The sequence below is a fragment of the Triticum urartu genome, chromosome 1A, assembly GCF_056163025.1.
Source record: "Triticum urartu cultivar PI428250 chromosome 1A, HENAU_Tu73, whole genome shotgun sequence".
NCBI classification, from domain to species: Eukaryota; Viridiplantae; Streptophyta; class Magnoliopsida; order Poales; family Poaceae; genus Triticum; species Triticum urartu.
In genome coordinates this window covers 68,608,105-68,680,193 of record NC_141873.1, presented here as the reverse complement: position 1 = coordinate 68,680,193, position 72,089 = coordinate 68,608,105, and the positions used below count along the sequence as shown (strand labels likewise).

Genomic DNA, 72,089 nt, shown 5'->3' with positions numbered 1-72,089 from the left:
GGAACGCAAAATCAAGGAACATAACACCGGTATGACGGAAACTAGGGCGGCAAGAGTGGAACAAAACACCAGGCATAAGGCCGAGCCTTCCACCCTTTACCAAGTGTATAGGTGCATTAAAATAGACAAGATATAATAATGGTATCCCAACAATAAACATGTTCCAACAAGGAACAAACTCCAATGTTCACCTGCAACTAGCAACGCTAAAAGAGGGGCTGACCAAAGCGGTAACATAGCCAAACAACGGTTTTCTAGGACAAAGTTGTTTAGAGGTTTGACATGGAAATATGGGAGGCATGATAAGCAAGTGGTAGGTATCGTAGCATAGGCATTGCAAAAGAGCGAGCATCTGGCAAGCAAAGATAGAAGTGATTTCGAGGGTATGGTCATCTTGCCTGCAAAGTTCTCTGAGTTGACGTTAGCTTGATCCTCGTAAGCGTACTCAACGGGCTCCTCGTTCACGTACTCGTCTCTTGGCTCTACCCAAAGCAAGAACACAAGCAAAGGGAAACACAATCAACCACGTGCAATGCACAAGCAACATGATGCAAAACATGGCATGATATGCAGGATGCGATATGTGATGCATATGCATGTTTCGGAAAGGAAAGATTGAACCTAGCCTCAACTTGGAAAACCAAGAGTGCCACTGTAAAGAGGAGTTGATTTCGGTCGAAATCGATATAAAGATCACCGGAATCGGATGCACGGTTTGCAAATGACAAGCAAAACAAATATGACAAAGCTGCGATTAACAGTACGAGGACATCTAAATGCATCAGGAACAACAAGCTACTGCACTCTAACGTAACAACAAAATACATGGCAGGGATCCACTCAAGATGCTTCACAAAATATGAACACTGAGCTACGACTAATTCACTCAATAGCAGGTTCAAACAAGCATGGAAAAAGTGCAAAAGATATCAGGTTACAGACTTAGTGAAAAATAACATGTCAGGGATTTAACATCAGGAAGCAATGTTTAGAGCAAGATAACAACATGCTACAGGAACATATCATGGCAAAGCATGGCATGAAGCTACTCAAAGCATACACCAAAAGTCCCTTACTGACCATAAGACAAAAGGGATCAGAAAATACAATGGCATCCATGTGAACATAGCAATTATCGTTAACAGATTCAGACTTAGTAGAAAACCGGAACATGGCAAAATAGACATTAAGTAGGCATGTTTACTGGCTCGATGCACTCACCACAAGGCATTGCATGACAAACTAAGCATACACCCATCAAGTAGACATGGCATAGAAGCTAAACATGGCAAGAACAACAACATAGCATGCATGGATCAACTACAACAAGCTCGGCAAAAATGCTTAACACGTAAACAATCTGTCAGGAACATTTTATAGCAAAAGTAGAGCTCGATTAACTCAAGCGAGGGTGCTCCATAATTGCAAACAAACACATGGTTGGATAGAGCACCACAATATCTACAAAACATCCTTACTGATCATGCTCAAAAGAGGCATGGATCCCTCTGTAGCAACAAAAATACATGGCATAAAAATATTGACAGGGCAAAGACTTCGAATATTTCTAAGTCCCTAAAATCAGCAACATTACGAGAGCTACTTTGCATGCTTGTGCTAGTCACCACAGAGATCACAAAAATACATGGCATACACCCCTGTAAAGATGACATAGCATACTTCAAAACACATGTAGGGCTCAAGTTCATAGGAGGCACACAACAATCATGGAAAAAAATGACAAATGTCCAAACTCTGATAAGAATCTGAAACTAATATAAACTAGCACTCTTGCAAAAACATTTAGGGCATCAATATGAGCTCAAAAGAACATGGCGCAATGGAATGAAATGAATTACTCGACGAGACGAACAATTTGATATGCTACACGCCCAAAACGGGGCCATGGATGCAGAGTTATGCCATGATGAAAATTGCATAAAAATTCTAGGGTTAGGGCAAAAGTCAACCCTCAAGATTTTGGATCCAGATCTGCATGCTTCCCGAGGCGCTCGCTGGAGTACTCGCCAGAACAGTGGTCGCCGGAGATCGAGGTGGCCGGAGGAGAGGTCGAGGAGGAGGCCGGCCGGAGGAGAGGTCGTCGGGCGGTCGCCGGCGCCGGGCGGCGAGGTGGCCGCGGCGAGGAGGCGCGGCGGAGGGCGGCGGCGCGCGCAGGCGCGGGGCGCGGCCCGAGCGGGGGAGATCCGGCGGGGACACGTGTCACACCCTGGTTGGCTGGAGCCGACGGTGGCGGAAGTGTCCGGCGCGAACGGACGCGTCCGGCGGCGGGAGGTGAGGGGAGCTAGGGTTTCGCCCGAAAAATCCGGAGGGGGGTCTATATTTATAGGTAGAGGGAGCTAGGAGGCTCCAAATTGAGCACGGTTTGCGGCCACGCGATCGTGATCGACCGGCCTAGATGATGGAGGAGGTTTAGGTGGGTTTTGGGCCACTTTGGAGGGGTGTTGAGCTGCAACACAAACGAGGCCTTTTCGGTTCCTCGGTTAACCGTTGGATTATCAAACGAAGTCCAAATGGCACGAAACTTGACAAGCGGTCTACCAGTAGTAAACCAAGGCCGATTGGCAAGTCTCGGTCCAATCCGAGAACGTTTAACACCCGCACACGAAAAGAGGTAAAAGGGGGCACCGGAGGACATAGGAGTGCCGAAATGCAAAGCGGACAATGGGGAAAATGCTCGGATGCATGAGACGAACACGTATGCAAATGCGATGCACATGATGACATGATATGAGATGCATTACACGAAAAAAGCAACATGGAGAAAAAACTCGACAATGAGGAAATATCATAACTTAGTGCTGAAAATGGCAAGAGTTGGAATACAAATATGGCAGGTTACATACGGGGTGTTACAACACTCCACCACTACGAAAGGATCTCATCTCGAGATCTAGGACTGGAAAAACTCCGGGTACTCAGAACGGAGGTGGTCCTCGCGTTCCCAGGTGGCTTCACGGCCGGAATGATGTGACCACTAGACTTTCAGGAATTTGATAGACTTGTTGCGAGTCTTGCGCTCAGTTTCTTCAAGAATAGCAACGGGGTGCTCATGATAAGACATGTCTTCCTGGATGTCAATCTCTTCAAAGTTGATGGTGCGGTCAGGAGTCTTGAAACACTTGCGGAGTTGAGACACGTGAAACATGTCGTGCACGTTTGCAAAGTTGGATGGAAGCTCATGTTGCTAGGTGAGATCGCCTCTTTTGCCAATGATCTTGAAAGGACCCGCGTATCTAGGGGCAAGCTTCCCTTTGATACCAAAGTGACGAGTACCTTTCATTGGAGAGACACGGAGGTAGACATGGTCTCCGATCTCGAAAGACGATGCTTGCTATCATAGTAACTCTTCTGGCGCGATTGCGCGGCTTTGAGATTTTCGTGAATGACTTTGCACATTTCTTCAGCCTCTGTGATCAAGTCTGTCGGAGTAATGGGCCACGGGTAGGCCAAACCGAGCCCCAGAACCTTTCAAGACATCGGGGCAGGCTGCGCCCCTCAAGGCCCCAGGATGAAGAGCCACCTTCAAGAAGTCAATGGCATGACGGCCGACTGACCACTCGCGCCCGAGTACCAGGGACGACCGCAGGGTAAGCCGACTCCTGACTGGCGACTTCCAGAGAAGCCGGCTTTGGGGAGTCGGCCTGCGACTCCAACAAACCCCGTGACCTCATCAAGGGGGACGGGGCAGGAGAGTGGCTACAGTGAAGCCCACTCCCGCCCCTTACCAAGGGCGGGCATGGCCACAGCACGCCGTACCCCGGAAGATCTCCGTGCGGCGTGGCACTGTTGCCATGCCGGCCCTGACATCAGCACCGCAGGACCGAATCCTGCACCCACGACGGCTTGTCTGTACGGCTCAGAGGCAGCGGGTCCCACCAGTCGGTGAGACCCCATGAGACGGCAAGAGGACCACCAGTCGGACCCGTCGGGAGTCGGCCCGGGGGAGTCGGCCGAGCCCTCCCCTGGGGCCCATGCACCATTAATCAAGATGTGATGGAGAGTGGCAATAGTGATCGACCGCCAGGCGGTGGGGCTGTTGCCACGACCCCATGATCAAGCCTGCGTCATCAGAAGCACGGCTACAGTAATCAGCAGCCGGCAAGACCCGCCCGTGGCGGACGCGGCCTGTCGGCTCCGTACCAGGCCAGTCGGCGGGGCTCGCCAGTCGGCGGGCCCCAGCGGTCGGCGGGGAAGACGGAGGCCAGAGGCGCTGACGGCTGGGCCCGCGTCCCGCCGAATTACCATTGTACCCCTGGGAGGGTAGGCCTATATAAACCCCCCAGGGCACCCATGCAAAGGGTGGGAACCCATTAGCTCTAGGCCAGATCATATAGAAGGGAGAGAGCTAGCCTTGCCCTCTCCTACCTCCAAGAAACAGCTCAAGGAGCAACCGTATAAACACTTTGCCATAGTGATCATGCGGAGACCCCGCAGAGCAGCAGTAGGGGTATTATCTCCCCGGAGAGCCCTGAAGCTGGGTAAGATTCGCCGGCGTGCATGCCTTCGCCTCATCCCGTTTCCAGGCACCGGCGACGTTCTACTCGCCCCGACCATGATAAGCCATCCTTTGGCATATGTCGCACCAAACCCCCGACATTTGGCGCCCACCGTGGGGCCTGGTGCACCGCCGTCCGGAGACCTGTTCTGGACGGGAACCCTTTTTCTCCCTGGCGAGTGCAGCCAGCCAGGCACGCCAGACAAAGTTTGCGCCGACGCACTAAGCGGTGTTGAGATCGCCTGCGCAGCCAGCTGCCTGGCCGAACTTGTCGGCGAGGTTCGCCTCTCCGACGAACCTGCATCCAACGCAGGCACGGGCGGCCCCGAGAGCCTCCTCGCGTGCCTCCTCGATCAGCTCCACGTTTCCGGCGAGCCTGCCGTAGACTTAGAGTCCGTAGGCTCCACCGACCCGATGCTGGTCGACTCCGACACCGCGTCGCTCGACGCGTTCCCCACCTATCTGGTGGTTTACGACGAACCTCTCCCTCGCGCGGAGAGCAACAGAAGCACTGTCACCGAGGTGCTCGTCATCAGTCATGACGAGCTCCCCGGCGGAGGAGCGCACGACTCACTCGGCGTGGCGCTACAAGACCAAACTGCGCCCATTCCGGAAGACGCTGATGTAGAGACATTGGAGGCGCGCTGCCTTCAGCATGTTGAAGGCGCGAAGAAGCTAGCCAGCATGAGGCGCTTGTCAGAAGCCTACCAGCGCGAGATGGATCGCGCCGTCGGCGGCTCGCCGGCCCCGGCGGGGCCCAGCCGCCTTGGCGCGGTCCAGCAGCGCGGCGTAGTAGCCATCGCCAACCTGTTTGGGGCAAGCCGCCCTGTGTACGCTACACCAGCGGAGAACATCCGAGCCGCCCAGGCAGCGGCAGATGAGCTAGACAATTTCGAGGGCGAAGAACACCGCCTCATGATGGAGCGAGTCCAGCGGCTCCTCGACGCAGCTGCCGCGCAGAACGAGGCCGCCTGCCGCACGGAGGCGCCGCAGCGGCCAAACGACGACCTTCACCGAGATCAAGGCGCGATGTCTCGGACGCCGACTGGCAGCGCCCGAGGAAGAAGAGACAAGGAGCCGGCTGTCAGCCACAGTCGGACTCGCATTACCATAGAGCGCGACCGAGACGGCCGCCCGAGAGCAGTGGAACGACGGGACGACTGTCCGCCTCCCCCTCCCCGCAAGGAGAGGCGAGTCTCCCCGCCGCCTGTTGACCATCCGACTCTCGGCGACCACCTTGGCCGCCGAGAGGGAGTTGCAGAGAATGACGCCCGCCACCGGATCGACCAACTTCACCGATCCCTAGCGCTGGAAGAAGAAGACGAGCTGGGTCCACCCTGTTTCGGGCCCCGCATTCGAGACGAACCCTTTCCCAGAGGGTTCACGCTCCCAAGAGACACGCCCAAGTATACCGGCTCCGTGAAGCCAGAAGACTGGCTAGTCGACTACTCCACGGCTGTCAGCATAGCAAACGGCAACAAGCGTATCGTCGTAAAGTATGTTCCGCTCATGCTCCAGGGCACGGCCCGGACATGGCTGAACAGCCTAAAGCCCCACCGCATCAACAGCTGGGTCGACTTCACCGAAGCGTTCGTCCGCAACTTCACCAGCATGTACAAGTGTCCTCCCAAGCCTCGTCAGCTCTCCTTGTGCTTGCAAGGCCCCAATGAGTCGACTCGCGATTACCTCACGCGTTGGGCCGAGCTTCGGAACTCCTGTGAGGGCGTGCACGAGGTGCAGGCCATCGAGTACTTCACAGCCGGGTGCAGAGAAGGCACCCTCCTCAAGCACAAGCTCCTCTGCGACGAGCCAGAAACCCTCGACGAGCAGCTGATCATAGCGGACAAGTATGCCACGGCCGACTCCTCCATGAAGGCGGAGATTCAAATCAGCACAACTGGCAAAGTGGCCACTCAAGCTCCAAGAACTCCGGCGGCAGACGCCAACCGGCGACAACAGCAGGGCGACCACAAGCGCAAGGCCCCGCAACCGGCTTCCAGCAGCCGGTAGGTCGTGACCGTTGAAGCCCAGCAGCCAGATGAGCAGCCTCCGCCCAACGACAGAAAGGCGGCAAGCCAAACTGGTTGCCGGCCTTCCCCTATGAGCAGACCCTGGATGGACCTTGCAAGTTCCATAGCGGCGCGAACCCGTCGAATCACACCACCCGGAAGTGCCAATGGCTCACCAAGATCGCTAAGGGAGACGGCCTCCTGCCTCCCCCGCTTGCTGGGCAGCCGCCTCCGCCTCCGCCCCAGCAGCCGGCTGTCAGGCTAGTCGGCGCAGTACAAGACGAATACCCTGAAGAGCACGGAGCCTGCGTGGTGTTTACCAGTATGGCTGATGATCGACGCGGCAGGCGGCTACAGCGACAAGAGGTGAATGCAGTAGCATCGGAGACGCCAGAGTTCATGCACTGGTCCGAGAAGCCCATCAGCTGGAGCAGGGCTGACCACCCAGAAGTGATGCCGAGTCTGGGCTCCTATGCCTTGGTCCTGGACGCCACCTTTGCTACGGACAGACGAGTCGCGCGTTTCTCGTGAGTTCTGATAGACGAAGGCAGCAGCATCAATATCCTGTACAAGGACACCATGGAGAAGTTAGGAATCAAGCAAAGACAGCTTCAGAATAGCCAAACTGTGTTCCACGGCATTGTTCCTGGGATTTCCTGCTCACCAATCGGCAAGATCCTGATGGACGTCCTCTTTGGAGACAAAGATCACTTCCGCCGAGAGTCTGTTTGGTTTGAGGTAGTGGACCTCAAGAGCCCATGCCATGCGCTACTCGGCCGACCCGCCTTGGCCAAGTTCATGGCGGTCCCCCACTACGCCTACCTCAAGATGAAGATGCCCAGTTCCAGAGGAATTCTGACTGTGGCTGGCGACTATAGGAAGTCGTCTGCTTGCGCGGCTGAGAGCAGTCGGCTGGCCGAGTCCCTGGTAATTGCGGCCGAGAAGCGGCTCGTTGAGCGAGTTGTGGCGATGGCCGGCAAGCAGCCTGAGGTATCGCCCAACCCAAAAGAGTCGGAGGCTGAGGGTTCGTTCAAACCGGCCAAAGAGACAAAGAAGATACCCTTGGATCCGGAGCACCCAAAGAGGTACGCCGTCGTAGGTGCAAACCTTGATAGCAAATAGGAAGGCGAGCTCATCGATTTCCTCCGTGAGAATCGGGACATCTTCGCATGGTCCCCCAAAGACATGCCAGGTGTACCGACGGAATTCGCCGAGCACAAGTTACATGTCCGATCTGATGCAAAGCCGGTCAGGCAGCCCCTGCGCCGCCTATCAGAAGAGAAGAGAAGAGTTGTCGGAGAAGAGATAGCCCGACTCCTAGTAGCCGGCTTCATTATGGAAGTGTTCTTTCCAGGATGGCTAGCAAATCTGGTCCTGGTACTAAAGAAGAACAAGCAGTGGCGAATGTGTATTGACTACACGAGCCTCAACAAGGCCTGCCCCAAGGACCCATTTGCTCTACCAAGAATCGATCAGGTGATAGACTCCACAGCCGGATGCGAGCTGTTGAGTTTTTTGGATGCATACTCAGGATATCACCAGATCAAGCTGAACCCGGCTGACAGACTGAAGACCGCCTTCATCACACCGTTTGGAGCCTTCTGCTACCTCACCATGACGTTCGGCGTAAGGAATGCCGGCGCCACCTTTCAGCGTTGCATGCAGAAGTGCCTCCTCAAGCAGCTCGGCAGAAACGCCCACGTCTACGTAGACGACGTGGTGGTGAAGACGGAAAAGCGCGGAACGCTGCTGGAAGACCTCAAGGAGACCTTTGAGAACCTACGCCGATTCCAGATCAAGCTCAATCCCGAGAAGTGTGTCTTCGGAGTACCAGCCGGCCAGCTCCTTGGCTTCCTGGTCTCTGAACCCGGCATAGAATGCAACCCAGTAAAAATCAAGGCCATTGAGAGAATGGAGGTACCCAGCCGACTGCTGGATGTGTAAAGGTTCACCGGCTGCTTGGCGTCCATCAGCCGATTCATCAGTCGGCTGGGCGAGAAAGCTCTCCCCTTATACCAACTCATGAAGAAGACCACTTTTTTCGAGTGGAACCATAAGGCAGACGAAGCTTTTCTCCAGTTGAAGAAGATGCTGACTACTCCACCCGTCCTGGCGGCTCCGACCCGCAAGGAAACTATGCTCCTGTACATCGCCGCCACCAGCCGGGTGGTCAGCACGGTCATTGTAGTAGAACGCAAGGAGGAAGGCAAGGCACTACCTATCCAGAGACCGGTATATTACTTGAGCGAAGTACTGTCGACCTCCAAGCAGAACTACCCCCACTACCAGAAGATGTGCTATGGTGTACACTTTACTGCCAAGAAATTGAAGCCTTACTTTCAAGAGCATCCAATCACGGTGGTCTGCACGGCCCCGCTTGCCGAGATCATTGGTAGCCGAGATGCTTCTGGCCGAGTGGCCAAGTGGGCCATAGAGCTGGCTCCCTACACCATCCACTACCAGCCCCGGACTGCTATCAAGTCACAAGCACTGGACGACTTTCTCGTCGACTGGGTCGAGACCCAGTACCTACCTCCAGCGCCTGATTCCACCCATTGGCGGATGCATTTTGATGGCTCCAAGATGCGCACCGGCTTGGGAGCCGGCGTCGTCCTCACCTCTCCCAAAGGCGACAAGCTCAAATACGCACTGCAAATCCACTTTGCCGCCTCCAGCAACGTCGCCGAGTACGAGGCGCTCATTCACGGGCTCCGGCTTGCCAAAGAACTTGGCATCCGCCGGATCTTGTGTTATGGCGACTGGGACTTAGTGGTCCAGCAGTCATCTGGCGACTGGGACGCGAAAGATGCAAACATGGCGAGTTACCACTTCCTCGTGCAGCAACTCAGCGGGTATTTCGAAGGGTGCAAGTTCCTCCATGTGCCAAGAAACGACAACGACCAAGCAGACGCCTTGGCACGAATCGGCTCTACCCGCCAAGCAATACCATCCGGCGTCGCCCTTCAACGCCTCCTCAAGCCGTCTGTCAAGCCTTCACCAGAATTAGACTCCATTTTTGTGTCGACTCCTCCCAAAGACGTCAGAACCGACTCTAGAGCCCCGACAGTCGGTACGGGGATTTCGGCAGATGGCTCCAAAGCCGCCACAGTCGAACCCGGCCCAGGGACTGTGGCAGCGGACTCGAAGACTCCAGAACTCGACCCAAGGGCTGCGCCAGTCGGCCTAGGGACTTCATTAACCCAGCAAGCGGTTGTTGACTCCAACCCGCCGCCTCCCAGCCCAACCGCCCTCGTCCAAGTAGCAGTTCTGGCAGTCGAAGAAGTAGCAGCACCCTCATGGGCCCAGCCCATCCTCAAATTCCTGGTGAGCAAGGAGCTGCCAACTGATGAGACCTCAGCTCGACAAGTACAACGTCGGGCGGCAGCCTACACCATAGTCAACAGAGAGCTGGTCAGGCACAGCATCACTGATGTCTACCAGCGCTGCGTAGAGCCAGAGCAAGGCCAAGCAATTCTCAAAGACATCCATCAAGGCGAGTGCGGCCACCATGCGGCTTCAAGAGCGCTCGTCGCAAAAGCCTTTCGACACGGTTTCTTCTGGCCGACTGCCCTAGAAGAGGCCAAGCAGTTGGTCCAAAAATGCAAAGGGTGCCAGAAGTTCAGCTCCAAGCCGCACTAGCCTGCTTCTGCACTCAAGACCATCCCCATTGCCTGGCCTTTTGTAGTTTGGGGTCTAGACATGGTGGGACCATTCAAGACAGCATGAGGTGGCTTAACTCACTTACTTGTCGCAGTGGACAAGTTCACCAAGTGGATAGAAGCGAATCCAATCAAGAAGCTGAACGGCCCGACTGCCGTGACTTTTATCGCCGATATCACAATTCGGTACGGCATACCACACAGCATCATCACCGACAACGGCACAAATTTCGCCAAAGGCGCCTTGGCCCGTTTTTGCGCAACATAGGGCATCCGACTGGACCTAGCATCCGTCGCCCATCCACGGTCAAACGGCCAGGTGGAGCGAGCAAACGGCCTCATCCTGTCCAGCATCAAACCCCGGCTGATCGAGCCTCTAGAGCACTCGGCTGGCTGCTGGCTCGACGAGCTACCAGCCGTCCTCTGGAGTCTGCGCACGACTCCAAACAAGTCAACCGGCTTCACGCCTTTCTTCCTCGTCTATGGTACCGAAGTCGTCATCCCAACGGACATAGAGTTCGACTCCCCACGAGTCACCATGTACACTGAGGAGGAAGCAGAAGAAGCACGACAAGACGGCGTCAATCTGCTGGAAGAGGGCCGGCTGTTGGCACTCAGCCGGTCCAGCATCTACCAGCAGAGCCTGCGCCGATACCACAATAGGAAGGTCAGGCCAAGATCTTTCCAAGAAGGCGACCTTGTGCTCTGGCTGATCCAGCGAACAGCCGGCCAGCACAAGCTGTCGGCGCATTGGGAAGGCCCTTTCATCATCAACAAAGTACTGGGCAACGACTCCTACTACCTGATTGACGCTCAGAAGCCCTGAGCACACAAGAGGGATGACTCCGGTAAGGAGACAGAGCGGCCATGGAATGCAAATCTCCTCCGAACATTTTACAGTTGATGCAGTATGTACCACGCTACCTTTTGTATTAAAATACCAAGACTTCGGCCCCCCCGAGATGAGCTCGGGGACTGCCTTCTTTTGTCTGTATGATAAAAATTATGACTGTAAGTATGTTACTCCTTTTTATGCCGTTTGGCACTGGGCTCGACAAGTCGGCCCGGGGACTTGCCGCCTTGCACTATGAAATGCTTCCTGCAGTCGGACAAGTAGTGTGTAAACGCCTAAACCATCTCCTGTCAGAAGCCGCAGCTCGCAGAGCGACTGTACGGTGGGCAGAAGTAAGGTAGAATGGGCATTCACATGAAAAATGGCTAAGGACTCAAAGCATAAAACATATCTCAAGACGGCTTCCAGCCTTTTTGCAAACCGACTCTCGAGTAGTCGGATTGCCGCCTCCTATTCAACTTGCTCAAAAACTCTTAAAAACGGCCAAGTACTTGCCTTCCCATAGTAGCCAAGCATTTGATCCAGCGGCAGTCCACAGAGCGGCTGTCCGATTGGCAAGGCAGGCAACTAAGAGAAAGCAGCAAAGGAAAAAATCCAAAAGAGCAATGAGCAAGAAAAGATAGAACTCGGATAAATATATTTACATAGCATAGGCCCTTGGCCGAATCTCCAAGCAGAAGTTCAAAATACACCCCGCGGGTGGAATTGTGCGAATTAACAAGTTCTTCAAAGACTACTAAAGCAGATAAAATAAAGGTAAAGCGGCAGCTTAAGAAGCAGCTGACGGATTCGGAGGGTTGGATGAGGCGGCAGCGTTAGGCGTCGGGGCGACCGGCTGGCTAGTCTCGGCTTGATCGCCTCCGGCGACAGTCGGGTCGGTCGCACGCGGCTCGTTGCTGGAGGCGCGGTCGAGCTGAGGCTGGCTGTTTGCTCCGTCTTCTGGTGCCTCCGTCTCGCCTCCGTCCTCCGCCTCGCCTTCCTCCTCGACGCTGGAGCCAATCACCTCCGCCGAGTCCTCGCTGTAGTCTGGGTTCATCCCAAACCACTCCGGCAGTACCTCCTCGCCGTCTTCAGACCGCTCGGGGACGAAGATGCTCGTGTCGGTGTACTCGGCGATCGCCGCAGCACGCTTGACGAGGGCATCTTCCATAGCTGCCAGCTCCGGCTAGGCCTCCGACCGAAGCATGTCCAGCAGGTCTAGATCCAGCCCCGGATACCACGCCTTGACGAACTCCAAGGCCCGGCGCACTCCAGCTTGGGCCGAAGAACCCTTCCAGGCCTCAAGACGACCAGCTGCGACCTCTAGCTAGTCGGCCGTCGGGCTGGGGGTGCGCGGAGCCTGCATGTCCGGCCACAGGGTGGCAATCGCCTGGGCACCGACACGCTGAAGCCGGCGCAGCATCCGGTGAGTCGGCCGAAGGCGAGCCTCGATGCTCAGGATGTGCTCGTCAAGGGTTCGGGGGGCGTCGGCGGCGATCTCTGCGCCCTCCGCCCTCCGACCTTCATGATCAGCCTCGATGGCTTGGATGGTGGCCTGCGAGTGCCCAGGAAAGAAGTCTGCCAAGATGGAAGAAATGAAGAAGCAAGTCAAAAACCAGGAGTCGGCATGACTTATAATCGGCAGCTCGAAGAAAGAAAGTAAAGAAACTCACCATCAACGATGTCTTCAATCTCATGGAAGCCGGAGGCCAGCATCGCCTCCTTGTCAGACCAGGAGGAGCGCTCGCTCGCGAACTCGGCCAGGAGGGCGGTCTCCGTCTCTTCCGCCTCCCTCTGCGTCTTCACAAGCAGCTCCTTCTGCTCTGCCAATTGAGTGGGCAGCAGATCGCGCTCTGTGGCTAGCTTGCTGCACTCCTCCCCTTTGGCGCGCAATGCGGAGTTGGCTTCGCTCAGCTGCTGTTGAAGAGCAGCATTGGCTCCTGAAAAGAAGAAAGAAAGAAGGCGTTAAGTCATCAATAAAGAAGATCGCTGGGGAGATCCGGCCCGACTGCACAGCAGTCGGCCCGAATCTCGGGGACTACAGCCCGCGGGTGCGCCAGCACGCCCCCGCAAAGAAGGAAAAAGACTTACTCTGGCTCTCCGACAAATCGGCGGTCCGCTTGCCCAGCTCTTCAACGTTACGGTTGAAGGCAGTGACGCGGAGGTTGTGGTAATCCTGCGTCAAGCATTTCAGACAGAAAAATTAATACCCAGAGTTCATTAATTGGAGTTCCGGGCCCCCTGCTCAGCAGCCAGCCCGAAACTCGGGGAACACCCAGTGGGTGCGCTGGCGCGCCCCCACAGAGAGGAACAAGGAAACAAGGACCAAAGGAAATAACATACCCGGACGGCTGCCCGCGACGCCAGGTATGCCTTGGTGCAATTCTGGAGAGCGTCGCCCTCGGCACGAAGCTTCGCCTGGACGTCCAGAAGCACCTGGTTCAGCGGCCCTACGCCGCCTCCTCGCACCCACCCAATGGGCGCGGCACTCGTCACTTCGGTGTCTCGGATCGCCGAGCTGGCGGTGCCGGCCTCCAGGGGGCGGGGTGCCGAACTCGCCTTCTCCAGAAGACGGCACGTCGGAGAGCCGACTTGGAGGAGTAACCTTGCCACGGCCTCGTCTTCGGTCGGCGGCACCGAAGGGTCCGCTGGCTGCTTGCCTTGTGCTCCCTCAGACGGCGGCGGAGGTGGCGGCGGAACGATCACGTCCGGCATAGAAGGGTCGCCGCCTTCCCTCTCCACAGCGGGGTTCTCGCCGCCGGCTTCCCTAGTCTGCCCCGTGAACTCCGGAGGCGGCGGCGCAGAGTTCAACAGGGTGACGAACACCGCCAATTGGCGGCGCGCAGCCTCCTCAGCCTGCCGCTTCGTCGCGGCGGCGGCATCGGCCTCCGCCAGTTTTTTCTTGGCGGAGGCCTCCGCCCTATTGGCTTCCGCCTTCTCCGGGTGAACAACCTCTTCTTCGTTGCGCTTCTCCTGCGCATTCTGCTCTGTCGCCTCCCGAAGGTCAGCAGCGGGGTCAATCCGCCGAGTGGTGGCAGACGTCTCCGCTGACCCCATGACGGAGGCGGCGGTGACCCTCTTAAGAGTGAAGGGAGCCCTGAAACAAGGGGAGCAAGCAAAGACTCAGACAAAGCCACAAAGAAGAATAAAGCATTAAGACAGAATACTCATGCGGAGACCAATGGCGGCTTCTTCACTTCCTTACGGAAGCGGATGGCCTTCGCACCCGCCTCGTCCCGCCGGGTCGCCGCAGCCGGACCCTTGGGCTTCTTCGGCCGACTGCCGAACAAGGTCGGCACGGCCCTGCGCTTCTTCCCGTCGCCTGGAGCCCCCGGCGCAGCAGAAGAGCCCGCGCTAGGCTGGCCGGCTCCAGGCCGATGGCGGGGGGCGACTTCTCCCTCGGCGTGGTCGTCAGGCCAGTCGGCGAAAGTGGCCGAAGGCCTGCAGTCGCCTGCTCCTCCTTCTCCTCCCTCGGCGTCGTCCTCCAGAGCCGCTGCACCCAGATCGGGGTCGTCGATGTCGCTTTCCGCCCGGTCGGCGAGGAACTCGCGGGCCGGCCCCGAGGTACCGGTTGGCAGGTGGAGGAGGGGATTCTGACAAAAGCCGACTGGTCAAAACAAACTCGGCAAGAAAAAAGACAATCCAAAGAAAGAAAGGAAAGGTAACTCACCATAGGCGGGGGGTTGGCGCGGGAGTACGGCTCCTTGCCGAACCGCCAATCCTCCAGGAGCTTGCTGTCCGAGAGGTAGTTCACCATGAAGGCCACCTCCTCGTGAGGCATGTCCTTGGTGCACATCCGACTCGGGTCGCGGTGCCCGCTCATCTGGCATATCATATGGGGGCGGCCTTGGAGCAGGAGAACTCGGCGCGCCACGAAGGCGGCCAGCAGGTCTAGACCAGTCAAGCCCTCTGACTGCGTCAACACTTGGAGTCGCGCGATGGCGCCAGCTCCCGCAGGCGTCAGCGACTTGGCCCGGTATGACCAGTTGGGCAGTCTCCCAGCCAGCGGGCCGACTTCGAAAGCCAGCAGGTTGACCCAGTCGCCCCTCACGGAGACGCTCCTGACGTAGAAGTACGATCTCTGCCACATCTTCACCGACTTTATCAGCGAGATGGAGGGGAAGGGGTTGTCGGCCCCCGACCTTCGCACGGCGATGAAAGCACCGCATTGAGCCGGCACGCCTGCAGCCTGGGTGCCGAGCTTGGAGAAGAAGAACTCCCCCCAGAGCTCGAGGGTGGGGAGGACTCCAAGGAAGCCTTCGCACAAGGCCACGAAGGCAGACAGCAGCACCACTATGTTGGGGGTGAGGTGGTGCGGCTGGAAGCCGTAGAACAGGAAGGATCGGAAGAAACTGCTCGCCGGCAGCCCCAACCCGCAAAAGTAGTGTGAGCGGAAGATGACCCGCTCGCCCTCCTACAGCGCGGGGGAAATCCCCCCTTTAGCGCAAGACGCACCCACACGTGATCCTCGCCGGGGAGCCGACGAGTCCGGCGGAGGAACTCGACGTGGCCGTCGTGAACTTCGGAACCGTCCCAGGTGCCGGAGCGCACCGGGGGAGGCGCGGCGGCAGAGGAAGAGCTCATCGTGAGCTGACCGCCGTGGCGTTCGTCGGAGCTTGGGCGCGCGGCGGAGCGAAGAAGAAGAAGAAGGAGGAGAGCGAGGAGAAGTGAGAAGGAAGAGAGCGAGGAGTGGTGGGAAGGAGGAGCGCGCGTGCCCCCCTCTTTCCCCTACTTATAGCCTCGTGGGCTGCGAAGCCGAGGGGGCGGTCGTGGGATTTACTGCGCCCATGGCCCCACGACCCCCACGTTCCACGACAAAGTTACTACGCATAGTGACTCCACGAGAATCCCAACCGTCCGCCGGGGCCGCGGCAGATCCGCTCGGCCGCCGAGGCGCGGTAGTGGCGGGCCCCGCCTATGGGCCTGTCCCATCGCACGCGTAGGTTGGCAGAATGGCCCAGCCACGTGTCATCGCATGACAGACCTAGAACGGGCGGTGGCCTGGAGGCTTAGCTAGCACGCTACTTGGATCCCGCCGCGACGTTCGAAATATTGTGCGAGTGGGAATTGAGCGAGTCCGAGTTGAGCGAGTCCGACTCCTTCTAGTCGGCACGGCAGAAGTCCATCCAAGACCATGTGTTGAGCACCCGGAAGGAGAAACTGCTGAGGCTTCTCGGCCAATCGTCTGCGGCGCCTCATCAGCTTCGGGGACTACTGTCGGAGTAATGGGCCACGGGTAGGCCAACCCGAGCCCCAGAACCTGTCAGGACATCGGGGCAGGCTGCGCCCCTCAAAGCCCCAGGACGAAGAGCCGCCTTCAAGAAGTCGATGGCAAGACGGCCGACTGACCACTCGCGGCCGAGTCCTAGGGACGACCGCAGGATAAGCCGACTCCTGACTGGCGACTTCCGGAGAAGCCGGCTTTGGGGAGTCAGCCTGTGACTCCAACAAACCCCGTGACCTCATCAAGGGGGACGGGGTAGGAGAGTGGGCACAGTAAAGCCCACTCCCGCCCCTTACCAAGGGCGGGCATGGCCACAGCACGCCGTACCCCGGAAGATCTCCGTGCGGCGTGGCACTGTTGCCATGCCGGCCCTGACATCAGCACCGCAGGACCGAATCCTGCACCCACGACGGCTTGTCTGTACGGCTCAGAGGCAGCGGGTCCCACCAGTCGGTGAGACCCCAGGAGACGGCAAGAGGACCACCAGTCGGACCCGTCGGGAGTCGCCCCGGGGGAGTCAGCCGAGCCCTCCCCCGGGGCCCATGCACCATTAATCAAGATGTGATGGAGAGTGGCAATAGTGATCAACCTCCAGGCGGCGGGGCTGTTGCCACGACCCCATGATCAAGCCCGTGTCATCAGAAGCACGGCTACAGTAATCAGTAGCCGGTAAGACCCGCCCGCGCGGACGCGGCCTGTCGGCTCCGTACCAGGCCAGTCGGCAGGGCCCGCCAGTCGGCGGGCCCCAGCGGTCGGCGGGGAAGACGGAGGCCAGAGGCGCTGACGGCTGGGCCCGCGTCCCGCCGGATTACCATTGTACCCCTGGGGGGTAGGCCTATATAAACCCCCCAGGGCACCCATGCAAAGGGTGGGAACCCATTAGCTCTAGGCCAGATCATATAGAAGGGAGAGAGCTAGCCTTGCCCTCTCCTACCTCCAAGAAACAGCTCAAGGAGCAACCGTGTAAACACTTTGCCATAGTGATCATGCGGAGACCCCGCAGAGCAGCAGTAGGGGTATTATCTCCCCGGAGAGCCCTGAAGCTGGGTAAGATTCGCCGGCGTGCATGCCTTCGCCTCATCCCGTTTCCAGGCACCGGCGACGTTCTACTCGCCCCCACCATGATAAGCCATCCTTTGGCATATGTCGCACCAAACCCCCGACAAAGTCATTGCTAAGAAGTTGGCGTTCACCAGTCTCTGACAAGTTAAGAGGAGTATGACACTTCCTGCCATGGAGAATCTCGAATGGGGCCTTCCCCGAACTCACTTGGAAGCTGTTGTTGTAGGAGAACTCGGCATATGGAAGACAATCTTCCCACTTGATATCGAAAGAGATGACACAAGCCCTGAGCATATCTTCAAGAATTTGATTGACTCGCTCGACTTGGCCACTAGTTTGAGGATGAAAGGCTGTGTTGAATCGAATGTTGGTGCCCATGACCTTCTGAAAAGAATCCCAGAACTTAGAGGTGAAGATGCTGCCACGATCTGAAGATATCAACTGCGGAATGCCGTGCAGAGAGACAATCCTGGAGGTATATAGCTCTGCCAACTGACTTGCTGTGATAGATTCTTTGATAGGAAGAAAATGAGCCACTTTGGTGAGCTTGTCGATGACAACGAAGATAGAATCATTGCCACGCTTGGACTTTGGAAATCCAGTCACGAAGTCCATCTCAATATGGTCAAACTTCCATTCCGGAATGGCAACAGGTTGGAGGAGACCAGCTGGTCGTTGGTGTTCTGCTTTCACTCTTCTGCAGACATCACATTCATTCACGAACTGAGCAATCTCGCGCTTCATTCGAGTCCACCAATACGACTGCTTGAGGTCATGGTACATCTTTGTACTTCCAGGGTGGATAGAGAGAAGTGAATTGTGAGCCTCGTTCATAATGACTTTACGAAGGTCACCCTTAGGAACAACAATGCGATCCTCGAAGAATAGAGTATCCTTGTCATCAAGACGATAGCACTTGTACTTGGGTTGACTCTTGGCAATCCCAATCTTCATCTTCTTCACCATAGCATCAAGAAGTTGAGCCTCACGAATCTGATCTTCCAAAGTAGGAGAGACTTGGAGGTTGGCAAGGAATCCTTGAGGAACAACTTGGAGGTTGAGTTTGCGGAAAGCTTCACAAAGCTCTGGTTGGTAAGGCTTGAGAATCAAGCTGTTGTAGTAAGCCTTCCTGCTCAATGCGTCAGCAATTACATTGTCCTTGCCTAGAGTATATTCAATACTCGGATTGTACTCTTGAATCATTTCGACCCAACGAGTCTGCCTGAGGTTGAGGTTTGGCTGAGTGAAAATGTACTTGAGACTCTTGTGATCAGTGAAGATGTCCATTTTTCTTCCCAACAAGAGATGTCTCCAAGTTAAGAGAGCATGAACAACTGCCGCCAACTCGAGGTCATGAGTGGGGTAGTTCTTTTCGTTGGGCTTCAACTGGCAAGAGGTATAGGCCACAACTTTCTTCTCTTGCATCTACACTGCATCGAGACCTTGAAGGGAAGCATCACAGAAAACTTCAAATGGTTTGGATTCATCAGGAGGAGTCAGAACTGGAGCAGTGACTAACTTCTCTTTCAGGGTGTTGAAAGTGATGTCACATTCATGCGACCAGACGTACTTCACATGCTTCTAGAGAAGGTTGGAAAGAGGCTTCGCGATCTTTGAGAAGTTCTCAACGAACCTTCGACAATAGCTTGCGAGCCCAAGGAAGCTGTGGAGTTGCTTCACATTCTGAGGTGGTTCCCAATTCACAATTGCAGACACCTTCTCAGGATTAACAGCTATGCCCTTGGCGGAGATGATATGCCCAAGGTAGAGAACCTCATCGAGCCAAAACTCACACTTTGAAAACTTCGCATAGAACTGATGTTCTATGAGTTTATCCAGCACCAATCTCAAGTGCTTGGCATGATCCTCCTTGTTCTTGGAAAAGACCAAAATGTCATCGAGGTAGACCAAGACGAAGTCATTTGTGTAGGCGTTGAAGATGAAGTTCATCATGCGAGAGAATATTGGAGGAGCGTTGACAAGGCCGAAAGACATGACAGTGTATTCATATGAACCATAGCTTGTTCTGAATGCTGTCTTGGGGATATCTTCTTCACGAATGTGAATCTGATGATAGCCCATACGGAGATCAAGCTTGGAGAATAATTGAGCACCTTAGAGTTGTTCGAAAAGCTCATTGATGTTGGGAAGTGGGTACTTGTTCTTTGTGGTCTTCTTGTTCAATGGACGGTAGTCGACACAAAGTCAGTCTGTTCCATCCTTCTTCTTGACAAAAAGAACACCACAACCCCATGGAGAAGAACTAGGTCGGATGAGACCCATACGCTCTTGAATATCAAGTTGCTTCTTCAGCTCCTTCAACTCTTCAGGTCCAAGCTTGTAAGGACGTTTGCAAACAGGTTCCGTGCCAGGCTCAAGATCGATGATGAATTCAACTGGCCAGTGCGGAGGCATTCCTGGAAGCTCTTCTGGAAAGACGTCTTGATACTCACAAACGACTGGAATCTGAGAAATGGCATCCAGCTCGCCCTTCTCACTGAGAGAAAACAGTCGAATGGTATCATCACGAGCGGCAAAGACGATTACATCCTCAAATGAATGTGTCAATTGTATCTTCCTGGCAGCACAATCAAGCTGAGCCTTGTGCTTAGAAAGCCAGTCCATTCCGAGAATAAGATCAATATCCGAGTTACCAAGGACCACTAGAGAGGACAGAAACTTATAGTCGCCCAACATGATAGTAACATCCGGGACCATAGAGCTTGCGTTCATGAATTTACCCGGAGAAACCACTGATAACTCTCTAGGTAAATCTTGGAAAGGCAACTCATGCTTAGATGCAAATGGTCTTGAAATGAAACAATGTGATGCACCAGTATCAAAAAGGACTTTTGCAAGAATATCGTGAACAGGAAGGTTACCCATTATCACATATGACGAGTCCTCTGCCTGAGCTATGTTCATCAAGTTGACCTTTGCAGACTTGGGGTTATGCTTGACCACTGTGGTACTGGCAGATCTCACAGGAGGTGGAGGAGGAAGACGCCTCTGATTGAAGCATTTGTTGGCATAGTGACCCTTCTGCTGACACTTGTTGCACGTGACCTCCGAGAGCGGACGGTGATACGGAGCACTTGATCTTGGAGCATGAGACGAAGTCTTGTTCTGAAAGCCTGGGTTGGGTGGGTGGGAAGATCCATTGCCACCTTTGCTCTTCTGCTGATAAGGCTGATGGAACGGAGGAGGAGGAGGCAACCAATACTTTTGCTGCTTAGTTACCACCTGAGTTGAGGAAGAAGGAGTTGCATCCCTGACTCGCTTCTTCAAAGCATCGCACTTGAGCTGAGCAGCCTCTTGTTTCAGTGCCATGTTGTAAAACTCATCATACTTATGCGGCTCAAAAAGCATGAGAGCTAGTTGGAGATCTTCTCTGAGGCCACCTCCGAACTGATAAATCATCCTCTTCTCGTCAGGGACGTCTTGCTTAGCGAAACGAGCGAGCTTCTGGAACATGATGTTGTACTGGTAAACAGACAAGCTGCCTTGCTTTAGATTGTGGAACTCTTCACGCTTGCTCTCAACAACACTCTGAGGAATGTGGTGAGCTTTGAAGTCTTGACGGAATTCATCCCAAGTAATCACACGACCTCCTCTAGAATCTTTGTACTATTGATACCACTCAGCAGCTTGGTCTTTGAGTTGGAACGAAGCAAACTTGACAAAGTCCTCAGGCCTGACATTGCTGCACTCGAAATGGTTGCAGATATCCACGAGCCAATCATCAGCGTCTGTTGCCTCGACATAGTTGCTGAAGGTCTTTGGCTGGTTTGCGAGGAACTGGTTGAGTGTAGCAAACTGATTCTGAAAGTTGCCATGGCCTTGATTTCCTTGGTTGCGTTCTTGCAAGAGTTGGATAAGCATCTGCATGTTTACATTGGTAGCGGCCATCACAGCTTGCCATGCCTCCGGAGGTGGAGGTGGTGGTGGCGGATCAAGATTCAAACGCGTTGGAGGAGCCATCCTGAAGAGGGTGACATCCGTTAGCATCTTGAAAGACATATATTCAAGCTGAATCAAATGGATCGAAATTGCAACATATAGTCTTAACATCTGAACAAAATGAACGAATGCATTCCAATTGAAATGGTAACACTTCCATAAATTGAGAAGCCACTTAGATAGAGGTAGAAGAATAAAACAACAAGGTACGGACAAGAACAAATACTTGGTAAGGATTACCCAATCACAAACCAAATATTTGCGGAAGAAATACTTGAGCTACATGAATTCCCACCTATGAAACTCCCGAACCTTTCCGGTTATGCAATCATGTGTTGGGGATACAGGGGAAGCATAATATCTCACCCAAAGCTAGCAAATCCTACATCCAGCTGTATCCATCCTTCAACACATAACCAAGAAACCTTCGGAAATCATTTACCTCAACCTTCGAAAAGCATCCGTTATACGAGTTATGGCGATACTCCCGAACTCCCGCCCAGTACTGGGTGGCGACAAGGTTATCTCACCAACAACTGCGTAAAGGAGATTTTCGATGTCGGGGAAACATAGGTATTCCAGAATTGCAACGATAAAATTGTGACGACAACACCTCGGAGCTCAACTCCCCGGGACACTGCCACAACCCCTAAATGTCAAGAGGCACCAAGAACAATGTTCCCGTCACAAATCCATCGGACCGATTCCAAGATACCCGCATGATCCTAAATTATTTTTAGTGAAATTTGAGAAGAGAAGAGTCAAAACTCTACGGCAGGATGCCTCACCAGAGCGATGAAGGGACTGACGAGCAAAAAGAATCCTACTCTCCGATATATATAATCCTAAATGACTCAAAACATTTTTCTAGACTCAACAACACCAACGATTCGATCAAGCAGGGGGGCTCCTAAGTCGGGGAAGGCTCTGATACCAACTTGTCACGCCCATGATGCGGCTATATCTCCCATGTGTCAAACACGACTTAGAGGCATAACCGCATTGTAAGCAATGTCGCAAGTGAGGTAATCTTCACACAACCCATGTAATGAATAAGGAAAAGAGGTACATAGTTGGCTTACACTCGCCACGTCACATAATAGCATAAATATCATTACATTCATCCAGATACAATCAAGGTCCGACTACGGAACCAAAATAAAGAACAACCCCAAATGCGACAAAGTCCCTGATCGCCCCCAACTGGGCACCACTACTGATCGTCTCGAAAGGAAACGTAGTATCGTCCAGAGTCCTCATCGAACTCCCACTTGACCTCAGTCGAATCTCTTGGAGCGGTATCATCGGTCCATGCATCTTGTTTTTGGGTAATCTGTGAGTCACGGGGACTCAGCAATATCACACCCTCGCGATCAAGACTATTTAAGCTTATGGGTAGGGTAAAAGTATGAGGTCGAGCTGCAGCAAGCACTAGCGTATGTGGTGGCTAACATACGCAAAAGAGAGCAAGAAGAGAAGGCAAATGCACGGTCAAGAAACTATGATCAAGAAGTGATCCTAGAACAACCTACGTTCAAGCATAACTCGAGACCGTGTTCTCTTCCCGAACTCCGCCGAAAAGAGACCATCACGGCCACACACTCTGTTGACTCATTTTAATTAAGTTAAGGTTCAGGTTTTCTACAACCGGACATTAACAAATTCCCATCTGCCCATAACTGAGGGAACGACTTTCGAAAGTTCAAATCCCTGCAGGGGTGTCCCAACTTAGCCCATCACAATCTCTCACGGTCAATGAAGGATATTCCTTCTCCCAAGACAATCCGATCAGACTCGGAATCCCGGTTACAAGACATCTCGACAATGGTAAAACCAAACCAGGAAAGCCGCCCGAATGTGCCGACAAATCCCGATAGGAGCTGCACATATCTCGTTTTCAGGGCACATCGGATGAGCCAAACATCGGGTAGGCCAGCCCAGAGTTGCCCCTGGTGGCACCGGACATCGCCCAGTTTGGACCAACACTTAGAGAAGCACTGGCCTGGGGGGTTAAAATAAAGATGACCCTTGAGTCCACGAAACCCAAGGGAAAAGGCTAGGTGGAAAATGGTAAGACCAAGGTTGTGCATTGCTGGAAGAGTTTTATTCAAGGCGAACCGTCAAGGGGTTCCCATTATAACCCAACCGTGTAAGGAACGCAAAATCAAGGAACATAACACCGGTATGACGGAAACTAGGGCGGCAAGAGTGGAACAAAACACCAGGCATAAGGCCGAGCCTTCCACCCTTCACCAAGTATATAGGTGCATTAAAATAGACAAGATATAATAATGGTATCCCAACAATAAACATGTTCCAACAAGGAACAAACTCCAATCTTCACCTGCAACTAGCAACGCTAAAAGAGGGGCTGAGCAAAGCGGTAACATAGCCAAACAACGGTTTGCTAGGACAAAGTGGGTTAGAGGTTTGACATGGCAATATGGGAGGCATGATGAGCAAGTGGTAGGTATCGTGGCATAGGCATAGCAAAAGAGCGAGCATCTAGCAAGCAAAGATAGAAGTGATTTCGAGGGTATGGTCATCTTGCCTGCAAAGTTCTCTGAGTTGACGTTAGCTTGATCCTCGTAAGCATACTCAATGGGCTCCTCAATCACGTAATCGTCTCCCGGCTCTACCCAAAGCAAGAACACAAGCAAAGGGAGACACAATCAACCAAGTGCAATGCACAAGCAACAGGATGCAAAACATGGCATGATATGCGGGATGTGATATGCGATGCATATGCATGTTTTGGAAAGGAAAGATTGAACCTGGCCTCAACTTGGAAAACCAAGAGTGCCACTGGAAAGAGGAGTTGATTTTGGTCGAAATTGATATAAAGATCACCGGAATCGGATGCACGGTTTGCAAATGACAAGCAAAATAAATATGACACAAAGCTGCGATTAACAGCACAAGGCCATCTAAATGCATCAGGAACAACAAGCTACTGCACTGTAACATAACAACAAAATACATGGCAGGGATCCACTCAAGATGCTTCACAAAAGATGAACACTGAGCTACGACTAATTCACTCAATAGCAGGTTCAAACAAGCATGGCAAAAGTGCAAAAGATATCAGGTTACAGACTTAGTGAAAAATAGCATGTCAGGGATTTAACATCAGGAAGCAATGTTTAGAGGAAGATAACAACATGCTACAGGAACATATCATGGCAAAGCATGGCAAGAAGCTACTCAAAGCATACAACAAAAGTCCCTTACTGACCATAAGCCAAAAGGGATCAGAAAATACAATGGCATCCATGTGAACATAGCAATTATCGTTAACAGATTCAGACTTAGTAGAAAACCGGAACATGGCAAAACAGACATTGAGTAGGCATGTTTACTGGCTCGATGCACTCACCACAAGGCATTACATGACAAACTAAGCATACACCCATCAAGTAGACATGGCATAGAAGCTAAACATGGCAAGAACAACAACATAGCATGCATGGATCAACTACAACAAGCTCGGCAAAAATGCTTAACACGTAAACAATCTGCCAGGAACATTTTATAGCAAAAGTAGAGCTCGATTAACCAAGCGAGGGTGCTCCATAATTGCAAACAAAGACATGGATGGATAGAGCACCACAATATCTACAAAACATCCTTACTGATCATGCTCAAAAGAGGCATGGATCCCTCTGTAGCAACAAGAATACATGGCATAAAAATATTGACAGGGCAAAGACTTAGAATATTTCTATGTCCCTGAAATCAGCAACATTACGAGAGCTACTTTTCATGCTTGTGCTAGTCACCACAGAGATCACAAAAATACATCGCATACACCCCTATAAAGATGACATGGCATACTTCAAAACACATGTAGGGCTCAAGTTCATAGGAGGCACACAACAATCATGGCAAAAATGACAAATGTCCAAACTCTGATAAGAATCTGAAACTAATATAAACTAGCACTTTTGCAACAACATTTAGGGCATCAATATGAGCTCAAAAGAACATGGTGCAATGGAATGAAATGAATTACTCGACAAGACGAACAATTTGATATGCTACACGCCCAAAACGGGGCCACGGATGCAGAGTTATGTGATGATGAAAATTGCATAAAAATTCTTGGGTTAGGGCAAAAGTCAACCCTCGAGATTTTGGATCCAGATCTGCACGCTTCCCGAGGCGCTCGCCGGAGTACTCGTCGGAACAGTGGTCGCCGGAGATCGAGGTGGCCGGAGGAGAGGTCGAGGAGGAGGCCGGCCGGAGGAGAGGTCGCCGGGGCAGTCGCCGGCACCGGGCGGCGAGGTGGCCACGGCGAGGAGGTGCGGCGGAGGGCGGCGGCCTCGGGGCGGTGCTTGCCGGCGAGGAGCGAGGCGGCGGGGCGCGGCGTTGGCGGGCGGCGGCGCGGCGGAGGGCGGCGGCGCGCTATGGCGCGGGGAGGGCCTGCCCTGGGCCGAGCGGGCCGGCGGCGGGGGAGATCTGGCGGGAACACATGTCACGCCCTGGTTGGCTGGAGGCGACAGCGGCAGACGTGTCTGGCGCGAAAGGACGCGTCCGGCGGCGGGAGGTGAGGGGAGCTAGGGTTTCGCCCGAAAAATCCGGAGGGGGTCTATATTTATAGGTAGAGGGAGCTAGGAGGCTCCAAATTGAGCACGGTTTGTGGCCATGCGATCGTGATCGAACGGCCTAGATGATGGAGGAGGTTTAGGTGGGTTTTGGGCCACTTTGGAGGGGTGTTGGGCTGCAACACAAAAGAGGCCTTTTCGGTTCCTCGGTTAACCGTTGGAGTATCAAACGATGTCCAAATGGCATGAAACTTGACAGGCGGTCTACCGGTAGTAAACCAAGGCCGCTTGGCAAGTCTCGGTCCAATCCAAGAACGTTTAACACCCGCACATGAAAATCGGTAAAAGGGGGCACCAGAGGACATAGGAGCGCTGCAATGCAAAACGGACAACAGGGAAAATGCTCGGATGCATGAGACAAACACGTATGCAAATGCGATGCACATGATGACATGATATGAGATGCACGACACGACAAAAGCAACACGAAGACTAAAACCCGACAATGAGGAAATATCATAACTTAGTGCCGAAAATGGCAAGAGTTGGAATACAAATATGGCAGATTACATACGAGGTGCTACACAAGCTTAGGGACGCGCTTGTCCGAAATTGTAACACCCCGGATATGATTTACCCAATATGTACTCCAACTCTTGCCGTTTCCGGCCTTAAGTTATTTTATTTCTCGGGTTCGGGTTTTTGTCTCCGTGTGTTGTTTTCGTTGTCATGCATCTCATATCATGTCATCATGTGCATTGCATTTGCATACGTGTTCATCTCATGCATCCGAGCATTTTCCCCATTGTCCGTTTTGCATTCCGGCGCTTCGTTCTCCTCCGGTGGTCATTTCTACCTTTCTTTCATATGTGGGGATTAAACATTTCCGGATTGGACCGAGACTTGCCAAGCGGCCTTGGTTTACTACCGGTAGACCGCCTGTCAAGTTTCGTACCATTTGGACTTCGTTTGATACTCCAACGGTTAACCGAGGGACCGAAAAGGCCTCGTGTGTGTTGCAGCCCAACACCCCTCCAAGTTGGCCCAAAACCCACCAAAACCCTCTCCATCATCTAGAGCGTTCGATCACGATCGTGTGGCCGCAAACCGCACCTCATTTGGACTCTCCTAGCTCCCTCTATGCCTATATAAAGGCCTCTCCCCGAAAATCCCAGGTCTCATCCTACCCTAACCCTAGAGATCCTCCTCGCGCCGCGCCGGACATGTCCACCTGCTTCGGACGCCTCTCCGCCGCCGTCCGCAGCCACTCGTAGGCTGCCACGTGGCCCGGCCACCGCCTCAGCCGCCGCAGCCCGCCCGGCCCGTGGGAGGCCCTCCCGGGCCCGGCCGCCGCCTCCCCGCGTCGGCTCCTTCCCCGCCCGAGCCGGCAAGCCGCGCCGCCGCCTTCCCTTTGCCGCGCCGCCGCCCGAGCTCGTCGTCGGCCGCCGCGCCTCCTCGCCACCACCGCCCGACGTCGCCAGCCGCGACTGCCACCTACGCCAAGCACCGCCGCTAGGGGGCCCGAGCGCACCGTCCCGGACTCCTCCGCGTCGCCTCGCCGGGGATCTCGCCGGATCCGGCATCCCCGACAGCTCCGGCCACCGTCCCTCTTCTCCGGTGAGAGGATCCGTCCGCCTCGGTTCGCGTGCCGCCGGGTCGGATCCAGATCCGAGCTACAGTGAAACCCTAGAGGGTTGACTTTTTCCCTCTCCCATATTTTTTTTGCATACTTCACAGCATCGTAACTTTGCATCCGTAGCTCCGTTTTGGGCATATAGCATATCAAAATGTTCATCTCAGAGAGTACATCATTTCACCTCATTGCATCATTTTCATTTGAGTTCATCTTGATGCCCGAAATGCTGTTAGAAGAATGTTATTTGAGATAATTGTCAGATCTGCTGCTCCAATTAGATATTTGTCATTTTTTTCATGATTTATGTGTGCATGATATGCCCCTGAGCTCTTCATGAGTTTTGTTATATGTTTTGCCATCTTTCCAGAGGTGCAACCCATGTATTTTTGTGATGTGTGTGGTGACTAGCACAAGCTTGCAAAGTGAGGCATTTGTTAATGCTGATTTCAAGGACTTAGCATTTCCACTAAGTCCTTGAGCTGTTTATCTCATATTGCCATATGTTCATATTGTTTCCTAGTGATCCGTGCCTCTTTTGAGGATGGTCAGTAAGGATGTTTTGTTAATCTTGTAGTTCTCTATCCATCCATGTCTTTGTTTGCAATTATGGAGCACCCTAGCTTCAGTCAATCGAGCTCTACTTTTGTCATTTCGTGAATCTGGGCAGATTGTCTAGTTGTTAGCGATTTTGCTGAGGATGTTGTAGCTGATCCGTGCATGCTATGTTATTGTTATTGCCATGTCTAGCTTGTATTTTGTGTATTCTTGATGGATGTATGCTTGGATAGTCATGACTTGCTCTGTAGTGAGTGCATCGAGCTCGTAAACATGCCTACCTGATATCTGTTTCAGCATGCTCCAGTTTTCACTAAGTCTGAGAACTAATTATGTTTTTGCCATGTTCGCATGCTTAAAAATGTATTTTTTGATCCCTTTTGGCTCAAGGTCACTAAGGGACTTTTGTTAAGATCTTTGAGTAGCTCCATGCCATGCTTTACTTTGCCATGTTCAGGTCCTGTAGCATATTGTTTTCATGCTCCAAAGAGTGCTACCTGATCTGAAATTCCAGACAAGTGTTAATTTCACTAAGTCTGAAATTTGTTTACCAAATGCATTTTTGCCATGCTTGTTTGAACCTGTTAATGGATGATTTGGCCGTAGCCCAGTGCTAGTCTTTTGTTAAGCATCATGAATGGATCCTTGCCATGTATTTTGATGCCATGTTTGGGTGCTGTAGCATGTTCATCTTGTTGCATTTAGATGGCTACTTGCTGTAAATCGCAGAACGTGGCCATATTTGAATTGCTTGCCATTTCCAAACAGTAACTCCGATTCCGGTGATCTTTATATCGTTTTCAAGCAATTTCATCTCATCTTTCCAGTGGCACACTTGGATTTCCAAGTTGAGGCCAGGTTCATGCATTCCCTGTCAAATCTTGCATATGCATCACATATTGCACCCGCATAGCATACCATCTTTGCATCATGTTGTTTGATCCTCGCACGTGGTTGATTGTGTCCTTGTTGCTTGTTTGTCTTGTTTGGGTAGAGCCGGGAAACGAGTTCGCTAATGAGGAGCCCGTTGAGTTTGCTTTCGAGGATCCAGTCAACTCCGACAACTTTGCAGGCAAGATGATCATACCCTCGAAATCACTACTATCTTTGCTTTGCTAGATGCTCGCTCTTTTGCTATGCCTATGCTACGATGCCTACCACTTTCTTTCAAGCCTCCCAAATTGCCATGTCAAACCTCTAACCCACCATGTCCTAGCAAACCGTTGATTTGCTATGTTACGGCTTTGCTCAACCCCTCTTATAGCGTTGCTAGTTGTAGGTGAAGATTGGAGACCGTTCCTTGTTGGAACATTATTTACTTGTTGGGATATCATTATATTGCCATGTTATCTTAATGCATCTATATACTTGGTAAAGGGTGGAAGGCTCGGCCTCTCGCCTAGTGTTTTGTTCCACTCTTGCCGCCCTAGTTTCCGTCATATCGTTGTTATGTTCCCGGATTTTGCGTTCCTTACGCAGTTGGGTTATAATGGGAACCCCTTGATAGTTCGTCTTGAATAATGCTTTTCCAGCAATGCCCAACCTTGGTTTTACCATTTGCCACCTAGCCTCTTTTTCCCTTGGGTTTCCAGAGCCCGAGGGTCATCTTATTTTAAACCCCCCGGGCCAGTGCTCCTCTGAGTGTTGGTCCACCTTGTCAGCCGCCGGTGGCCACCAGGGGCAACTCTGGGCTGGCCTACCGGAAGTTTGGACAATCTGAGTGTGCCCTGAGAACGAGATATGTGCAGCTCCTATCGGGATTTGTCGGCACATTCGGGCGGTGTTGCTGGATTTGTTTTAACTTGTCGAAGTGTCTTGAAGAACCGGGATACCGAGTCTGATCGGAACGTCTCGGGAGGAGGTCCATTCCTTCGTTGACCATGAGAGCTTGTCATGGGCTAAGTTGGGACTCCCCTACAGGGATTTGAACTGTCGAAAGCCGTGCCCGCGGTTATGGGCAGATGGGAATTTGTTAATGTCCGGTTGTAGATAACTTGAACCTTAATTTAATTAAAATGAATCAACAGTGTGAGTTACCATGATGGTCTCTTCTCAGCGGAGTCCGGGAAGCGAACACGGCGTTGGAGTAATGCTTGCGCAAGTTGTTCTCTAGTTACTCGTTCGCGCATTGCCTCCTCTTCTCGCTCTCTTTTGCGAACAGGATAGCCACCATATATGCTAATCGCTTGCTGCAGCTCCACATATTTACCCTGCCTTACCTATAAGCTTAAATAGTCTTGATCGCGGGGGTGCAAGATTGCTGAGTCCCTGTGGCTCACAGATTACTTCCAAACCAGATGCAGGGCCTGATGATTTCGCTCCAGATGATGCGCTTGAGCTCAAGTGGGAGTTCGACGAGGACTCACGCCGATACTACGTATCTTTCCCTGACGATCAGTAGTGGTGCCCAGTTGGGGTGATCGGGACCGTGTCGCATGTTGGGTTATCTTTTATTTTGGCGCCGTAGTCGGTCCATGAGTGTTTGATTGTTGTAATGCTATTTATGTACTTTGATTGACGTGGCGAGTGTAAGCCTACTATGTATCTCCCCTTTTTATTATCTATATTACATGGGATGTTGTGAAGATTGCCTAACTTGCGACATTGCTTTCAATGCGGTTATGTCTCTAAGTCGTGCCTCAACACGTGGGAGATATAGCCGCATCGAGGGCGTTACAGAAATGTAGGGTAAGTTACCAGCGTACCCCCACCGGTTTTGACACCGTGACGTGGAGCTTCATTTCCGGCTGAGGGGTAGAAGGGGGATTTCACATGTCTGGGCTGCGGGAGCGATTTCAGATGAGGAGGGAGTTCTCGCGCACGTCCAAATTTCGGGATAACAAGGCGCGGCGCGGGTTGAACAAGCGGGAGTTTCAAAGCCGGTGAGACAAAAGATACTCGAGCTTCAAAATTTCGGGATAACAAGGTGCGGATTCCTTGTTCAGCAAAACAAACTTAACGTGTAAAAAAAACAATTCATACAAGACACAAGAGAGTCATGTCCCCTTTTACTATATTGCTATAGATGCCATTGAAAAAACTACAAGAAAAATGTAAAAAAATCGAGAACAAGATTACCCTGCACAGTATCAAATCGATTCGCACTTCCCTCAACAACAACAAAAATCAAATCAATTCCCACCAAAGAAAGAGTAATGTCCCTTTTTATATGATTACAGATGCCATGATCTCGAATTTCAATTTTTGAATCCACGTTATGTTGAATTCGAATATATCGTTAGGTGACCTTGCGGTTTATAATTGATGTAGTCGTACATTTTGATCTTCCATCATATATCAACATTTTAATCCACCATGTGAACATATATATTGTCGTCTACCATATGGACTAAATTTGAATCAATTTTCCTTATTTGAATACAATTGTTGTCAAGTTATACAATAGTTTAAATATTATCTTGATAACAAAAAACATACATATAGCAGTAATCATATTTCACTATGAAGTACATGTACCATACGCTCTCCAATTCAAATATTTGTATCCATTTTATGTTGAATTCAAATCATAGTACATTATTGGTCTAGGTAGCGAGATGTTTGGGATAATCTAAACCCTTTTTTCATACGTATAATTTTTGGCTGAATTGGTACAAGTTTTGGTATAAGCCTCTTGCAAAACCGGAGATTCTCTCAACAAGCCTCGTGGTTCCGAGAGGGAACGTGTCACCTTTGTGTGCGAAACGATATACGCTGCCTCCCCCCTGATTTTATTTACATAGGAAACATAGAACTATATGAGTGCCTTGTTAAATTTTGGAATTATTTCGGGTTCATTTGGCCTCTTTATACATTAATTGAGTTTCTGGACTTTTAATGTGCATAATCTAAATATGAATTGCATGCACATGCTCCGGTGCACCAAAGTGGGTTGAAAATCACATGTGTGTCCTTGGTTGAATTTCTAGGTCCCATGGAAGAAATGAGAATGAAATTCAAACATCTGGGCATCATGACTCGGCCGAGAACATCGAGAAACTTTGATTTTAAATTCATGTAAATCCAAAACTCGCCTGGAAATCATGAAACTTGGCATAGTGTCATGTCATGGCACCAACATGTTGTGGTAAAAAATTGGGCCGATTTGGAAGCTCGTGGTTCTAAGAGGGAACGTGCCACCTTTGAGTGTGAAACGATATACGCTGCCCCCACCCCTTGAGTTTCTTAACAAAGGCAACATAGAACTACATTAGTGCCCTGTTAAATTTTAGAATTATTCCGGGTTCGTTTGTCGCTTTTTATACATTAATTGAGTTTCTGGTCATTTAATGTGCATAAGTCAAATTTGAACTACAAGCACATGCTCTCGTGCATCAAAGTTGGTTAAAAAATCACATTTGTGTCCTCGGGTGAATTTCTAAGTTCCATGCAAGAAATGAGAATAAAATTAAAACATCTGGGCATCGTGGCTTGGCCAAGAACATTGAGAAACTTTGTTTTAAAATTCTTGTAAATCCAAAACACGTCTGAAAATCATGAAACTTGGCATGGATGTCATGTCATGGTACTACCATGTTGGGGTAAAAAAATTGGCCGAATAGGAACAAATTTTGGTATAAGCTTCTTGCAAACCAAAGGTTCTCTCAAGAAAGCTCGTGGTTCTGAGAGGGAACGTGCCACCTTTGCGTGCGAAACGATATACGTTGCCCCCCATGAGTTTATTTACAAAGGCAACATAGAACTACATGAGTGCCCTATTAAATTTTGGAATTATTCCGGCTTCATTTGACCTTATTTACACATTAATTGAGTTTTTGGTCATTTAATGTGCATAATTCTAATTTGAACTACAAGCACATGCTCCCGTGCACCAAAGTTGGTTGAAAAATCACATTTGTGTCCTCGGGTGAATTTCTACTCCCTCCTTCCATCTATATAGGTCCTCAAGCGTTTCTCGAGGCTAACTTTGACCAAACGTTAGACCAATAATATATGACATGCAACTTACACAAAGCATACCTTCAAATTTGTATGTCAAAGGAGCTTCTAATAATATAATTTCCATAGTATACATCTCATGTGCTATTAATCTTGTCAATAGTCAAAGGCTGTCTTGAAAAACACATTCGGCCCTATATAGATGGAAGGAGGGAGTAGGTCCCATGCAAAAAATGAGAATAAAATTCAAACATCTGGGCATCGTGGCTTGGTCGAGAACATTGAGGAACTTGGTTCTAAAATCATGAAACTTGGCATGGTGTCATCTCATGGTAGTACCATGCCGTGGTAAAAAAATTGGCCGAATAGGAACAAATTTTGGTATAAGCTTCTTGCAAATCGGAGCTTCTGTCAAGAAGGCTCGTGGTTCTGGGAGGGAACGTGTCACCTTTGTGTGCATAATTCAAATTTGAAATACAAGCACATGTTCCAGTGCACCAAAGTTGGTTGAAAATCACATGTGTGTCCTTGGGTAAATTTCTAGGTTCCATGCAAGAAATGGGAATGAAATTCAAAATTCTGGGCGTCGTGGCTGGGTTGGAAACATTGAGAAACTTAGTTTTTTAATTCCTGTAAATCCAAAACACGCATGAAAATAATGAAACTTGGCTTGGTGCCATGACATGGCACCAACATGTTGTGGTAAATTTGCAGTCCGATTTGCGAAGGCGCACACATTAACAATCAACATAGTCATTTTGGAACAAGTGGTGTCACGTTACAATCGGAAACACAAGTATTATTGAAACCGTGGGCGTTCTACTTACTAGTACCATTTACGTGCTACCATGCATCCCCATTTTTTATTAGCTAGGAGGCATTGTGCAGGGTAGCTATTTGAGTACGAGAGGCGTGCGATCAGACCCCTGCGCATGCTTATCGGGAGGAGAGCCCTTTGACCTCCATCTGCCGTCCACCTCTCTCCCAAGGTCTCCATTAATGGCGCCCGAGCCTCTGTTTAATGGCGTGGCTATGTCTCACTCGACTGGGATTTAAGAGAGAAAAAAGAAAATCTGAAAGCACGGATCTTTATGTAAGATCCGACGGACCTATATAGCATCTACTGCGACTTATAGCAAGACTGATGAATATATAAGGACGATTATTTATTTATTTGATCAAAGAAGGACTTGCCCCTTCCGATTTTCATTACTGAAAACCACCACAATTCACAAGAAGTTAAGCACAACTCCAGCCTAACACGAAGGACTAAAAGCTACCATATTGAAATCGCAACATCCCAAGAGGCCAACAAAGGCCAAACATCCGCGCTAGAACCCGACGTTTCACAACCGACGACACAATCCACATCCTAAACCGATTATTACATCAAAAGAAACCAGGAAACTAGTCTCCGCGGCGAGCGGTGATGAGCTCTTTCATGTCCTCAAGACGCTGCTTGAGAACATCCACGGATTCCTCCACCAGCGTTTGGCACTCCTTGCGGAGCATGTCATTCTCGTCCATAAGTTTCTTGACGATGACGCCGGTCCTCTTCAACAAGGCACTGGTCTCCTCCTGCTGGTCTGCACTTCGGACGATCTTCTCCCTCAGCAGGTCGCGCTTGGCCCGGAGCCTCTCATTGCCCTCCCTTAGTTGCCGGATGAGGCCGGTAGCCTGTTCAAACGAGGCTATCATGTCATCCTGCAACCTCGCCGAGCCGGAGATCTGATCCATCTGGCTATGGATGATCGCATGCATGCGCCTGTAACAGTCATCGCCTGCCCACGAGAAATTTTCCTAGGCCGCCGCGGCGCGGTGGGACATCTCTGCTGCATTCGTGGCGCGGCCGGACATCTCTGCTGCTTCCGCGGCGCAGCCGGACCAGTCTGCTGCATCGATGGCGCGGCGGGACCTCCGTGGTGCTTCAACGGCGCGGCGGGACCTCTGTGCTACTACTTCCGCGCGGCAGGAGATGTCGGCTGCTCTCGCAGCGAGGCGGGGCATCTCTCGTGCTTCCGCTTCCATGCACGCCTCTCCCTGGTGGCAATATCTCGACCCAGAAATCACGCTGGCCATGGCAGACGCAAGGGAAGGATGCTGAATGACTTGTTTGTTTTTGTGGATGAGGAGTTGAGGAGGAATGTGCTGTCATCTTGGCATACTAGTATTTATAACCGAGTACTAATACGCTCCTAAGTGGGAAACCGTTGTGATCGGTGTGAATAGGTTTGCAATTCAATATACTCCCCTTTTGTAAGGCCCCGCTTTGGAAAGGTGCATGCATGCAACCATTTTATTGGTTGCATTGAAAGCCATTGTTGTTGGAGCCATGGCTGAAAAATTTATATACTTCATGCGTGCTTTTTCATTGGCTGCATGCATGTGAGAGAGTGCATTGGGAGTGAAATGAAAGAATTAATGTGAGCTAATTACTATGTGTCTTGGTCTAAGAGAATTTGTCTTTAGGCCTAATAAACTCGGACGGAGGGAGTAGCGTGGTACTAAGACGCTCCTAAGTGGGAAACCGTTTAGGTTGTGATCGGTGTGAACAGGTTTGCAATTCAATATAGCGTGGTACTAATATGCTCCTAAGTGGGAAACCGTTTAGGTTGTGATCGGTGTGAACAGGTTTGCAATTCAATATAGCGTGGAGTAATTTGCAATTCAAATTTTAGTTTTTCCATTTTATAAGGCTCAATTTGGTTATTCCCCAACACATGTTCAGATTCCAAGGTGCATTAAATCATTGCATGCAAGTATTAAGAGAAAATGGACCAATGCATGTACTTTATGCATGCATGCATTGCAATTAATGCATTGATAAACATATTTTTTTGAGAAAAACAAGATCATTAATTAGGTGCTTTTGCAAACTACAAAAAATATTCCACCACTCACCATCTTGGTTGGTGAGATTTTTGAATTAAGCCCTATAAACCGGAAAGGAGGGAGTACTGCTGTGTACGTGCAATAACTGGCACCGTTGTATACATATCTTACGGTTAATGGGGCGTTCGACAGGAATAGCCGCGTGGTGAGCTCTAGGCTAGTATTTTTTTCAGACGCATTAAACCTATCTCTCGGGACTTCTCGCACGCACCATCGTGCCATCCACAAAAACTTGTACTCTGAGTTTAGTAGTACGTTATACAGGAAGAGAAGAGGTGCACGCACGCACTCGTCCTCTCACACATGTGTCTTTTTTTTCTCGAAAAGGAGGATGATGACCCCCGGCCTCTGCATCTCGGAGTCACACACGCATCTGTAGCTATGAATTGTAGTGTTCTCAACCATCCGATTGGCTCTATCATGGATGTACCTATATACTAAAACATGTCTAGATACATCTATATTTTGACAAATGGAAGGCATGTATTGTGGAACGGAGGGAGTGCTTGTCATCAAAATGGATAAAATGGGACGTATCTAGAACTAAAATACGTCTACATACATCTCCTTTTATCCATTTTGATGACAAGTAGTACTTCTTATCCGTTCGACTGTTGGAAATTATTGATCTGATGTCGCAGTAATTGCTACATCGCCACCAAAACCCGCCATTTCTTAAGCTAAAGTAGACCAAGGTAATGCCTATATTAGCATATTACTAAGATAAACAGAAGGCACTATAGAAACCTTTAGGACGTGAGCTTGTCAATCTGAATGTGGAGGGACACAAGCTTAGCCCCGACCAGCAGCTTGGGCGGAACTGTCAAGAAGGTCAGCTCCTGCACGTCGACGTCGCCGGGATCCTTGCTGCTTGTCACCTCCATTTCCACCTTGAAGGCGTCGGTCGTGCCTTTGGGCTCCCCCGGCGGGCCGTTCGCCCATAGCTTGGCCACATAGTGCGGCAGTGGGGATGCCCCCGCTCTGATGCAGAAGACCGGCACGGCGATAGGCACGCCGATGTCGAGCATGCCTCCGACCAAGAAAAACGGGCGACGGTCCTCCTCCGCGAATAGCAAGAGCCGTGGCTGCGACAGTGGCACTTGCAGATGGAGCACCTTGCCGTACTGGATCCTGTGCACGGGCATGGGATGTGCGGTGCTGATGTGGTGGTAGAGCACTGGCAGTGGGCCTTCGTAGCCGCAGACGGGCACGGGGCATTTGCAGGGTGCGAGCGGACACACGCTCTGGTGATCGGCGAGCTTGTGGTAAGTGACGTAGAGCCCACAGCCTTCGTGCGGGCACTCCACCCTCACTGACGAAAGGACGGAATCCACCACCGTGTTCCGCACGTCGAAGCCACCGCCATGCTCGCACTTCTGGCACTGCCGCTGGTTCCCGGGGCGCTGGACGCGGCAGTCCGCGCAGGCCAGGTGCCTCCCTTGCACTGCAGAAATCAATCGAACAACACATCAATCAAGAAACCTGCACCTTGCTCAATCAACCGAATGGACAAGGTGTATTCGAACCTCATACACTGGAGGCGTCAAAGGGCGGAGGCACAAGGGGTAGTGGAGCACGGTGAGGTCCATCGAGACCTTAGAGAGCTCCATCGTCGGGTCCTGTTCGGTCTGCATGATCTCGCCCTCCTCGTGCACAACCATCTCTTGACTTGGGCTGGGGTATTACAAAGATTTACTGTCACATATTTTATGCTACTTCAAGGTGCATTAAATCAACACATGCAAGTACTCTCTCCGGTCCTTTTTACTCCACACATTAGCTTTGTTTGAAATCAAAGTTTGCTAAGTTTGACCAAATTTATATTAAAAAATATTAACATCTATAACATCTAATAAATATAATATGAAAATATATTTTGAGATGGATCTAATAATAAATATGTTGTTATGTGAATGTTAATAATTTTTTGTACAAATTTGGTCAAAGTTGGATGAGATTGACTTCAGACAAACCTAATATGCAGAGTAAAAAGGACCGGAGGGAGTATCAAAAGGAGAGTCACGGCATACATGCATGCATGCATGCGTTGCAACTAATGCATCGGTAAATGCAATTTATTGAAATATATCGAGTGCAGTGCTTTGATGTAACACCCCTAGTGTCATGCTACAGTAATCCCCTATTAATGGTGCCATGTCATCATGTTACTGTGCTAATCTTCACTTGATCCAAATCACAGTTCAAATTTAGATTTTAAAATAAAGTCAAAAATAACCTTTATTTAAACAACTAAACAAAATTGTTCACAATGTGACAAAAATTCCCAAGCAATTGTGAAAATAACACATACTTCATTTGGATGCCCAAGTTGTCCCTGTCAATTTATTTAGTGGTCAAGTTGCATTTAAATTAGCCTTTTCAAAATAAACAAATATTTAAAGTTTTCCTTTTTGACCTCAAACTTTGTGGGCCTCTTCAACGTATTGCCTAGTATTTGTGTGCCAATTTTCATATTTAACCAAATCCATTTGTTAGCTAATGTAAATAGAAAACAGTACAGAAAAATAAATAAATAGAAAAAAGTAAAAGAAAAGAAACGGAGGGCCTAACTTACTAGGCCACTTGGCCCACCTATCCATAAATGGCCCAGCCCACCCCCTGTTTTCCCCTTCCTCCCGCTACAGGAAGCAGAGGGGATCGTGGAGGCCATCCGTCGGCCGACCAACGCCGTGGAGGCCATCTGCCGGCTCCCCCTCACCTACAAGAACACGGCGCCCCTTCCCTCGAACCCTAGGACGCCCCTGCCTCTTCCCCCTTCCTCCTCGCGCCGCACCTCACTCTCCCTCGACGCGCCCGCTTGCCCGAGCTCGCGTACGCCATGGCCGTCGACGCCATCGCGGCCACCGAGCTCCCCGCGCCATACGAACTTGTCTCGAAGCATCCTCGTCGTCGTCTCCTTCGTCCCCGACCATCGAATCCGGGAGGGCCTGTATGCTCGCCATCAAGCTCGTGTCATTCACGTACATCGCCGGCCGTCGTCGTCGATTGCCTCGTCTCCGGTCCACCCCCACTTTGGATGAGTAGTCATGGTTGCTTTGCTCCCCCTTTTCCCCTTTCTTCTTCTTTCCGGTTGATGCAACCAGATGTCGGAGCCCAGGAGCCAGATGCCACCGCCGATGCTTACTACTACGTGGAGGCCGCCGACGACTAGGAGTAGTTAGGAGGCTCCCGGGCAGGAGGCCTTGCCTTTTCGATCGATGTTGCTTTTGTGCTAGCCTTCTTAAGGCAAACTTGTTTAACTCATGTCTGTACTCAGATATTGTTGATTCCGTTGACTCTTGTGTTTTCGAGCTTATGTATTCGAGCCCTCGAGGCCCCTGGCTTGTAATATAAAGCTTGTATTTTTTTGAATTTGTGTCTAGAGTTGTGTTGTGATATCTTCCCGTGAGTCCTTGATCTTGATCGTACATATTTGTGTGTATGATTAGTGTACGATTGAATCGAGGGCGTCACAAGTTGGTATCAGAGACGACTGCCTGTAGGCAGCCCCCTTTCCAACTCCTTGGCCAAAGTTGAGTCTAGTCACTACAAAAATTGTTTTACTCACTTGGCTGTGTGGCTTACCGGCCCACGTCGCCATTGAGTGGTATTAGGGTCTTTTATTCCTCGTCTATACTCTGGGACTCTGATCTCTCGTCTATTCGGGGTTAAACCTTTTACTAAGTCTGACATTAGGTTATCGTACCCACTTCTCCCGGAGAGCCCATCCAGTCCAGATGATCGCTTGCTGCTTCAGAAGATTTCGAAGATACTCTCCGATGCTTCCCCGAAACCCTTGTGCCCTTCGCCATTGCAATTCCATATCACCAATAAATCCCTCTGGATAAGTACATACACCTGCGTTCATGTTGTCATCCCCAGTTGATCTTGTTATTACAAGATGCCTTGTAATACTTTCAGGTATTTCGAGAATCCATTGTGCCTGTTGCGTTGCAGCTCCTTTTCCGCCTGAATACGTGTACGAATAATTCCTCACAATTATCGGGGATTCGTTCATCCCAATTGTTTAGGTATTTCACAAAAGTATGTGAAATACCATTCGATCTTCCGAAAATCCTCAGCAGCCTATTGTTGTTGAAATTCTTGTTTGCTTACATTATGGTTAACTCCATATTTCGAGTAATCTTTGTTGACATCCTCTGTCACTACCGTTCGAGTCCCTTGATCCAATATGTCGCGAATGCTCGTAATCAAACCTTGATTGATTGTCGATCTGTATCGATTCAACTCAATTATATTTTGATCAGAGCCTCTGCTTTAGATCTTCTGATTTGAAAATCGTAATTCCTTTGTATTCAAGATTTGAAGTTATCCAGTTATATCTATAACCCGATGCCTTTGCATTCTTTCTTCTTCTGGGTGAGTATCGATACTCACATCAGATCTTTTATGGACCGCCATATCCTTGGTTGGATTATTATCCGACAATGTCCTTCATATTCATTAAACTTGTCAGTTTTGCCCTGACACATAATGCCTTTGGTAAATTCTATCATCTGCTTTTGTCAACCATGCTCTGCTTTTGAGCTGGTATATTTTAATCTTGAAGTTAGTGGTATATGTTCCTAAGATACCCCTACAGGTTGAACCTATGCCATCCCTAATCCATGTGAACTCGAGAGTTTTCACGAGTCATACTCTTCTGGCGTTTTGCCAGATATAATTTCAACACTACGACTTCATCGAAAACAAGAAGTGAATGGAAGGTTATGCATTGAAGAAGTGGGAGTCGACCTTGAACTTTGTGTTCATGCCCATGGACCCGATGTGGAACTTATCATGGAAGCTTCTTGTGATAATAATAATAATAATCCCCTTGTTATATGTTCATCTGGTAACTATGTTTGGTCCTTTGCAAACATGGTTCTGACCATGATTGTTCCCCTTTGATTCCATTTCTCGGACAAGTTAAAGCACTTGTCTTCTGCAGATCAATGCATCTTCGCAACCTCTATCTTGACCTCCCTTCTAGTATTACCCTCCGGTATCTCGAGAATAGCAAAGAACTGTGTTGCTTCTGATGAGTCTTCATCTGGTATTGCTCCTAAGCGATTTCAGATTGCCCCGGGTTTCGAGTTATTAGTCACTCGGGAACACCGATAAGTGAATCGATTCCACACTCTGATTCAATAGCTCTACGCTATTTTTGTTTCTTACGAGTTTAATAATCCTTCAAGTCATTCCTAGCATGATCGACTATATCATTATCGTGCTAAATTTTAGCTGTGCTACCTGGTCCTTCTTCCTGGAGCACAATTTTCCATGATGAGCTAATGCTTACGTTGATCTTCCTCGTCATATCATTTCGCCTTGAACAGCAAGCTTGATTTCGAGTTTGTGTCGTACCCGTGGTTCCAATAACCTTTCGGTTCATCATTCCTTTGACTTGATGTCATCGATGATTGATTACATCTTCATGAAACCTCTCGACAAATGTGTCATGATCATCGTCAACATTTTGAGCTCTTCCAGCATATCAATCGAATTCATGATGAGAAATACCATCCGTGCCCTTGATGATTTGGGTTATCATCGACAACATTCTTGCCTTCCCCCCAACACAATTTTGTTCATAAAATTTTGGCAATACATCCTTTTGACATGTCGATGGATTGCTGTTGAACCCATCGGCCACATCTTCATCTTTCAATGATGAAATTGTATGAACTAGTCTAGCAGTTCCCGCGAGATCCTTTTTGAATTCAAAAGTCTGACTTTTACCTGATGACCATGTCAATGATATCCCGAAGCATGTCTGTGGTACCCCGATCGTCAACAAGAACATTGGAAGCACACTGCTAAATGTATCTTGATCAATTATCCAAACACCGCTGTAGTAAACCTCATAAATTCTTTGCCCCTTTATCTAAATGGTTTAATACATGGAGCCCTATCATGCTCTGCCTTTCCTTGGGAAAGTTATACTCTAATACTTGCGTATAAACACCTTTCCTTTCCATTGGTTTGATTATCATAATAAGCACATTTTCCTTTCCATTGTTTTGTTTCACCTTTCTTGTAATCCAACTTGTCTGAGCAGAGATAAATCCCTGCTTAGGTAAGCACCTCGGTGTACAACTATGTCAGTAAGACCTTGTTATTATTGCTGTTGACATTCCGGTAACCACCGATGGACGAGAACTTTGCCTATTGGTCTGCCTCGTTCAACGAGCAGGAAAATAGTTCTCTTCATCCCTCGCCCTTGGTACCAACGTTGTTGCCAACAAAACTGATAGGCTATCCTCTAACATGCCTCGCTATCATGACCATGCAAGCTGTCGGCGCCCCTTCTACCTTTAACTTACATGGTGGGCCCATAACCCACAGTTCCACAGGATCGAAACCTGACTCTTCTGTACACCCCTGTTTCTAGAGTTATTCCTCACGCTTGGCTTCGTCTGTAATTTAGTGATCTATTCTGGTTTCAAATGCAATACTTATTCCCGTCGCTCTGAAACCCCCTTTCGCACTCTGTTTCAGACAATGAATGATTGCCTACCCGATTGAAGCTTCTTATTGCACCTTCTTACCTTGCTCTCGATGACTTTCTTGAATTTCAACTCGAGAGATGCCTCCTTGCCACGTTCACTGACATAGTCCCCAGGTAACTATATTGTCTTGAGCTTCGTCCTTCCCGAGTCTTTTCCCCTTACTCCACCTCTTAAATCTCGGGACGAGATTTCTTGTAGTGGAGGAGATTTGTAACATCCCTAATGTCATGCTACAGTAATCCCCTATTAATGGTGCCATGTCATCATGTTACTGTGCTAATCTTCACTTGATCCAAATCACAGTTCAAATTTAGATTTTAAAATAAAGTCAAAAATAACCTTTCTTTAAACAACTAAAAAAATTGTTCACAATGTGACAAAAATTCCCAAGCAATTGTGAAAATAACACATACTTCATTTGGATGCCCAAGTTGTCCCTGTCAATTTATTTAGTGGTCAAGTTGCATTTAAATTAGCCTTTTCAAAATAAACAAATATTTAAAGATTTCCTTTTTGACCTCAAACTTTGTGGGCCTCTTCAACGTATTGCCTAGTATTTTTGTGCAAATTTTCATATTTAACCAAATCCATTTGTTAGCTAATGTAAATTGAAAACAGTACAGAAAAATAAATAAACAGAAAAGAGTAAAAGAAAAGAAACGGAGGGCCTAACTTACTAGGCCACTTGGCCCACCTATCCATAAATGGCCCAGCCCACCCCCTGTTTTCCCCTTCCTCCCGCTACAGGAAGCAGAGGGGATCGTGGAGGCCATTCGTCGGCCGACCAACGGCGTCGAGGCCATCTGCCGGCTCCCCCTCACCTACAAGAACACGGCGCCCCTCCCCTCGAACCCTAGGACGCGCCTGCCTCTTCCCCCTTCCTCCTCGCGCCGCACCTCGCTCTCCCTCGACGCGCCCGCTCGCCCGAGCTCGCGTACGCCATGGCCGTCGACGCCATCGCGGCCACCGTGCTCCCCGCGCCATACGAACTTGTATCGAAGCATCCTCGTCGTCGTATCCTTCGTCCCCGACCATTGAATCAAGCCGGGAGGGCCTGTATGCTCGCCATCAAGCTCGTGTCATTCGCGTACATCGCCGGCCGCCGTCGTCGATTGCCTCGTCTCCGGTCCACCCCGGCCTTCGTAGACCGCGCCAACGAGCTCTATGTGAGCTCCTCCTCCATTCCCCCCTGCTTGCCCCCTCGATTCGTTGCGGTAGCCTCTGTCCCCGAGCCGTCCGAGCTCGCGCGTACGCGTACGTACGTACGTGTGTACTGCTGCTGCTCCTGAAGCTGTTGCTGCCGCTGCTGTGCGTGCGCGCCCGCACGCGTCCTCTCCGCGGTTGCTCACTAACCGCTGTGGCTGCTCTGCTCCCTGCGCGGCTGCGCTGCTTGCTGCTGCCGCCGCTCTTGCACTGCTGTTGCGCTGCCGCCATTGCTCCTTTACTCTGCTGCTTCGTGCTGCTGCTGCTGCTAGTGTTGCTTGCCGCTGCTACTACCTCCTGCTGCCGCTACTTAGCTGCTGCTCTAGCTGCTACAAATGGCCATGGCCGTGGCCATGCTATGTGCGTGTGTGTGCACAACCTCACGGCAGGTTGTGCCACCAAGCCGGCCCAAAATTCAGTTAGGGACTAATCCCTCTTTAGTACTAGCCACCCCCACGTTGAGTCTATTACATATGGCCCTCAAGTGCTAAATTAATCCTCTAAATAAAATGCCAGTCTATTACATGTGGAACCCAACGTTAGATTAAACCAGGAAGTTAAAATAAATAATATGCTAATTTAAAGTGTGTGCCAATGACACCTGGGCCCCAACTGTAATTTGACAAGTCAACAGTTAAACAGTTGACTGTTGACTGGACTGCTGACTGGGTCAACTGGGACCCCCTAGACCCACTGTCAGCCTTTGTGTACAATCTGTGTACACAGGGCGAGGTACCCATAGCGTTTTAATCATTATTTTCGAATTAATAATAATCTCAAAATATTGCTAAAACTTTGAAAATTCATAGAAAATAAACCGTAATTCGGATGAAATAGTTTTATACATGAAAGTTGCTCAGGACGATGAGACAAATCTGGTTACACTCTCCGTTCACCTGTCACATGCCTCTAGCATAGCGAACATGCAACCTTCCCCCTCCGGTTCGTCTGTTCGAAAATGCCAAACTTCGGGGAAACATTCCCGGATGTTCTTCCCCTTTGCTGGTATCGTGTAGTGACGCGTTAGAACACGTCTAGCTCTGTGTGTTGTCCTATTATGCTCTTGTTTGCTCTGTATTTATTGTTTCTTCCTCCTCTTCTCTCCGGTAGACCCCGAGACCGCTGTTGATGTCCCTGTGATCGACTACGTTGACGACGACCCTTCTTCCCTTTCAGCGGAGCTTCCAGGCAAGCCCCCCCTTTGATCATCCCGATATCGCCCATTCCATTCTCTCATGCTTGCATTAGATTTTGCTACTGTTACTGTTTGCTCCTATTCTGATGCATAGCCTGCTTTTGTATCTGCTGTTGTACCTTACCTGCTTATCATAAACTTCTTAGTATAGGTTGGTTAGTGATACATCAGTGACCCCCCACCTTGTCCCTATTGCCCCTACTTCATCATCGAAGACCCGATCAACGGGATTGAAGACCAGGCCCCGACACCGCACATCACTTCCCCTTAGTTGCTCGACACTACTGGGTTACTATCGAGTGCCGAGGGTGAGACCTCTTCAACACTTCTGTTGTTAACCTGTAGTGTAGCTATTCGGTTGTGGTCATCGAGGGTGATTTCCTCCTTAACCACTTCCGATAAGGCTCTGTCATGCAACCCCTCAAGTGTGAACCTCGAGGGTGATTCCTCTTACATTCACCTTGATGATTACATCTAGTGGAATTCATCGGGGGTGATTCCTCGGGTTTTCCCCTTGATGTTTGGACACACGGATACTTGGACTTTACCACTGTTACTTGGAAAGACGGGTCGGCCCTGAGGGGTACCCGCGCGAGCTTAGTTGCGAGTGATGTGGAGACGGGTTGGCCTGGAGGGTGCCCGCGAGATAATTAGAGGCGTGGCCGGGCATTCCTAGCCCTTGCCGCAAGTCCTCGAGATGGGGCAATGGGGTCACATCTTTCGTGAGTCTCTGCTTGTTACCGCGCGTTCCTAATCCACTACGATTTGGATATTTGATCCGAGGGGCCTCTGGCCTGATAGCACTAACCATCACGTGGGCATAGTATGGGCGTTCTGCGTCGTATGCATCAGCCGAAGCTTAATAGACGTCAGCGACTGAGCGGCGCGCGCCGGGTTGGACTGCGTCAGCACCTGCCTTGTTGAAGGAGGTAGCTAGGTCTGCTCACCGGCCGTGTACGCAACGTGCAGGAGTTCCCGGGGAGATGGCCCATGACCCCTGGGGGCATAGGTTTAGTCCGGCGTGCTGGCCTCTCTATTAAGCCTAGGTTGGGTTGCAGCGTATTGTTTGGCCGAGGCCGGGCATGACCCAGGAAAGTGTGTCCGGCCGGAGTTAATCGAGCGTGGTGGGTAAGTTGGTGCACCCCTGCAGGGAAGAAAACATCTATCGATAGCCTGTCCTACGGTAACGGACACTTGGAGTTGTATCCCGATCGATACAACTAGAACTGGATACTTGTGATGAGACTGGATGGTGATGAGTAATGGATTGTGATGATAACTGGATAGTATGGCTTTCGGATTGCTTTCTTACAGGGAGTCGAGAAAGGATCTCTGGCCGAGGTTGATAACACTTCTACTACTTTACTTTATGCTACTCTACTCCCTCTTGTTGCTGCAAGATGGTGGTTTCCAGAAGAGGCTAGTCTTCGATAGGACTAGGCCTTCTCTCTATTCTGGCATTTCTGCGGCCCAGTCCACATATACATCCTTCCTTTGATAATGTTGCATATGTAGTGTAGATCCTTACTTGCGAGTAGTTTGGATGAGTACTCACGGTTGCTTTGCTCCCCCTTTTCTCCCTTTCTTCTTCTTTCCGGTTGATGCAACCAGATGTCGGAGCCCAGGAGCCAGATGCCACCGCCGATGCTTACTACTACGTGGAGGCCGACGACGACTAGGAGTAGTTAGGAGGCTCCTGGGCAGGAGGCCTTGCCTTTTCGATCGATGTTGCTTTTGTGCTAGCCTTCTTAAGGCAAACTTGTTTAACTCATGTCTGTACTCAGATATTGTTGATTCCGCTGACTCTTGTGTTTTCGAGCTTATGTATTCGAGCCCTCGAGGCCCCAGGCTTGTAATATAAAGCTTGTATTTTTTTTAATTTGTGTCTAGAGTTGTGTTGTGATATCTTCCCGTGAGTCCTTGATCTTGATCGTACATATTTGCGTGTATGATTAGTGTACGATTGAATCGAGGGCGTCACATTTGATGTGTCGCGTCAACTCATACATCAACGAGAAGTTTGATTATCCTCTCCCTCGCGGACTTAACTGCACCCGCCTTTGGCTGTATGACAGGTTGGCCACACACCTATCGGGCCCACCTGTCATACACGCAAACGCAGGAGCGTCCCTCCCTCGCCCATGAGCGTGGTGGCCGGCAAGACTAGGAGAAGCTTTCGCTACACGCTCTCCCTCCCGCACGCGGTGGACATGCAGCAGTTCAATCGGTATCAGATGGCCAGTAGCGTACTGTAGTACTTCTCCAGTGCAGTAGTACTCCATCATTGTTCGACTTCCCGAAGAGGCGAAGAGCCAAGCGCAGCCCGGACGCTCGTGTGGCAGTATCATGTGTAGAGTAGTCTAGGATAGCGTGTACCGTGCCTGTAAGCTTAAAATCGTTGGGGTCGGCTCCATGCTATGTGGCCATCTCATAGTTTTTTTTAAAAAATAGTCTTCTAGCCCTACCTGACACCCTGGTGACTGTAGTTTGCACGCTCATCTGGTCAAGACAGGAATATATATTTTAATTTGGTTTTTTTTCGAAAAGGGGGGGACTCCCCAGCCTCTGCATCAGAACGAGGCATACGGCCACATATATTTTTAATTTGTGGTGGCTAAATGTTAGAGGTTGCAGCAAATATATTGTACACTGCGGGTCTTTCAGCCAAGTTTAGAGGCAAGCATGTGGGGCCAGTGCTATGATGTGTCGCGTCAACTCGTACAACGAGGAGAAGCTTGATTTTACTACATGCCTTCTCCCTCACCCATGCGCGCGGTTGCTCGCAAATAAGGACAGGCTTTTGCTTAGTAGTACTTCTACAACAAGCTATCCATCCCGCTCGCGATGGACGGACATGCAGCAGTGGATTCGACACTGTAGAAGCAGTAGTAGTAACATCATTGTTCGTCTTCTGGAAGAGGCGAAGAGCCAAGTGCAAACCGAACGTTGCAGTTGCGAACATTGGAGCACGCATATAGCCAGGCTCTTGCATGAGACAAAATTGCTATGTGAGCCCACTATTGTACAAGTACGTACAACTACTTGCTAGTATAGCCCCACCACTCCAATCCATCTACTCCCAAGTCTCTACGCAACACTGCTCGCTCCAATCCAAGACCAAGTGACTAGAAGCCACAAGCAACTATGGAGGCGAGGGACGCGAGCGGCAGTCGGCTGTGCCAAATCATCCAAGGCGCCGGCCTGCGGCCCCGCACCGCGCAGTGTTTCCAGACGGTGCTGGCGACCGCAGGCATCGTTCACGTGGTCATCGCCGCCGAGGGAGGAAACCCACAGCTGCCGGAGGGGCCCGATCCTCTGCCCGTGCCATTCTCTCCGACACAGCGCCGGCTCAGGAGGTCCTCCGACCCTTCTTCCTCCCTGCCGTATTGTCCGTAGATCCGACCTGCCGCCGCCGACATCCCGGCGACCCTCAGGTATAAGTTCTTCAAAAGCGGCCTTGCTCTACTGCCCTAGCTCCCCACGTGTCTGCATGTGCATCTTTTTCTACTCCCATCAGCTCTTCCAAAGCCACCTAAATTTTTAGTATTATTAGAGGTAAAGCTACTTCATGCATTTGAATCTAGGGCTTTGTTCAAACAACGAAGAGAGGGGGGAAAGTTGTAGCATGAATCTAGGACTTGATTCAAAGAGGAAATAATATGGTGAAAGTAGTAGAGACCGGATACCCAACCGGTCTCTTGGTTGAAAAGGGAAATAATGGGAAAACGCAGTACAAACTGGATAAGGAACAAATCTATTATTGGTTGAAAAAGGATAGAAAGTGGCGGCTGGTGGACAAGTCAACAGAGTATGTCCTGGATTAGATTTGCTACCATCACATAGTAAAAGGTCTCCAGGATTAGATTTGCTGCCATCACATAGTAAAAGGTCTCCAGGATTAGATTTGCTGCCCTCACATAGTAAAAGGTCTCAGGATTAGATTTGCTGCCCTCACATAGTAAAAGGTCTCCAGGATTAGATTTGCCGCCCTCACATAGTAAAGGGTCTCCAAGATTAGATTTGCTGCACTCACATAGTAAAAGGTCTCCAGGATTAGATTTGCTGCCCTCACATAGTACAAGGTCTCCAGGATTAGATTTGCTGCCCTAACATAGCATGAACAAAGTCGGCATCACCACTTTATGCCTGCTTGTAGGTACATTGTGCTGATGTGTCCACTGTCGCATGTCCTTATACCAACCTTTTGCTGTTGTTAATGTAAGGGCACATGTAAAATGAAGCGATCACACTGTTACCTTAGGGACATGTCTAACCAGTGTTATTGTTAATCTAATGCCTCCAGTGATAAGATGCAACTAAACTGTGTTACAAATGGCTAAACCCTAGAAACTACCACGAGATGCAACTAAACTGTGTTACAATATCTAATGTCATACCCATCGTGACAGTGCGGCGCGCTTGGCTATGGCTCGAATCCATCGAAGATCAAGTCTCCACGGATGTCGGTCGTATAATTCAAACTTCCAAATCTGACCTGATGGCCAGGGGCATAGCTTTCAATCTGCTCCAGATGGCCAAGCGAATTAGCCCGCAGTGCAAAGCGCCGAATACGAAGATCTGTCCGGGGAGAAAAGTCTCACCCTGGACCGTATCACTATCGATGATAGTAGGAGCCATCAAGCCTAACGGCGACGACACAGAGGAACTCTCAATGAAAGCCCCAATGTCGGTGTCAAAACCGGCGGATCTCGGGTAGGGGGTCCCGAACTATGCGTCTAGGCCGGATGGTAACAGGAGGCAGGTGACACGATGTTTTACCCAGGTTCGGGCCCTCTTGATGGAGGTAAAACCCTACGTCCTGCTTGATTGATATTGATGATATGGGTATTACAAGAGTAGATCTACCACGAGATCAAAAAGGCTAAACCCTAGAAGCTAGCCTATGGTATGATTGTATGTTATGGTTGTTGTCCTACGGACTAAAACCCTTCAGTTTATATAGACACCAGAGAGGGTTAGGGTTACACAAGGCGGTTACGAAGGAGGAGATATCCATATTCGTATTGCCTAGCTTGCCTTCCACGCCAAGTAGAGTCCTATCCGGACACGAGACGAAGTCTTCAATCTTGTACCTTCATAGTCTAACAGTCCGGCCAAAGGATATAGTCCGGCTGTCCGGAGACCCCCTAATCCAGGACTCCCTCAGTGCACCAGACATGTGGTGCGCCACTACTATATACTAATGGCGCACCACATCCACGGTGCGCCATTAGTAACAAGTTTTTTTTCAAAACTAGTAATGGCGCACCGTAGGAGTGGTGCGCCATTACTAGTTCAACTAGTAATGGCGCACCAGTCCCACGGTGCGCCATTACTAACTTGGCCCAAAAATTCCCTCGCATGCACCCCCCGGGACCACCTTCTCAGTTTAAAAAAATAAAAGAAAATGATGAAAATGTCAAAAAAATAAAATAAAATAAGTTTCCCATGTGATATGTGGTCTAGTTGTTGGGAAAATTTATAAATATGAATTTCGACTTTATTTGCAAAATCTCTCTGGAATTTGTAAAATGGGCATAACTTTTGCATACGAACTCGGATTAAAAAGTTTTCTATATGAAAAATCATCTACTCGAAAAGTTACATCCGAATTTAATCAGGGTAACCCCGTTAAACATTTTCAAAATCCTCAAAAACCTAACAAGAAAAAAAGTTACGGGGCTTTTAAAATCTGGAGGCAAAAAATTCAAAAAAATTCAAACTTACTAGTAACGGAAAAAAAATTAGTTTGGATTTTTTTCGGGAGTTTTTTTTTCAAAATATGATATGTAATATGAACAGAAGTTTGAAATATTTTTTCAAAATTCCATCACACTCATGAACATGAACAAAGTCCTAAACATCAACAAGGTTTAATAGGATTGATATGCTAGATATATCAACAAGTGCCTGTGAAGTGAGCTGGTGCTGGGGTTGGATAGAACTCTAAAGTTAAGTGTGCTTGGGCTGGAGTAGTGTGAGGATGGGTGACCTTTTGGGAAGTTTGACCACGGAGCGCGATTTGACCTGGGATTAAGCATATTGACCCGAGATTAAGAAAAAAAATAAAAAATTTTGAATTTTTAAAAAAATATTAAAAAAATTGAAAAAAATTATTACTAATGGCGCACTTCTATGTGGTGCGCCATTACTAAGTCAGATAGTAATGGCGCACCTCTAGGCATACTAATGGCACATTACAGGTGCGCCTTTAGTATCTGGTATACTAATGGCGCACCACGCCATTAGTAAAAAATACTAGTGGCGTGGTACTAGTGGCGCACCAGTAGTGCGCCATTAGTAGGCAAAACTGGTGCGCCACTAGTAGGCCTTTTCCTAATAGTGTACTAGTAGTAGTACACCTATGGTACACTTGACGGTCAAAATACTATTATTCATCCGGTCCTCACAGTGAAGTGACAAGACCCTGAGCCCGAGGTGACACCAGTCCAGGCGGCGTGTCCGGGTTACCAAAGTCAGCCTCTCCTTGTGCACTATGCAGTCACTGTCACCGCCGCTGTATAGCATGCCTTGCCTCATCTCCCTCTCCCCTAGCACCACTCCATCTCCATCTCCGTCTCACCGGAGATCCTAAGGTCACTCTTCATCATCTCACTGTGCCCCCACGTACCGTCTCCTCGCTCGCCTCCCCCAGTACCATTATTCCCTGATATGTATCCGTCGTATCTACTTTTCCAAACACTTTTGCCCTTGTTTTGGACTCTAACTTGCACGATTTGAATGGAACTAACCCGGACTGACGTTGTTTTCAGCAGAATTGCCATGGTGTTATTTTTGTGCAGAAATAAAAGTTCTCGGAATGACCTGAAAATCAACGGAGAATTATTTTGGAATATATAAAAAATACTGGAAGGAAGATCCACGTCAGGGGGGCCTCCACCTGTCCACGAGGGTGGGGGCGCGCCCCCTGCCTCGTGGGCCCCCTGATGCTCCACCGACCTCGACCCTGACTCCATATATTCACTTTCGGGGAGAAAAAAAGAAGAGAGAAGGATTCATCGCGTTTTACGATACGGAGCCGCCGCCAAGCCCTAAACTCTCTCGGGAGGGCTGATCTAGAGTCCGTTCGGGGCTCCGGAGAGGGGAATCCGTCACCATCGTCATCATCAACCTTCCTCCATCACCAATTTCATGATGCTCACTGCCGTGTGTGAGCAATTCCATCGTAGGCTTGCTGGACGGTGATGGGTTGGATGAGATTTATCATGTAAGCGAGTTAGTTTTGTTAGGGTTTGATCCCTAGTATCCACTATGTTCTGAGATTGGTGTTGTTATGACTTTGCTATGCTTAATGCTTGTCACTAGGGCTCGAGTGCCATGATTTCAGATCTGAACCTATTATGTTTTCATCAATATATGAGAGTTCTTGATCCTATCTTGCAAGTCAATAGTCACCTACTATGTGTTATGATCCGGCAACCCCGAAGTGACAATAGTCGGGACCACTCCCGGTGATGACCGTAGTTTGAGGAGTTCATGTATTCACTATGTGTTAATGCTTTGGTCCGGTACTCTATTAAAAGGAGGCCTTAATATCCCTTAGTTTCCAATAGGACCCCCTGCCACGGGAGGGTAGGACAAAAGATGCCATGCAAGTTCTTTCCATAAGCACGTATGACTATATTCGGAATACATGCCTACATTACATTGATGAACTGGAGCTAGTTCTGTGTCACCCTATGTTATGACTATTACATGATCGAACGCATCTGGAATAATTCTCCATCATCGATCCAATGCCGACGAGCTTTCCATATATTGTTCTTCGCTTATTTACTTTTCTGTTGCTATTGTTACAATTACTATAAAACACCAAAAATATTACTTTTGCTACCGTTACCTTTTACCACCGTTACCACTACTATCTTATTACTTTGCTACTAAATACCTTGCTGCAGATATTAAGTTCCAGGTGTGGTTGAATTGACAACTCAGTTGCAAATACTTGAGAATATTCTTTGGCTTCCCTTATGTCGAATCAATAAATTTGGGTTGAATACTCTACCCTCGAAAACTGTTGTGATCCCCTATACTTGTGAGTTATCAAGACTATTTTCTGGCACCGTTGCCGGGGAGCATAGCTCTATTCTTTGAGTCACTTGGGATATATATCTTCTTATCATTATGAAGAACATGAAAGATACAACAACCAAGATCTATCCCTCAACTACGAGGGGAGGTAAGGAACTGCCATCTAGCTCTGCACTTGATTCACCTTTTGTTTTGAGTAAGCTTGCGACACCTAAACCTGCTTCTGCTATTAATTCTGATATGTCACATGTTATTGATGATGCAATTTCTGCTATGCATGATACTTATGATGAAACTACTTCTATGCTTGATACTACTATGCCACTTGGTGAATTTCTTGATGAACAACTTGCTAGGGCTAGAGAGAATGAAATTATTGAAACTGATAATATTGATGAAAGTGATGATGAAGATTCTCCCCCTAGATATGAATTGCCTGTTGTTCCTGAGGGTTTTGTTATGGATGAAGAAACTGCTAGAGACTTTCTTGCTTGCAATGATAGGAGTGATCTTAAGAAACTATTAGCTAAGCTGAAACAAAAAAACTCTGAATGCTAGAATGAAATATGATCATGCTTATGCTACTTCACCTATCTTTGTTACTGATAAGGATTATGAATTCTCTGTCGACCCTGATGTAATTACTTTGGTTGAATCTGATCCTTTCTCTGGCTATGAATCTGAAACTGTTGTGGCACATCTTACTAAATTAAATGATATAGCCACCTTGTTCACTAATGATGAGAAAACTCGCTACTATTATATCCTTAAGATATTTCCGTTCTCATTAAAGGGTGATGCTAAGATATGGTTTAATTCTCTTGATCCTGGTTCTGTGCGTAGTCCCCAGGATATGACTTATTACTTCTCTGCTAAATATTTCCCTGCTCATAAGAAACAAGCTACTTTAAGGGAAATATATAATTTTGTGCAAATTGAAGAAGAGAGTCTCCCACAAGCTTGGGGGAGGCTTCTCCAATTACTTAATGATTTGCCTGATCATCCTCTTAAGAAAAATGAAATACTTGATATCTTTTATAATGGACTAACTGATTCTTCCAGAGACCACCTGGATAGTTGTGCTGGTTGTGTTTTCAGGGAAAGAACACCAGATGAAGCTGAAATTTTATTGAATAATATGTTGACCAATGAAAATAATTGGACACTTCCTCAGCCAACCCCTAAGCCAACTCCGAAGAAAATGGGTGTTCTATTTCTCAGTCCTGAAGATATGCAAGAGGCAAAGAAATCTATGAAGGAAAAAGTTATAAAAGCTGAAGATGTTCAGAATTTACCTCCTGTTGAAGAAATACATGGTTTTAATCCACCACCTATTGAAGAAACACATGGTCTTGATAACCCGACACAGGTAGTAAAGGTAAATTCTCTCTATAGATATGATAAAGCTGAAATCCCTTCTACAAAGTTTGCTAGCCAATGTTTGGATGAGTTTGATAACTTTATGGTTAAGCAAGAAGACTTCAATGCTTATTTTGGTAGAGAATTAAAAAACAATGCTTATACGATTGAACACTTGAGTGGTTATATGGCTAACGTTAAAGGTGAACTAAAACTTATTAGTAAACATGCTTCTATGGTTACTACTCAAGTAGAACAAGTACTTAAAGCTCAAAATGATTTGCTCAATGAATTGAATAGTAAAAATGATAATGCTGTTAGAGTTATGACTAGAGGTGGTAAAATGACTCAGAAACCTTTGTATCCTGAGGGCCATCCTAAGAGAATTGAGCAAGATTCTTAGAGAAATAATGTAGATGCACCTAGTACTTCTAAGAAGAAGAAAAAGAAAAATGATAGGACTTTGCATGCTTCTTGTGAACCTATTATTGATACACCTGAGACTCCCCATAATATCTCTACCTCCGATGCTGAAACACAATCTGGTAATGAACATGAACCTAGTGATAATGTTAATAATGATGTTCATGTTAATGCTCAACCTAGCAATGATAATGAGGTAGAAATTGAACCTGTTGTTGATCTTGATAACCCACAATCAAAGAATCAACGTTATGATAAGAGAGACTTTGTTGCTAGGAAGCACGGTAAGGAAAGAGAACCATGGGTTCAGAAACCCATGCCTTTTCCTCCTAAACCATCCAAGAAAAAGGATGATGAGGATTTTGAGCGCTTTGCTGAAATGATTAGACCTATATTTTTGCGTATGCGATTAACTGATATGCTCAAAATGAATCCTTATGCTAAATATATGAAGGAAATTGTTACAAATAAAAGAAAGATACCGGAAGCTGAAATTTCCACCATGCTTGCTAATTATACTTTTAAGGGTGGAATACCTAAGAAACTAGCAGATCCCGGAGTACCAACTATACCATGCCCCATTAAAAGAAACTATGTTAAAACTACTTTATGTGATCTTGGAGCCGGTGTTAGTGTTATGACTCTCTCTTTATATCGTAGACTTGATTTGAATAAGTTGACACCCACTGAAATATCTTTGCAAATGGCTGATAAATCAACTGCTATTCCTATCGGTATTTGTGAGGATGTGCCTGTTGTGGTTGCAAACGTTACTATTTTAACAGACTTTGTTATTCTTGATATTTCCGAGGACGATAGTATGTCTATTATTCTTGGAAGACCCTTTTTGAATACTGCAGGGGCTGTTATTGATTGCACCAAAGGCAATGCTACTTTTCATATTAATGGTAATGAGCATACGGTACACTTTCCGAGGAAACAACCTCAAGTCCAAAGTATCAATTCTATTGGAAAATTTTCAACAATTACTATTGGAGGTTTTGAATTTCCTCTCCCTACTGTCAAGAAGAAACATGATATTCTTATTGTTGGGGACATGCATATCCCCGTTGAGGTAACCTAGTGTTATTCGAAAATTCTCCGGTTCCATGTTATTCGTAATGAGTTTGTTAACAAGACCTGATCAACCTTGTTAGTAGATTCCTTTTGATGAGCATGAGATGGATGAAATTAGAGAACACAACTCTCTGTACCCTCTTTTTACTTTCTGTTATTTATATTAAATAAAGCAAAAATAGTAATTTCTGTCTGTTTTCTAAATTATCCATGCAATAAAAAATACCCTGAAAATAAAATTTCTCCAAATACCCTGAAATTTAAATATGATTTTTTCTGGAATATTTGAGAATATCTAGCACTGAAAACACAGCAGGGGGAGCAAGCACCTGGCCATGAGGGTGGAGGGCGCGCCCACCCTGCCTTGTGGGCCCATGGTGGCTCCCCTCCACTTATTGCAGCTACCACACATTCCTTCTTCCTCCCACAAACATCACTAGCCAGCTCAAACCCGAGTCCAAGCTCATCTTGCTGCCATTTTCGATCTCCTTACTCAAAGCACCTCTCACAAAACTGCTTTGGGGGATTGTTCCTTGGTATTTGATTCCTCCAATGGTCCAATTAGTTTTTGTTCTAGTGCTTTATTCATTACATATTTTTGCTGCTTAGGTGACCCTGTTCTTGAGCTTGCATGTCAAATTTATATGGTCAAAAGTAGTTTTAATGCATGATATATCCTCTAGGCACTTGTGGGCGTACTTGCTATCAATTTTGTTGAGTTTGGTTCACTTTTATTTTGAAGTTACTAAAATTTCAGAAATCTTCAAAAAAGATGAAGAGATTTTTGAGGGGCTCATCGAGCCGAAGCTTGAAGGATAAACAAAGTGAAGAGAACAAGAAGCCCAAGTATAATCTCCCTCGCATCACGGAGGTCCGGCCGTGTGAATGGCCTTGTGATGATTTCTTGAGAGCAGCCGGGATTTATGATGATTTCTATGAATTGGCTAAGAATGCAGGCCTCACTGCCTTCCTCCACGACCAACGCGAACAGTATCTCTTACTCACCAATATCTTTGTGCAAAACTTTCATTTCCATGCTAGGAGCTCACCACCTACAGTGGAATTTTATTTATATGATGAGCATAAGGAGATGTCACTTCGTGATTTTGTCGGGTTTGTTTGATCCCTTTCGAGGGCATCATAGAGGAACCACATCGTGATGATGTGTAAGGGTTTATTGATACAATTGCTGTAGGGGAAACGAGGAAAGTTTCCGATGCAATAATTACTAGCATACATTTTCCTGTTTTACATTACTTTGCAATATTTGCTAGTAGATGCTTAATTGGTCGCAGAAACTGTGGCAACCTTAGTGCCTCTGATATTGTTATTTTGTGCCATGCCTTGTTGCGTGATGATACATTTAGTATGGGCGCTATTGTTGCAAAGCGGTTAAATCTTAACCGTACTAAGGGCCCCGTCCTTGGAGGCATCTTCGCCTCGCGCCTCGCTACACACATTAACATACCTATTAGGCATTATGAGAAGGAAGAGAAGTTGTTGCCTTCTGTTTTTCTAGACTATAAGAGTATGGTAGCATATGATTTTATCGTTAAGAATAGGGAAAAGATGCTTAAGTATAAGCTGATATTTGATAAAAATCACCCTGGGACTATTACTTTGCTTGCTCCTTCCTTGTTTGATTTATTTGCAGGCAAGTACCTTGTTCCGTTGGAGGCCATTCACGCCTGCCGGAACCATACATCAGCTATAGAGCCAGAGCCGGAACCACAATTTGATCCTCCACGATAGTCTGGTTACCAGTGGGATCCGGAGGTGATCGCCAGCCAGTGGCATCAGGGGGATTCTTCTTGGTACGACCCCAACTATTACTTTGGATATCGGCCAGGCCAGCCGTGGCCATAGACCAACTTAGGCCAAAAGCCTAAGCTTGGGGGAGTACGTATTTTTCACCGACATTACATTTATGTTCACACACTCATGCTAGTTGTCGGTGCTCATACTTTTTCACTGCATCATCCATGCTAGTTTATTTTCCCTTTTTATGCTTTCTTCTTGTGTGTTTAATAAACCTTAAGAAAAACAAAAAAAATAGTTGTAGCTTTTAATTAGTTTACTTTTCATGCTGTAGTAGTAGTAATTAAAAAAGAAAACCCAAAAAGATTTCTCGTTCTTCTTTTGGTTGTTGGGATCTTTCTCGTGTAAATAGTTTTATTTCTTTTCTTGTTCTTAGGGGTCGGGAGGAGATGACCATAAGTAAATTGTTAAAGTGGCTCTTATATGCATTATTGTTGATCTGACAAAGAGCCCATATTACCTTGTCTTCTCTCTCGAATTGAATGCTTGCAGATTCCAGCTTAGTCCAATGCATGTGCACTATTATTATTATTCACATCGTTCGTTCGTGCAAGTGAAAGGCAATAATGATGATTATATGATGAACTTATTGAGATGAGAAAAGCTCGTATGAACTCGACCTCTCTTGTTTTTGTAAATATGATTAGTTCATTGTTCCTGATTAAACCCATTATGAATAAACATGTTTGCAATGACAATTAGAGATTATTGTTGCTTATGCCATGCTTAATTAGCCAGGAGCTTATAATGGTTTACCTTGCGTGCCAACATGCTATTAAAATGGTTGTGATGTGGTATGATAGGGTGGTATCCTATTTTGAACGATTCGAGTGGCTTGACTTGGCACATGTTCACGCATGTAGTTGAAACAAAATCAACATAGCCTCTATGATATTTATGTTCATGGTGCATTATATCCTACTCATGCTTGCATTCGGTGTTGATTAATTTTAATGCATGTTCATGACTTTTGTCGCTCTCTAGCTGGTCGCTTCCCAGTCTTTTGCTAGCCTTCACCTATACTAAGCGGGAATACTCCTTGTGCATCCAATTCCATAAATCCCAAAGTTATTCCATATGAGTCCACCATACCTACCTATATACGGTATCTACCTGCCATTCCAAGTAAATTTGTATGTGCCAAACTCTAAACCTTCAAATAAACATTCTGTTTTGTATGCTCGAATAGCTCATGTATCAACTAGGGTTGTTTGTATCTTCCATGTAGACGGGTTATTCTCAAGAGGAGTGGACTCCGCTCCGCACTCACGAGAAAATGACATTGTCACCGGGATGCCCTGTCCCATGCTTTATGCAAATCAAATCAAAAATAATTGCAAACAAAACTCCCTCGGGACTGTTGTTAGTTGGAGGCACTCGCTGTTTCGAGCAAGCCATGGATTGATGCTTGTTGGTGGAGGGGGAGTATAAACCTTACCATTCTGTTTGGGAACCGCCTATAATGTGTGTAGCATGGAAAATATCGCCATCTCTCGGTTGTTATGTTGACAATGAAAGTATACCACTCAAAATATTATTCATATCTATTTCAAAATCGAGCTCTGGCACCTCTACAAATCCCTGCTTCCCTCGGCGAAGGGCCTATCTATTTACTTTTATGTTGATTCATCCTCCTCTTATTAAAAAGCACCAGTTGGAGAGCACCGATGTCATTTGCATCCATTACTGTTAGTTTACATTGAGTATGACTTGATCGGATCTCTTTTACCATGAATTACAATGTCTATTTAGTCCTTGATCTTTAAAGGTGCTCTGTATTTATGTTTTGCGGTCTTAGAAAGGACTAGCGAGATACCATCTTGTTATATCATATCATGATTGTTTTGAGAAAGTGTTGTCATCCGAGATTTATTATTATTGCTTGCTAGTTGATTATGCCATTGAAATGAGTAAACATGAGACCTAAATGTTATTGTGAATATGGTTAGTTCATAATCTTTGCTGAAAACTTGAATGCTGGCTCTACATATTTACAACAACAAGAGCAAACATAGTTTGTAAAAGTTTTTCTTTATCACTTTCAGTTTATCAACTGAATTGCTTGAGGACAAGCAAAGGTTTAAGCTTGGGGGAGTTGATACGTCTCCATCGTATCTACTTTTCCAAACACTTTTGCCCTTGTTTTGGACTCTAACTTGCATGATTTCAATGGAACTAACCCGAACTGACACTGTTTTCACCAGAATTGCCATGGTGTTATTTTTGTGCAGAAATAAAAGTTCTCGGAATGACCTGAAAATCAACGGAGAATTATTTTGGAATATATAAAAAAATAATGGAAGGAAGATCCACGTCAGGGGGCCTCCACCTGTCCACGAGGGTGGGGGTGCGCCCTACCCCCTGGGTGCGCCCCCTGCCTCGTGGGCCCCCTCCCGCTCCACCGACCTCAACCCTGACTCCATATATTCACTTTCGGGGAAAAAAAGAGAGAAGGATTCATCGCGTTTTATGATACACAGCCGCCGCCAAGCCCTAAACTCTCTCGGGAGGGCTGATCTAGAGTCCGTTCGGGGCTCCGGAGAGGGGAATCCGTCGCCATCATCATCAACCTTCCTCCATCACCAATTTCATGATGCTCACTACCGTGTGTGAGTAATTCCATCGTAGGCTTGCTGGACGGTAATGGGTTGGATGAGATTTATCATGTAATCAAGTTAGTTTTGTTAGGGTTTGATCCCTAGTATGCACTATGTTCTGAGATTGATGTTGCTATGACTTTGCTATGCTTAATGCTTGTCACTAGGACCCAAGTGCCATGATTTCAGATCTGAACCTATTATGTTTTCATCAATATATGAGAGTTCTTGATCCTATCTTGCAAGTCAATAGTCACCTACTATGTGTTATGATCTGGCAACCCCGAAGTGACAATAGTCGGGCCACTCCCGGTGATGACCGTAGTTTGAGGAGTTCATGTATTCACTATGTGTTAATGCTTTGGTCTGGTACTCTATTAGAAGGAGGCCTTAATATCCCTTAGTTTCCAATAGGACCCCGCTGCCATGGGAGGGTACGACAAAAGATGCCATGCAAGTTCTTTCCATAAGCACGTATGACTATATTCCGAATACACGCCTACATTACATTGATGAACTGGAGCTAGTTCTGTGTCACCCTATGTTATTAATGTAACATGATCGATCACATCAGGTATAATTCTCCATCACCGATCCGCTACCTATGAGCTTCCCATATATTGTTCTTCGCTTATTTACTTTCCCGTTGTTATTGTTACAATCACTATAAAACACCAAAAATATTACTTTTGCTACCGTTACCTTTTACCACCGTTACCACTACTATCATATTACTTTGCTACTAAATACCTTGCTGCAGATATTAAATTTCCAGGTGTGGTTGAATTGACAACTCAGCTGCTAATACTTGAGAATATTCTTTGGCTTCCCTTGTGTCGAATCAATAAATTTGGTTGAATACTCTACCCTCGAAAACGGTTGCGATCCCCTATACTTGTGGGTTATCATTCCCTCACTAGCCACTCCAGCACCGAGAGCCTTCTCCCCCGTAAATCAAGCCCCCCAAAACCCCACCTTCCAAACTCCACCATGGCCGAACGTGAACCACACATCATCCATATGAGTCACGATTGGAGCAATCTCCCTAGTGACGTCCTCGACCTCTGTTGTTTGTGTATGGATATGTTGAGCGCCATGCAGCTGGCTGCATGCTCGAGGGGCATGCACACGGCCATCGTCAAAGCGAGGCCTAAGATTTTCAAGACATCCTGCTTGCTGCTATCTGGTCTTGCGTGATTTGCTCACTGTCGATGTCAAAACCGGCGGATCTCGGGTAGGGGGTCCAGAACTGTGCGTCTAAGGCGGATGTTAACAGGAGGCAGGGGACACGATGTTTACCCAGGTTCAGGCCCTCTTGATGGAGGTAATACCCTACGTCCTGCTTGATTGATCTTGATGATATGAGTATTACAAGAGTTGATCTACCACGAGATCGTAGAGGCTAAACCCTAGAAGCTAGCCTATGGTATGATTGTATCTTGTCCTACGGACTAAACCCTCCGGTTTATATAGACACCGGATGGGGCTAGGGTTACACAAAGTCGGTTACAAGGGAGGAGATCTACATATCTGTATTACCAAGCTTGCCTTCCACGCCAAGGAAAGTCCCATCCGGACACATGACGAAGTCTTCAATCTTGTATCTTCATAGTCCAACAGTCCGGCCAATGGATATAGTCCGGATGTCCGGAGACCCCCTAATCCAGGACTCCCTTAGTAGCCCCTGAACCAGGCTTGAATGAAGATGAGTCCGGCGCGCAATTTTTTCTTCGGCATTGCAAGGCAGGTTCCTCCTCCGAATACTCCATAGAAGATTTTGAACACAAGGATAGTGTCCGGCTCTGCAAAACAAGTTCCACATACCACCGTAGAGAGAATAATATTTCCACAAATCTAATCTATTGACATGTTTTGACAGCATGACATCATGTCATGGCCCGGTCATTATTCGAACCATTCTTCTCAACCAGCTACTGCACATATCACGAGGTGGTTTCCTTGGCACGTCTTGTCGAAGCAAAGATCGTGTCCCCTTATCACGGGATTCTCATCAATACGGATGTGGGTAACCTAACCGCGCCATCAATTATGGCGCTTAAGAAATGAGAAGTTTTACTAGGTGAGTGGGGAGGCGCATCGCCTCTTCCGCCCTTAAAAAGGGACGAGGATTCACTATTTTCACCCACGCCTTCTTCCCGATTCATTTCCTTCTGCTCAGGCTCCAGCGCCCAAGCGTTCACCTTCTCTGCCCACAAAAGGCCTTCCAAAGATGTCCGGATCCGGACCAGGAGGCAAATGGATGGCCTCTACCGTCCGAGAGAAGGATATCAAAAAGCTTCGGGAGGCCGGGTATCTGGCCAAGAAAATCAGCCACTGTCTTCCGACGGCAGGACAGATCGTCCCTACACAAGAACCCCATGAGAGGGTTGTATTCCTCCCTCACTTTGTCCGCCGGCTAGGGTTTCCCTTCCACCCGTTCATTCGTGGCATCATGTACTATTATGGGATCGATCTTCATGATCTGTCCCCTAATTTCTTCCTCAACATATCGACATTTATTGTCGTGTGCGAGGCTTTCCTCCGCGTTTCGTCGCACTTCGGTTTATGGATGAAGGTTTTTAATGTGAAGCCCAAGGTGGTGGGCGACGAGAACGCCGAGTGCGGGGGTGCTATGGTGAGCAAGATGCCCAACGCCATATGGCCAACGGGAACCTTTAATGATTCTGTCAAGGAGTGGCAACAACAGTGGTTTTACATCACTGAGCCGTGGGGCAAGGAATGGGCCGCATCGCCCGAGTTTTGATCCGACGCCCCTCTGCGGCTTACATCCTGGGTCAAGAAAGGCCTGGACTGGTCCTCGTCCGCCGAACTGTCGGCGCTCCAAACGCGCGTTAAAGATATGGGAGATAAGAACATTGAACTTGTCAACGTAGTCCAGGTGATGTTAGTCCGCCGGATACTGCCTTGTCAACACCCGCTGCCCGAAGACCCGGCCCTCCCACTTCTGACGAAGATGCTGGTCCCGGTGCCTTACAAGGTGCCGAAGAAGATGGCCGAGAAGGAGGCCAAAAAGACCCGGGGCGGCCTTCATCGTCGCGGCACTTCAGACACAATACCCAAAGGCTCTGATGCCCATTCCGCCTCTGAAGAGGATGAAAAGGAGGAGGAGGATGAATCCCCTACGGGGGGGGGGGAGAAGAAAGAGGACGGCCTCCGCACCCTTGGAGGCCGAACCGCCCAAAAGGGGAAGGGCTTCTCTTCCGGAGGAGTCTACTGCTGCCGCCGATAGCGGCCCGACATGGGATCCCAGGGCCTAGCCCCTGGTGAACTCGTAGGTATATAAAATCCGAGTATGTTTAAGCGTCCGGACTCATCGTGGCTTAGTATTTTAACCTTAAGCCATATTTTTTGGTAGTCCGATGAGGTCCTGTACCAAGCAATCCTCATCATAGGACCTGCTGAGCTCAAATGCTATGGAGAGCGGGACGCCCCCAAAGGCCCCTTCCTCCAAACAGGTGCATAACACCGAGGGTTCGCCCTAGAAGGACCCCGGTCAAGGAGGAAAGGAAGAAACCGTGAAGGCGGCGCCTGGAGGTCAAACCACAGGGGCCGGACACGTTGGGAAAAATATTCCCATGGGCTCTGATGGCGGGGGCGATCCTGAGTTCGGCTCCCCACCGGATGCGATTCCGGAGGCCTATACGGCTCCAGAATCAAGAAGGCAGCCTCCTTCGGCTGGAAGGGGGCGTGCCTGTTCCGCCGGCGACCTTTTTCCATCCAGAGGTGTCGGATGCTTTGTTGGTGGCGTTACGAGACGCCTCCATCGTTGACGAACACCGTGCCCTTATGGATGCGGTGATTGAAAGGATTCAGTCAACTAAGAGTGGACTGAACGAAGCCTGTATCAGCCTTATAAGAGGCTTTGAGGTATGTTTTGTAAGTTTCCAAAGAGTGTCACAGTATAGATAGTAGCCCCTGATTCACTGTTCAGTGAAAGAAAGAACCGGACAGGGGATCGCATTGATGATCACAGGAATACTCATTGAATGATATTGATTTCTCTTCTGTTTCAAGCAGATACCTGTAGCGGCTGCTGCCTCTCGTACTGCGGAGATCTCCGGATGGAATCAAAGTCTGGAGCGGGCCCGAGAGGAAATTGGCCAATTGAAAATGCAGTTGAGGGATAAACAAGGTATGCACAAGCATTGCGCACATTTATTGTGAAATAAATGTTCAGTATGAAATAAACCGCATAATTTGTGCTAGGGGTTATGACCGAAGTCGAGGCCCTTAAAAGGGCTGTTGCCGAGGCCGAGGAAAAGGCGGCCACGGAGCGGACTCTTCGCGAGAAACACGAGGCCAGAGTTATTAAAGCTGAGCAGGAGCTGCAAGAGGCCGAAAGTAAATGCGAGACCTTGGAGCAGAGTTTAACTGAGAAAGAGTCCGAACTCACCAAGGCACGTCAAGACATGAGCGATGCCCGGGGTGAAACCCAAAGCGCCCTGCAGGGGATCCAAGAGGCGAGGAAGATCATGGCGGGTAAGGCTTTTTCCATGTAAGCAAGTATTTGAAGGGAAAACTATGTTTCTGATTGTGAATCCAGACTTCTCAGTTGTATTTGCCGAGCTACCTCACAACATATCAGATGCCACTCAATTATACCGAGCCGAAGGAAGGAACACCGCCGATAAGCTCTTTTGGTCGCAGTATTTGGCGCCGAATTATCCGGTGCCTTTTGTTGATCAACTGAAACAGCTGATCGAACTGCATAAGGCTACGAAACTAGCCATGAAAGATATGGTTATCCGGCTATGGCCTGCCGAGCCGATTCCAAGAAGCTACTTCGGGCTCGTGAGGCGGCTTGTAAGCGCTTGCCCTCGATTTGACGTCATCAAGTGGTCGGTCTATATAGAAGGAGCGCGAATGGCCTTCGCCCTTGCAAAGGTGCACTGGGGGAAGATGGATGCCGAAAAGCTAGTGACCGAGGGACCGCTAGAGGGGAAGGAGCACCGCAAGCCCGAATTATATTATAAGAGTGTCCTGAAAGGATCCTACCTTGCGACGGAGCTATGCACCAAGGACATTATATTTCCATGAATGCCGATCATGTCGTCCTTTGTAATGTTTGAACAAGGTCATTTATATGTTGCATGCTATATAAAAGTTTACCCTCCTGTGGGGTCATTTTTATATTAAGACTGAGAGTTGGCCAGTCGTCGGCTTCTGCCCCCATGTAAGAAGTACAGGGGTGTTCGGGATAAACCTGAGCACTCTTTATCCCAATTTTGGGTCCTCCGAAGGAGGTGCTCAGCACAACGAACTAGGCAATCGGACTATAGGGCTTTATCACTCTCACTTAGCCATAGGAGCTTTAGTATGGTCGGCGCAGCCCCTTGTGTTCGGAAGACCGTACTAGGGGCTCTATAAGCGCCTGATCGGAGAAAAGCCAATCCATCGCACGCTGCATTGGTTATGGCATTATGGAGGAGAAATCCTTAAAGATTTTGAGACCGCTCGAACAGCTGACCAGCTCTCGCCATATCATGACAGTCAGTTTTCGGCTTTCTCTACTGAGGTGCTCATCCGGAAGAACCGGGACACAATCGCAGTAGTTCTCGCAGTGCTACCTTAGCCGATATAGAGGAACGTAAGGTACCAAAACATGGGAGCCAGGCAAACCCAACTATTGACCCCAGACATGATTCGGAGCTGATGCATATAATGCTATAGGTGCGGGGTGCCGAACTTCCATGAAGGTGTTCGGACTTTTATTGCCGTATTACGGGAAAAACGAAGCCCCTGGCATATTTAAGGCATATCACTATGTACGGATGCCACTTGACGAAATGATTTTGATAAGAGTTAATCAGCAGGTAAACATCATGTAAATCCACATGTTGTATTTAAGTAATACGTCTATGCGTATGGGTACAAGTAATGTGATAAAAAAGGAGTTGTGATAGCAGAACCTGTTGTGACTAGGGGGAAGGGGTTGAGTGTGGATCCGTATTATGGCCGTACATTCACTGCGGGGAATGTCTAAGGGTCCCCTGACGCGTTCAAGCTGCATCCGTGGAGTCTGTCCTGGTCAGTGCAAAGGTGAACCTGCGAAGGAAATTTAAGAAATGTTTGCATGCCGGAGGGCGGTTGAACCATTGAGTTCGGCCTGTCATGGTCTTCGCCAGAGTGTTTAGTTGAGCTTTGGACGAGCCGGGGTATCCTTCCGTGAAGTAGTTCGGAGCCCCTTGATGGTGTCCGGGAGCCTGGGCGTCGACTCGAGGTTCGGCTGCAAGGTGCTGCTCGTTGTTTCTGCTGCTAAGGCAGTGATGTATTTGTTGGTGCCAAAGGAAGGTTCGGCCTTGCCATGAACCGTGATGACGCCGCGTGGACCGGGCATTTTGAGCTTACGGTAGGCATAATGCGGCACCACGTTGAATCGAGCGAACGCGGTTCGCCCGAGCAGTGCTTGATAGTCACTATGGAAATGGGCGATTTCGAAGATTAACTCTTCGATACGGTAATTTTCTAGTGATCCGAAGATTACCTCGAGAGCAATGGAGCCTGTACATCTAACCTCCATACCTGGTATGTTGGCTCTAAAAGTGGTTTTAGTGGGCTTGATCGCTGAATGATCGATGCCCATTTTGTGCACTGTGTCCTGGTAAGCAGATTTAAACTGCTACCTCCATCCATGAGGACTCGAGTGAGGTGGAACCCGTCTAATATTGGGTCGAGGATTAGTGCGGCTGGATTGCCCTGATTGGCGTTAACTGGACGATCCGTGCGGTTGAAGGTGACCGGCCCTAGCTTATATTGTGGGACAGCTAGTTCCGTTGAGCCGCCATCCCTAAGGGTGCATATCTGGTCCAAGTTGGCAATTTGCGTGGTATTTACCACATTCACCGATTGAATATGGGGGGGGGATTTCTTTTGTCCTCCTTTGTTTGGTGATCTGGGCTCTTCGTCGCTATCATCGCTTTGAGACCCCTCTTCATCTTTGGTGCCTGCCTTGCCGGCTTGTTTGGAGACCCAGCATTCTCTGTTGGTATGGGTGGCTGGCATTTCTAGGGTGCCATGAATTTGGCATTGGCGAGCGAGTATGCGGTCCAGACTGGATGGACCAGGATTTGTATTTTTGGGTGGCCCTTTCCGCTGACCGGACTTTGAGCCCCTGAACCCGGCATTAACTGCCGTATTTCTGGCGTTTTCACCATATTTGCGGCGCTTGTGTTTGTTGCGTCATGGTTTGCCGTTGCTATCCCTGGCTCCTGATATTGGTACTACGAGCCAACCAACTATCTTCGCCCGCACAAAAGCGGGTCATAAGTGTCGTGAGGGCTGCCATGGATTTTGGCTTCTCTTAGCCGAGGTGCCGGGCGAGCCATTCGTCACGGATATTATGCTTAAATGCCGCTAAGGCTTCTGCATCCGGAAAGTCGACAATTTGGTTCTTCTTGGTTAGGAACCGGGTCCAGAATTTCCTCGCTGATTCCCCTGGCTGCTGAGTTATATGACTTAAATCATCAGCGTCCGGCGATCGCACATAAGTGCCCTAGAAATTGTCCAGGAATGCCTCTGCCAGGTTCTCCCAACTTTCGATGGAGTTTGCCGGCAAGCTATTGAGCCAATGCCGAGCCGACCCTTTGAGTTTTAGCGAGAGATACTTGATGGCATGTAGGTCATCCCCGCGGGACATGTGAATGTGGAGGAAGAAGTCTTCTATCCATACCGCGGGGTCTGTAGTACCATCGTATGATTCGATGTTTATGGGTTTAAACCCTTCTGGGAATTCATGATCCATTACTTCATCCGTGAAGCATAAGGGGTGTGCGGCGCCTCTGTGCCGGTTTATATCGCGACGCAGTTCATACGAGTCTTGTCTGCCATGTCCGGCTCAGCCGGATTTTCTATTAGTGTATCCGGCGTGACGATCATCGTCGCGTATTGGTGCGCGCCCCCGTGGTCCGTAGATCGATCTTGCATGTTTTACCTTGTTTTCCAATACGTCTCGCAGGTCCTGTGTGTTTCCCAGGGCCTTGGTATTTTTGTCTGAGTGGCAGCAGGGTGCATGCTGAACTTCAGGCTGAAACGCCTCTTCGGCTCGGCCACGAGGTGGCCGGTCAGCCACATCGTACACTGGTGATGTAGGTTTCAATGCTTCCTCCTCGAGGTGAGGTAGCAACCTGCACTTTGCGTAACTCTTGGAGGGGCGCTTGAGTTCGTATATCTCGGCCGCAAGGACTTCGGTCCATCTGTCTGCTAGCAAGTCTTGATCAGCTTGAAGCTGTTGTTGCTTTTTCTTCAAACTATTTGTTGTGGCCATAAGCCGGCGCTTGAAGCGCTCCTGCTCGACGGGATCCTCAGGCACGATAAATTCTTCGTTGTCGAGGCTCACCTCATCTTCGGAGAGAGGCATGTAATTGTCCTCCTCCGATTCTCCATCTGCTGCCTGCTCTGGAGGGCTAGCTTGTTCACCCTCCCGCTCTACATCGTGCTAGAGGGGATTGTGGTTGTCTTCGGCACTATCCGGAGTGTTATTGTCTCTTGTGCCAGTATCACTACTTTTGCTGTGGCGGGACTTAGAGCAGCGCCGCTGACGTCGGCGCTTGGGTTGCTTCTTGGAGGGGTCATCCTCCGCTGTCTCGTCGCCATTGGCTTCTTTGGGGGTGTCCACCATGTATATATCATATGATGAGGTGGCGGTCCAACGCCCTGTGGGTGGTGGTTCCTGTTCGTCCCCTGCATCGTCGTCCATACCGTCGATGTCTTCGTAGTCGAAGTCGAGCATGTCGGTTAAATCGTCGACAGTGGCTACTAACTGAGTGGTGTGTGGGCAGCGAATTTCTTCGCCGTCCGCATCCCATTCTAGCCGGACATAGTTCAGCCAAGGTTCTCCTGACAAGGAGAGAGACCTTAATTAATTTAGCACATCGCCGAAAGGCGAGTGCTGAAAGATATCCGCGGAGGTGAACTCCATGATCGGCGCCCAGTCAGATTCAATAGGCACGGATGCAGGCGGCTCGGAGTCCGTGGCCGGAGACGAATCCAGTGGTTCGGCGACACGGCTCTCATAAGGGGTGAAGTCAGTATCCGGCTCCATCGCCACTAAGAGTGCGGCCTCCATGGCGGGGTCTATCCCTCCGTCCTCGGATGGCGCAATTTGCTCCGGATTGAAGGCCGGAGTAGTTGCAGATGCGATCTCCCGAACATTGTCCGACGGCAGAGTTACATCATGCTCATTGTGATTGTGCGGCGCACCTGACATGGGCTCAAATCCGTCGAAGATCAAGTCTCCGCGGATGTCGGCGGTGTAGTTTAAGTTTCTGAACCTAACCTGATGACCAGGGGCGTAGCTCTCGATCTGCTCTAGATGGCCAAGCGAATTGGCCCGCAGTGCGAAGCCCTCAAATATGAAGATCTGTCTGGGGAGGAAAACCTCACCCTGGACCGCATCGTTACCGATGATCGAAGGGGCCATCGAGCCTTATGGTGACGGCACAGTGGAACTCTCAATGAAAGCACCAATGTCGGTGTCAAAATCGGCGGATCTCGGGTAGGGGGTCCCGAACTATGCGTCTAAGGCGGATGGTAACAGGAGGCAGGGGACACGATGTTTACCCAGGTTCGGGCCCTCTTGATGGAGGTAATACCCTACGTCCTGCTTGATTGATCTTGATGATATGAGTATTACAAGAGTTGATCTACCATGAGATCGTAGAGGCTAAACCCTAGAAGCTAGCCTATGGTATGATTGTATCTTGTCCTACGGACTAAACCCTCCAGTTTATATAGACACCGGATGGGGCTAGGGTTACACAAAGTCCACAAGGGAGGAGATCTACATATCCGTATTGCCAAGCTTGCCTTCCATGCCAAGGAAAGTCCCATCCGGAGATGGGACGCAGTCTTCACTCTTGTATCTTCATAGTCCAACAGTCCGGCCAAAGGATATAGTGCGGCTGTCTGGAGACCCCCTAATCCAGGACTTCCTCGGTCACCATGATACGGATGCGTACATGATGCCCCTCGACTTCAATCCGGCCTCCATTAGCCGAAACTTCTTTGCAGGTATGTAGTGGGTCGATGTACATCATTTCCCTCGACTTCGATCCGATCACCATCGCCCGAAACTTCTCGCAGGCATGTACTGGGTCGGCATGAACTCCCATTGGATGGCTGCCGTTAGAGAAGACGGGAAAAAGTTGGTGCTCGTGAACTTCCAGACCTCACATGAGATTATCCTTCCTCCATTGGATGATATAAAGATTTACCATCACGGTCCAAGTCATCTAGATTACGTTGTTAGTTGGACGCACCTTGTTTTGCAGAAGATTGTAATCTGCCAAGTGCCCACACGACATGCGGATTACGCAGACTTTAAGCTAATTGCCTTGTTCGACAGGGGACTCGCTTATCTTTCCACCGGTGCCTTCTTTAGCTGGAGACAGCTCAACTCGCAGTGGATCGTCGTCAATGCTGATACACACTTCTGTGATGCTATTGAACACAATGGCATCATCTACGTGATCGACAAAGAAGATGGCACCACATATTGCTGGGACGGCGTGTGTAAGTTGTTTCTGTCTGATGTTAATGATGATGCCATGACACTGTTTGAACTTTTTGTGATGATTGACATATCCCTGTTTGAGCAGAATTTGAGTAGAACTATGGCAATGTATTAGAGACGCTATAAATCAGCTATATTTGGAATGAGTTAATTCATGCGATTGTGACTAGGTCATTATAGCCAATTTGTACCCCTAGATAATCAAACAGTTAGGAAGATTTTGATATTCTCCTTATTTTATAGTAATCTATATACTACTAAATATGAGGGTATATCAATGGCCATGTTAGTTTCCTCATTTTCATGATGTAGAAACATGCATCCAACTGTTTGTTTCATCTAACCATACATTAGGGAAGTAAATGTGCATATGGACAACTCTATATTTGGAAGTAGTGAAATCCTGTAATGCTTACCATGTGTACATACCTATGTTCACCCTTCAGCAATCAATGGCTAGCATAATATGCTCACAAAATTTTTGCCCATAGGACATGAGTATATAACAATTCATGGTCTGTTAGTTACCTTGAAGAATTTGCTTGTGAGGATAGAACATGATTACATAACATGCATGACATGGTAGTTTCCTGTGAAGAATCGATTGTGAGATAACATGAGTATAACCATGCATGGCACTTCTATATTTTCGAACCCAGTATACATTTACCTGTATTTTCTTCCCAGTTCCAACAAGGACATATCAATGTTGTTTCTTGCATTATCCTACTCATACTCTTAATAATGCTGATCTTACATTAACAATGCATGTCCTTTTCGATATGATGCGGTGTCCCTACAGTTACTGCCCTTTGTAATCACACCACCTTTGCCAAAAATAGGGAAGCACAACTGGTTCCTCGCTCAATCAAACGACGACAAAAGACTAATGATCATTCAGACACATGAGATGGAAAAGTTATATTGCAAAAACCCCACTATATGCAAGCACCATGAAATACATGAGTATCCGGACAGTGGCTATTACATCTATGAGCAGGATACCAGCGTGTTGGGGCCTTCAGGATTTTTGAGTTCGAGGTGGGTAAACAGCCTTGGTTCACACTCTCTGTTTCTCAGAATCAATTATCCGATTAACCAGGAGATCACCGTTGGCAAGGACCTTGATGGCAGAGAGGCTCTATTTTCTATGGAAAACTGGGTCTACACGGCGAGCCCTAGGAGTTCGGGAGCAAACTCCCCCGATTGTCAATGATACAACCTGCAGCCAAAAGAAGGTGAGAATGACAAAGGCATCTGGACTAACTTTGATCCTTGGATGTGTCGAGTCTGACAAGCAGTGATGTGGTTCAAGCCTTCAGGTTGATAGGTAATTGGGTTGTTGCGTCAAAAGGGTGGAGTACTGGTGTCTCTGGATCACTGGTGGCTCAACCGGGGCTGCAAATTATGATGGTGTTGGATCATCCCTCTTCAAATGACTTGTTGTCTTTGCTACTTGTTATGGATGGGTACTTCTCTCTTTTGTTATGCATATTCCTTGTTAATTGGTCATCCTCGTCTATGTCACTCTTAC

General features: G+C 48.6%; 1 protein-coding gene across 1 annotated transcript; it reads right to left on the bottom strand.

Moving 5' to 3' along the window:
* Positions 1–36,537: 36,537 nt before the first annotated feature.
* On the bottom strand, positions 36,538–43,734 carry LOC147990073 (E3 ubiquitin-protein ligase SINA-like 4). The gene is made up of 3 exons (XM_087537015.1): positions 43,575–43,734; positions 36,667–37,232; positions 36,538–36,558 (listed from the first exon to the last, which is right to left on the bottom strand). Exons 1-3 carry the CDS (start codon positions 43,732–43,734, stop codon positions 36,538–36,540), a joined length of 747 nt encoding a protein of 248 aa, XP_087393141.1.
* Positions 43,735–72,089: the final 28,355 nt, after the last annotated feature.

What these genes read in the sequence shown, in the direction of transcription:
- LOC147990073 (XM_087537015.1), bottom strand. Translation starts at nt 43,734, where the DNA reads ATGGCGGCAGCGCAACAGCAGTGCAAGAGCGGCGGCAGCAGCAAGCAG. An exon ending in CAGCTTCAGGAGCAGCAGCA is followed by an intron (nt 37,233 to 43,574) that starts GTACACACGTAC and finishes TGATTTCTGCAG; the next exon opens with TGCAAGGGAGGCACCTGGCC. An exon ending in CCTTCAAGGTGGAAATGGAG is followed by an intron (nt 36,559 to 36,666) that starts GTGACAAGCAGC and finishes CTCCACATTCAG; the next exon opens with ATTGACAAGCTCACGTCCTA.